This window comes from Dermacentor andersoni, chromosome 1 (genome assembly GCF_023375885.2).
Source record: "Dermacentor andersoni chromosome 1, qqDerAnde1_hic_scaffold, whole genome shotgun sequence".
In the NCBI taxonomy this organism is placed as follows: domain Eukaryota; kingdom Metazoa; phylum Arthropoda; class Arachnida; order Ixodida; family Ixodidae; genus Dermacentor; species Dermacentor andersoni.
Genome location: NC_092814.1, coordinates 306100576 through 306172664, shown reverse-complemented (window position 1 = coordinate 306172664; position 72089 = coordinate 306100576). Strand labels below are relative to the sequence as shown.

The following is a 72089-nucleotide window of genomic DNA, read 5'->3' as shown; positions in this document are numbered from 1 at the left end:
GCACTGATTGTACAACTTCATTTTCAATGATAATGGCAAGCTTCCAGTCAGGAGCTGGAAATGTGAAGCTGTATGCGATCCAGCCCATTTTTATTCTTCTGTGAATTTCCTTCTCATGATCAAGCTTCCCTGTGATTAATTGACCTAGGTAAACGTACTCCTTCACTGACTCTAGAGGCCGACTAGTGATCCTCAACTCTGGTTCCTTTGCCTGGCTATTTATCATTATCTTTGTCTTCTGCATATTAATCTTCAACCCCATTCTTACACTTTCTCTGTTAAGGTCTTCAATCATTTGTTGTAACTCGTCTGCGTTGTTGCCGAATAGAACAATGTCATCGGCAAACCGGAGGTTGCTGAGATATTCGCCGTTCATCTTTACTCCTAAGCCTTCCCAGTTTAATAGCGTGAATACTTCTTCCAATACGCAGTGAATAGGATTGGAGAGATTGTCTCTCCCTTTCTGACCCCTTTTTTGTAGATATCTTCCTGCTTTTCTTGTGTAGAATTAAGGTAGCTGCAGAACCTCTGTATATATTTTCCAAGGTATTTACGTAAGCGTTCTGTATTCCTTGATTGCGTATTTCGCTATGACTGTTGGCATCTCTACAGAATCAAATGCATTTTCGTAATCTATGAAAGCCGTATAGAGAGGCTTATTATACTCTGCAGATTTCCGGATAACCTGTTTAATGACATGGATGTGATCCAATATCCATGTGATCCATTGTAGAGTATCCCTTCCTGAAGCCAGCCTGTTCCCTTGGTTGACTAAATCCAGTGTTGCCCTTATTCTATTGAAGAATATTTTGGCAAATATTTGATATAATACTGGGAGTAAGCTAATGGGCCTATAATTTTTCAACTCTTTAACATGTCCCTTTCTGTGGATTAGTACAATGTTTGCATTCTTCCCGTTTTCCGGTACCCTTGTATTTGATAGACACTTCGTGTAAAGAGCCGCCAGTTTTCCTAGCATTATGTCTCCTCCACCTTTGATTAAATCGACTGCTATTCCATCTTCTTCCGCCACTCTTCCTCGTTTCGTGCCTTGCAAGGCCCTTCTGACCTCATCCCAAGTTATAGGAGGAGTTTCTGTATCCTCTTCATTACCGTTTCTGAAGGAGGTATCCTGACTCCTCGGTACTGTTCAGGTCAGTATAGAATTCTTCCGCTGCTTTTACTATATCTTCGAAATTACTGATAATATTACCCTGCTTATCTTTCAGTGAAAATTCATGGTTCGTCCTATGCCAAGTTTCTTTTTTGCTGATTTCGGGCTTCCACTTTTTATGGCTTCTTCAGTCTTTCTCACGTTATAGTTTCGAATATCACGCATTTTCGCCTTGTTGGTCAGTTTTGACACTTCCGCGAATCCTATCTTATCTGTTTCGTTGGACACTGTCGTTTTTTGTCGTTTCTTTATTAAGTCATTTGCTAGTTGGGAGAGCTTGCCTACTGGTGCCTAGCCTCCCACTTCAATTACTGCCTCTGAAGCCAACCTAGGCACGGTTTCATTCATTGGCTCTATGTCATCATCGTCTCTCTATTCTAAGGCTGCATATTTACTTGCCAGTATCACCCTGAATTTGTTTGCTTTTACCCTTACCACCTCTATGTTGGCATGCTTCTGCTCGACTAATTTTACTCTTTCTCTCTTGAAATTGAGGTGAATCCTAGCCCTGATTAATCAATGATCAATGCAATTGACCCTACCTATCATTTCGACATCCTGCACTATGCTGGGATCGGCAGAAAGTATGAAGTCAATTTCATTTCTTGTTTCACCATTAGGGCTTTTTCAGGTCCACATGCTGTTGTCACGCTTCCTGAAAAAGGTGTTCATTATTCGAAGCCTATTCCTTTCTGCGAATTCTGCCTGCATCTCTCCTCTAGCATTCTTAGAATCGAAGCTGTAGTTGCCAATTGCTTGGTCATCAGCCTGCTTTTCCCTACTTTTGCATTGAAGTCGCCCATTACTACAGTATATTGAGTTTGCACTTTTCTGATCGGCAATACAACATCTTCATAAAACTGATCTACTTCCTCTTCATCGTCACTGGATGTTGGAGCGCAGGCTTGTACTACGTTGAATCTATACCTCTTGTTAAGTTTGATTGTGACTACAGCTACGCTCTCATTAATGCTGCAGAATTCGTCGATGTTGCCCGCTATGTACTTATGGATTTGGAATCCTACTCCGTATTGCTTCTTATCTAGGAGACCTCTATAGCTGAGGACATAAGTCCGTTATTCAGCAATGTCTAAGCCACACCAGTTCTTCTAATCTCACTAAGGCCGATGATATCCCAAACAATGTGGGATCAATTCTCAAAGAGTCCTGCTAAGCTAGTCTCACTCGAGAGGATTCCAGTGTTAAACGTTGCAAGTGTCAGTTTGCATTGCAGGCATTTCCGGATCCAGAGATTCTTAGCACCCTCTGCTGCGTTACAGGTCTGACCACCGCCTTGGTCAGGTGCTACGCAGCTGCTGGGGACTGAGGGCCATTGGGTAATTGAGTGAGCCATTGTGATGAGTGACAAGCAAGTAATCGATGGCTGTTTGTAGAAGTTGTAACCAGGGAGAGTAGGTGTAATTGACCTTGTTTCTCCTAGTAACATAATGAGTGGCTTCCCAAAAGTGTTGATCCTCAAATTATTTTTGGCTACGCGCTCCTTAAAGCTGCAGCAGTTCCGTTGGAGTATTGATACAGGTCCAGTTGATATAGTTTCGCCATCCCTCTGCCTTTGCCAGGCAAGGCCTTAATGATTGAGGGAGCCATGTTGGATGTTGCTAATTTGCGCGGTTCGTGGAAGCTTAGATATTTGTTACACAATCAAACGGAGCATTCCTACCGTTGTAGAGCTCGACGGCTCTGGCTGTGATCTTCGTGTTTACTTTATTTGATGCTCTCGTTGATGCAAGCGAGCTGCTTGAACTTTTCCCTTTAGCTCGGCCCTTTTTGCCTTTAGGTTTTCAACATCTTTCGGGATTCCGTCGATTTGTTTATCAATGTATTGTAGTTGCGCATCAAGTTAAGTCTTTAACTTCAAACTGCTACTGTTGGTTTCATTAGGGGTCCCAGTCCAGGGCTGTCGCTTGCGCTTGTTGTTTCCAGTGCTGCTCGTCTGCTTTTCTTGTTCCTATGGGCTGCAGTTGCGTGCTGCTGCTACCGTAGAATGAGATGTGCTGCTGTTTATCATTGGCGTTTGCGTTGGATTAGTAGGGCGATTGTTATTTGCCAGGTTCAGTCTGTTCTCGCTTATTTCCTGAAGTGCAGCGAAGTGGTTGTTGGTTGCAGAGGCTACCATGTGTTAGTTATACAGGGCTCTTCCTGTAGCCGTTCTTGCAACGGCTTTCTCACGGCCTGAATGCAATGTCTCTCAATCGGATCGGAAAGTTTGGATTGTTCGTCTTCTGCTTATCTGTTTTGCAGATCAGGTATTTGTGTCGGGCGTTCTCTAGTTCATGCTCAGGCTGGTATTTGTTCTTCCGGTTTTGGACACCATTCTTGCAGCAATATAGGTATGCAGCATCGCTCACTTGCACGCCAGTTCTACAGTAAGACACGTGCCGTTTCTACCAATGATACGCCCGCGTCCTACAGATCAGGTTTCATAATGTCCGGTATTTCATGAATTTGGATGCCACGTACACACGACTCCCTTTAGCTGGCAATCTACACTTGAGATGTAAACTTGCTCTGGGGCGTTGTAACCGTTCCACAACGGTATGCTGTCAATGTTAAGTACATCTGAAGCGAATATGTTGTTTGTGAAGGGTAACAGTGATGGTATTCGTTTGTATCGGTATCAGAGCCGTTGAAGCTCTGCGTCCAAATAGCGTCCTCAATTGTCTGTTGAATGTCTCTTTTTGGTATCTACACTACGCCGTACCCTCCTCAAGGCTTGATAGTAATATACGTAGGTGTATGAGCCGGGCCACAGCCTATCTGATCTCTTTCCGTTTTTGTTGCACTCGAAAAGTGCCTGCTTTCGGTTAGCACAGCAGGTCGGTGTCTTGCATTCTGAATGATGGTCCAGTCCATTTGCTAACTTTTAGAAGCTGCGAGTGCGTCTGCCTGCTTGGTGCCGGCGTTCACTTCTGGGAGTTGCCCTATTGAAGTCTTGTTTACATCACCCGTCGTGCATTCCATTGCAGGTAATGATGATCCGTATGTTGATTGTGTGCTGCCCTCTTTTGTCACTGCCCTAGAATACGGCTCGAGGCTGTTCTGGCACTTCGCTATGGATGGCATACTGTCGTGACAGCTGATTGTCCCTTGAGCGGATTTGCACACGCAGCGTTCTGCCTTGCATCACGCACAAAGCTTCACCTCTGCCCGCAAGGTACAAGCCTGCGTATATTCCGCGCTAAGCCTCACGATTTACGATTGCAGTAACTGATAATACGTGGTTTCGCGCTTTGGAACATGCTTTGTATGTATCCAGTTTCTTTTGCTGTTGTCGGACGTAGGGACGGGGTGTTCAAACCTCTTGCATCGCTATCTCGATGCCTTAATGTTAGATTAACAGAACTGACGTCTTTCAGGTCCAGGATTCATCCGCAAGTTGTTGCGTACTCATGGATAGCCCACTCCACCTTTGCCGAGTTGCTGCGACGCCTGTTTATCGAAGCTCGACCAATGTTGCTATTTGGTAGCGTGGCGTTGTCGGCGGGCTGCAAGCATCCGGTAGACCATGGCGACCAAGCAAGGATGAGACGATTTATAGTGCGAAACTTGCACGGTTTATTCAAAGGTTGGTAAAAGATGATAAGAAGAGGGTGAAGTGTTGAAAAGTACATTTCGGAGCCCCCTAAATAGGTTCTCTACAATCGCGCGAGAGATCTTGCTCCCGTCGACGTCACGTGACAGGCGCAGAGTCTGGTTTTTGGATGGGCGTCCCGCCTCCGCATATACCAAGCCGCAGGTCCGTAGACGTTTTCCCTTTCTTCTAGGCGACGTTGGTTCGCGGAAAGGGCGTCTAGTTGCGGAATGGCGACCGATCCATCCTCCCAGTTGACGCATTCGTCAGCGTGCCTCTGCAGGCTGCAGCCCGCCGTCCTGAGAATAGTAGACAGCTTAACCCTTCTCTATCGCGCGTTGCTGGTTCGTGGAAGTTCTGCCGCAGAGATTGACAGTTCGAGGAACGGGTCTCTCTAAAGTCGCACACACTCACACACACAAAAGGGGCCTGTAAACACTGCGGGGCTTTCGCCAGACCGGCATACACTCGACACAACCATGGCGAATTAGGAAGTCGCACTTTGTTTCGATGAGGCATGGTGGGCGAGAGTCCTTTTTGCACGGGGTGCTAGACGCCAATCGTAACAGCATCTCCGGCGTAGGAGAAGTGTTCTATTGCGGTCAGTTTAACCTCGGAAGGCCGACGATGGCCTTGTCCTATTACATGACTTAGATAAGCTAGCTCCGCGCGCCCTAAATGGCATTTGGAAGCCTTGACAGTTAAGTTGGCCTCTCGCAGACGACACAACGTGGTTCGCAAGTGTTGCATATGGTCCACCAATGATGAAGAAAAGATTGCAATGTCATCGAGGTACGGAAGTGCAAAGTCTTCCATTCCCCGTAGCACCTGGTCCATAAGGCTAGAGAAACAATAGGAAGCATTCTTCAATCCAAAGCTGAGGTCTTTCGGCCGAAAGGTTCCCATCGGGTAAATAAACACTGCTAGCCTGCTTGCCCTCTCGTTCAACGGAACCTGCCAGTACCCTCTGACTAAATCGAGCGTGGAGACGAAATTAGCACTGCTAACTCTCTCATGCCTTTCATCGATACGCAGTGTTGGGTAGGTCTGGTCCTTCGTGATTAATTTGAGCTTGCGGTAGTCGATACACGGTTGCGGCTCCTTTCTTGGGACCTCAACCAAGATAAGAGGCGAGATAAGAGGCGAGGTGTTATGAGCACAAAGCAACTCTCCCACTCCGCTTTGTGCTCATAACAAAGGGCTCGCAAAAGCTGTTTCATGACTGAGCGGACTTTCTCTTCTCTACCGTGTTTGACTGCGGGTGGTACACTGAGTTATGAATGATTTTAATACCGCACCTTTCCAGAAACGTCGAGGTCATTGCGCTTGTAAAGACGGACCCATCCTTGATCTGACTGGATTTCTGCGAGAAACCCTACTCAAGCGAAGATAGACAAAAGCGTGTAGACACTCTCCACTGAGCTTAGTTCTTTGAGGGGCACTGCCTCTGAAAATTTCATTGTGGGGCATAGTACAGTAAGAATATGCCGATAGCCATACTGCGTTGCAGGAAGTGGTCCCACTGTGTTTATTATGAGCCTGCGAAATGGCTCCATGATAATGGGAACACGCCTCAATGGCGCTTTAGCCTTATCTCCGGACTTGCCTTTGCGTTGACATGTGTCGCAGCTTCTTACAAATGCTTCTACTTTTCGAAAGCAACCGGGCCAGTAAAATTCCTGCAGTAAGCGATCCTTTGTTTTACGAATGCCAAGATGCCTTGTCCAATAGCCTCCGTGAACCAGGTGTAGGAGCTGCTCACGATAGCGATGCGGCACCACGAGTTGGTCGAATTGCACTCCCTTTCGACTGGTGTACTTTGTATAAAGGACGCCAGCCCTCTTGAGGAACTTTACGTTCTGTTTGGCCACGCCTTCTTTCGAGTCTGGCTTTAGGTTACGCTGGGTGGAATCTTTTTCCTGTTCAGCAATCAATATGGCAGGGCTTACATTCAATAAGTTTTTTCTGCATTCTGTCTCGCGAGACATTTCAGGCTCCGCTGCTTTCCTGACCTCAACATTAGCTGGTGTATTTTCTGCAATATCCCCTATAGGGCTGTCCTGTTTGGTGCTGGTTGACAATCCTCCGTCGAACGTGTTTCCTCCACCACTGGACGTTCCTACACTGCCTTGGCCGCGAGCTCCCTTGCCTTGGAACGAGTTAGGGCTTGCACTATCCCTTCATTAAACCCGATTCCCCTGCGTCGAAGCAAATCCTCGGATTTCTTAGATAAGAAATATGGGTACCTAGGTGGGAGATGGGCCGAGACGGGGCCTTCAGTGTCCAGTACTCCAAAAGGGCCTTCGATTCGAATGTTGGCCATAGGGAGACAAACACTGGGGGTCTCTGCGGCTCACCTTATCCAAGCACATTCTCCCGTCAACTGGCCTTCTTCTACGTACGACGGATACACCACATCCACTGTGCCTGCCGAGTCGCGACGCCCCCTAGACGGTTTGCCGTTTTCCACGAGGTCTCGAATGTACGGCTCTAGCAATTTCAGATTTTCCTCCTTGCTAGTTGGTGACATTAACACTAGTTTGGGATTTTTGCCGCCTACAGAGATATGCCCCGTTTGGTGGTAGTTATAGCAAACTACTGGTTTCTTTGCCTCGAAAGCTTTTTTCTTTTGCCTTTCTGCCCTCTGTTCGGGTGACTCTTCCCTTCCCTTGCTGTTTTCATCAGTATTTTTCACCGAATCTGACCGTTCCTTTGATTTATACTGATTCGACTTCGACCATCGCTCTGGCTTGTCGGGTCTGTACTTATTCACCTCCCTGTTAGGAGCTTCGTTGCCTTCAAACGCACGGTGGGTTACGTACTCCTCCGCGCGATTGGCCGCTCTCGTGATAGTGTCTACGCCTGACCTATCCTGGACCCAATATTTGATGTTTACTCGCAGCCGGCATTAGAACTGTTCTAAAGCAACGCACTGCATTGTATTTTCGGCGTCACCGAATGCACCCTCTTCTCTGAGCCATTCCTTCAGGTTTACGACCAAGGTGTATGCAAAATCTGAGTATGACTCACTTTTGGTCTTCTCGACTTCCCTGAATTTTCGCCTGAGTGCTTCTGCTGATAACCTATACTTTTTAAGCAGATTCGCTTTGACTTCGTCGAAGTCCTCTGCTTCTTTCCCCATGCGGGAGATGATATCAGCTACCTCACGTGGTAGTAACGTAAACAAGCGTTGCGGCCATGTGTTTCTTGCGAATTTTGCCTTCTCATGTGCACACGTGCGCTCAAATTGCACCAGAAAAAGACCTATGTCCCCTCCTACTGCCTAGGGTGCCATCAAGTCTGTCATTCTGCGCTCGCTTTCACGTGCCTCTGTGCTAGGTCTTTCAGTATTTTGAGCTTTCAGAAGCTCAACCTCTAGGCGCTTCATTTCGAGTGCGTCGTGTGCAACGTGGTCGCGCTCTTCTTTGGCCTCAGGTGCTGCCCGCTCGCGCTCTTCAATCTCTAGGCGCTTCATTTCGAGTGCGTCGCGTGCAACACGCTCGCGCTCTTCTTTTTCCTCTAGGCGCTTACGCTCTACCTTTTCTTCTTCGCGCTTACGCTCTTCCTCTTTCTCCGCAATGCTCGCTAGGCATTCCTTCAGTTCATCGTTGTCTCCCCGATCGCTTCGATCGCCTCAATAATCTCTGGCGTTCTCTTTGATTCGGCGATTTGGAGGCCCAACTCTCTGGCCAAGCTCAATAATTCCGGCTTCTTTAGTGCCATCAAGTTCATGGCTACCTTTAGTGCTGCTAACTCTTCACTCTATAACAACCTTGACGTACTCAAAACTTCCGTCAACGGTTAAATAAAAATCACTGCTCTGTATACCCCAAAAAATACGTAAAGTCAAGTGATACCTTAGTGAAGAAAGCCGTGCACTCACTATGCAGTCATGAATCCAGAAACCTTCCTTCCGAACGTTGTCGCCAGGACGAAGAGGCTACGATCTCGTAGATGTCGTTCAAGTTGGGGTCTCTAGAGTTGCGTATCCCAGTCGCTGCCAGCTAGTTTGTTGCGTACTCTAGGATAGCGTACTCCACCGTTGCCGAGTTGTTGCGACACCTGTTTAGCGAAGCTCAACCGACGTTACTATTCGATAGCGAGGGGTTGTCGGCGGGCTGCAGGCATCCTGTAGACCATGGCGACTGGGCACGGACGAGACGATTTCTAGTGCGAAACTTGCACGCTTTATTCAAAAGTTGGTGAAAGATGATAAGAAGAGAGTGAAGTGTTGAAAAGTACATTTAGGAGCCCCTTAATTAGGCTCTCTACAATCGCGGGAGGGATCTTACTCCCGTCGACGTCACGTGACAGGCACAGAGTCTGGTTTTTGGATGGACGTCCCGCTTCCGTATATACCAAGCCGCAGGTCCGTAGACGTTTTCCCTTTCTTTTAGGCAACGTCGGTTCGCGGAAAGAGCGTCCCGCTACCGTAGGTACCAAGCCTACAGCAAGGAATGAGCGTCCTGCCTCCGGATATACGAAGCCGTAGGTCTGGGAATGTAGACGCTTTTTCCTTTCTTCAAGGCGACGTTGGTTCACGGAAAGGCCGTCTAGTTGCGGAAGGGCCACTGATCCATTCTCCCAGTTGACGTATTCGCGAGCGCGCCTCTGCAGGCGGCAGTCTGCCGTTTTGGGAGTAGTAGACAGCTGAACTCTAGACAGCTCTTTAGCGCGTTGCTGGTTCGCGGAAGTTCTCCTGCAGAGCTTGACAGGTGGAGGAAAGGGTCGCTCTAAAGTCGCACACACGCAAGAAGGGCCTGTAAACACTGTGATGCTTCCGCCAGACCGGCATACACTCGAGACAACCATGGCGAATTAGGAAGTCACACTTCGTTTCGATGAGGCATGGTGGGCGAGAGTCCTTCTTGCACGGGGTGCTAGACGCCAACTGTAATAAAGTCCCCTAGGTGTGTGCTCGTGGTCACGATGCCGCCGGGGTTGTTCCGTCATCGTTATCCAGCTCTCGTTATGCCATCGTCTTCACGTAGTCGTGGTCATGCAGTCATCCTACGTTCGCTTTCATACAGTCATCGTGAGGCCGTTAACGTCGTTCCTTCGTCGTCACTCCTTCTATCGTCATTGGACTCTGGTCATAACGTCGTTGTCACGCATTCTACGCCAACCAAATGGCCCAAATTGTCTAATAGCTTGAGGCACAAGGTATATATGCTTGTGGTCGCGATGCTGTCGTGGTCGTTGCGTCGTCGTCATTCTAGCTTTGTCATCTGAATCTCTTCATGCCTTCGTCGCCAATTCCGTCGTCGTCATGCAGTCTTAATGCAGTCCTTACAACGTCGGCCTGATGTTATCGTGGTTGCTCCATCGTCGTTCGACTGTCGCCATGCCATCGCCTTCATACACTCCTCATGCCATTATCTTCCTATCGATGCCATCACCGGCATGGCTTCGTCGGCATAGAGTCAACATCATGCATTTGTTCACATACCGTCGTCGTGATGCCGTCGTGGTCGTTTCGGTGTCGTCATCGTAACCACATAATAAGACTCATCATGCCGTCGTCATCACGCCATCGTCGTCAGACAGTCGCCGTCATACGATTGTTGTCATGCCGTCGTTGCCACGCGGTCGTTTTACCGCCGTCTTCACTTTAGGAACGTCATCCCATTTCCGTCATGCGATCGTCCTCATACGGCCTTTGTCCGTCCATCGACGCTATTCTTTCTTCAACATTCTATCGTTATCGTGGTGTCGTCCTTCAATGGTGATTAGACGACCGTCGTCATGCCATTGTCAACATTATGTCATCGTTACACAGTCGCTGTCAAGTATTCGTTGTGATATCGTCGTTATCAGTCCGTCATTTTCGAGCCATCATCGCTTTTCCAGCTTCGTCTTCCGGTTTTCGTCATACTACCGTCGGCACGCTATCGTCGGCATACATTCCTCTTCATCTCATGATTCTAATACATTGGTCGTCACGCTCTCGACTTTACACCAACGTTACCATTTAAGAATCGTCATCTCATTGTCCTCCCGTCATTGTCGTCATACCGCCTCTGTCATTTCTTCATCGTCACTGCGTCATCGTCATTCATTTGTTGTCATGTCGTCATGCTCATGGGCGATCTTGGCAAGTGAGTGCTAAGATTCATTATTTAATTTAGTATTTGTTTACAAAGTGACATCTTCCAGCTGAAATACAAATGGCACAAAATTTTAATTACCAAGCAGCTGGAATGTCGTCATATAATCTCGTTGTAGGGTTTATACGTAGAATAGCATTTCTTATGCACTCTGCTTAATCTCCCTAATTTTCTTCCTCGTCGCCATCTTTTCACAGTGACAAGTGGCGTAAACTGAGCTTAGTAAAAATGGTACAGCTATAGGGAAATTTTCAAACTAGGATTGTTTGTAATAGTTTACCTTAAACGCATTTTTTTCATATGTCAAGTAACCATCTGCAGCCTGCTATCACTCTCACAAAATATCTTCTGCATAATGTTGCCGTGCGTTGATAGTCCAAAGTCTACTACTGGGCACGCGCGTGAGGCTGTACAACCTTTTACTAGAATGCCCACGACATGATACTGAAACACGCCGTTCGGGACCTTATCTAATGTTCAAGGACGGCTGATCATTACACCTCAAGAAGATTAGATCCATGGTCAACAATGCGTTGCAAAGGCGAGCGCTATTGACCATCCAAAGATTTTCGGTAGAGATCAATATTGTTGGCAATCATTGATTACAACTTGTAATAATATTTGCAATCTGACTGTGTCTGTTCTATTTGAACGCAATTTTTCTTCCTTTGTTTGACTTCACACCTCTTTTCTGTCTTTAGTGAATTTATACGAGCTGACTTTACGTTCCGCAGTGACGTTCCAAAATCGGCACCGCTTAAAGGCATATCATCTCTTAAATAGCAAGTGTTATAAAACATTCTGCAAGAACAATACTTGTGAAGCCTACGTATTTCGCACGGCCTGATGGACAGTTTTCGCGTACTGTAGACTAAATATGTACATACTGAGAAGTATAGGCGCTCTTGTTTGGCCTGTTTCCTAATGAAAGCACTCTCAATCTTTCATACTAATTTTTTTTATCTTCGAAAAACGTGCACCAAACCTGCTTAGACGTATAACCGTTAATTGCTAGAGGAAGTGAACTGATGATATCCGGTCGGCATGCTGCAACGTATGTTTCCAGGGTTGTATTTCAACTGTTTTCAGAGGGCACAAAACACCGTTGACAGCTACGGCGAGCAGTACATGGGACTCAAAGATGCATACCTGAGAAGACGTTATGAGTAGATTAACCAAATAATTTTAGTGAACAAGGAAGGCATTGGGAAACCGCAGTAGCCCGGCCATATATAGACCCCCGAAGCTGCAAAGCTTTTAATCGACATATGAGAGGTTCTACTAACCGCTTTGTCACTGACATACACATCTGGAAGGTAAAACCCCTGAATACTACTAAATTTGCAATCCTAAACAAGTCTTCTGTACATACACGCGTTCGAGTCATGACGCGCAGTTCGTTCATTTCAAATAATAAATGATATATTCCCCAACTCCGCACTCAAGAAAATAATTTTTTCTTTTTTTTGCTCTGCTATAGTCGGTTGCCAGACAAAAGTTCGGTGGCAGCTCACCGCTGCCGCGGCGTAAGGAACCGCGTTTCCACCGGGGGATTTTTTAGATTGTGCAGAATTTTTTAAGCCGCCTTAGGCCGGTATTATTGTTCTATTTCTTGAGCTGGGTTACTAGAAGAGGTGCACGTTACTTGATCGAGAAATGGAAATACATGACCGGCTAATTAATAAAACCTCGCCATTTAGATTGCTGTTTAATTACTTCAAGGCATATATTACAATTTGACGAATTGCAGCCGGGAAGCTAGTACGGCGTATCCACTTGAAACGAATTCTCAGTCGAACACCGATTTCTAGGCGAGAATTCCAAAAGTGTGGAAAAAAATACGTAAGCTTAGGTGTTAATTTTTGTGCTTTAATCCTCAAAATAGCATTTTGTTTTATAGAAAAGGACGTAAAAGAGCAGCGCATTTTTACCTCAAGTTTAAGGCGCATATCTCGAAATAGCTGTCATCATTAAATTCCCTCCAAGTCGCTATGCCTTGCAAACTCATCGACCAAGACTGGGTAGTTACAATTTTTTCAAATGTGTACTGAGATAACGAGCTCCAATGTAGCCTACTTTCGCAACTCAGTCCAGTTATTAACAACAGCTAGAGCAAACTACTTTGTAAATTGTAATGTATCGCGTAAAGAAATCACACAAAAATTGGGTAAACGAAATGCAGTTTTTTTAATTGACCATTTTGATTTACTGTGTAATAATGTTCGCCTTCTAGAACGATCGAAAGTAAAGATTACAACTGCGCAGAACTAAGCTGCTAAGCTATTTTTTTTAGTTCTGTGTATCCTAAAAATACGCCTGTTATAGGGACGGCCAGGCGTTTTACTCGTCAATTTGTCCCTTCTTACAGATGTTGAAATTTCCTTCCCGTATGATTGCGTTTGTGTGAATCGCCCTCCGTTGTGGGCAGGCGTGGGGTGTGTACAAGATACCAGCTTGTTCAAGTTTAGTTCAAAGTATAGACGCCATTACACATGCTCTTCATGCGCCACGTATTGTACTATTTCTAATCCGCAAGAGGCCCACTAGTTTTATACCAAAGCTACTAGTGGAAATTTTGAGCGAGAAGGAAAACGGAGGGCCTCGATTTTCCGTCACCTGCAGACATAGCTATATTGGCCTCGTGTAGCGGGTCGTGAGTCTCCGAAGGCGTTCAAGCACCATGAGAATAATGGATAGCATACGAAGTAGTCCCTGATTTGGCGCTGCTCCGTTATGGAAAAAGAATGGCATCTCTGTGATTGGCGGATATGCATGGGTTGAGCGCCCGTCTCCCAACGTTTATTTCAGTGGCTAAGTGTATTGCGTTGAGCACCATAGCTGATATAATCAGACCACGGAAATCCGAAAGACAATCAAGCGAGAGAAAGCAGGAACAATTCAGCCCCTATAGATTCACCATATTGTTTTTGCTCAATAGACGTTATGGTGTGATCCTGAGCGCACGTAAAAATGCCGACACTTTCGAGTATAGTTGCCGCTAAATCAGCAGTAACACTCGGCATGAGTAATTAATTATTCCCATCTGCAATTTTCTAAAATAATCGAACGATAAAACAAACATTTATAATTGGAGTAAAAAGAAAGAAGACAGGTTTTCACAACTAATCAGCGTTACGAAAGGTGTTTAAAAATGAACGTCAGACCATTCGTGTACTATAGCTTTCGTTCTTACGCTGGTCGAGGAGCAATACCGTCTACGCACACGTGCACTTTTAGTTCCTGATTTTTAGTCACAGAATATAAGCCTACCAGCCTCCAGCATGTGCAGTGTGTCCTTGTCTAGTCATGGGAGTGGTATCTGCGGCCCTCTATATAGTTGTCTAGGAAAGCCAAATCCTAAGCAACGTTCCACAAATTAGGCCAATTTGTATACGGTGCAGAAGCATTCCGGCGCAAATCAGCTAGCCCTCTCTCAAATATATATATATTGCGGTGTTACAAACAGCACGGTCTCCTTTTTTTTACAGCTCCAGGACCACCGGTGAATATTGTGCGACAGTCGCCATCGCGTATAAAACAAGATGGTTCGCGACAACTGGCCATAACCATCCTCGAACCAGTGTCTTGGAACTCAGGTCCAGTTGGCTTCCATCTGCGATGGCAACCCAATGAACAAAACAATGAATCTGCGAGGGATTTCGATTTTCCTCTCGATGCAATGGAACGCAAGAAGAACTTGAACGTCACCCTGTCTTTGAAGCCTGGACGTGAATACACGCTGTTTGCCAGCGCACGTGGGGTCGGGGACTTCGGGGAAGTTCTTATAGGTCCCGAGACATCAGCGACAATGGAAACTACTCCTCTGGGTGAGTCAATTTCAAACATATCTGTAATAAACGACCGTAAATTGGCTAATGGGAAGTCACGCGGGGGACATTTGGAGCGCAGTACAGTTTGAGTAATGCGAAGTATACTTGAAAAACAAATTGCAGTGCACACATTCAGCTGTGACGTAATAACACCTAGACGGAATGAGGAAAAACTTATGTTGGCGACTTAAGTTTACAAGCATGTCACACAGTTTATGGCTTTAGCATAATAAACTTATCGCTTTAATGCATGACACCTACCGCTACATAACAAAATTGGCTTTTTTTCCCAAAATATGACATGCTTAGAAAGACAGAAAGCTGAGCTAGTTCATAAGGATTCTTAATGCAAAAAAGGTGGTAATCCGTGGAGACACGGACACAACAGAAGTGGACAAAACGAGCGCCGACTATCAACTGAAAAAAGCCCTGAGGCGAAAAAAGAAAGACGGCACAAAACTCATCTGCGCATGCTCTTGAATGGTAGTGCCACGTGTCATCGGGTACACGTGCCTGTATACGTGAGAGATAACTGTTAAGGCAATTGATCTCTTCCTTATGTAAGGTAATTGAAGGCTGACTCACGCACGCACTTCCACCACTATTGATATGCCTTGTCTCGACCATAAGACGCGTATCCTCATTCCTATGCCTGTAAAATATACTGTGGCTGAACACCTTAAGAAATCGATTTCGAGGGGAACGACATGATTAAAGAGAGCAGTAATAACAAGAAAAGAGTAGTGGCTATTCCTTACATTTATTCAGTATCGCACCGGCTCAAAAAAATTGCAAGTAGATATGATGTTAATATTGTTTTTACTGCTCCCAATAAGCTAGGTAAAATCTGCGCTGCCGTGCAGAGAAAAAAGGAGCAGGTAAAAGGCAAAAAAAGAACAGATATTTGTCCAGTGAAGCACATAAAGAACAACAATTTTACTGACTGTCGTATGGATGTGGTATATAATGTTCTCTTTAGCTGTGGCCATTTCTACGTAAGGCAAACGGGGTGCTGTATCAATCAGAAGCTAACGGAACATAAAAGATCGTTAACCGGTGGATCGCCTTCTAATCTTTCGTTACGTTATCAAGGCTGCCAAGATTATAACCGCAAGCCTGAGTTAGATGAATGCGCGATATTGTATAGGCATAGCAAAGAAAATACGTGTCTTATGGTCGACGCATGGCGAATCAACAATGGTGGAAGTGCGTGCGTGAGTCAGCCTTCGATTACCTTACATAAGGAAGAGATCAATCGCCTTAACAGTCATCTCCCCTGTAGACCGGCACGTGTAGACGATTGACACGTGGTGTTTCCATTTAAGAGCATGCGCAGATGAGTTTTGTGTCTTCTTTCTTTTTTCGCCTGAGTGCTTCCTTCAGTTGATAGTCGGCGTTCGTGTTGTCCACTTTTCTCTTGTGTCCGTGTCTGTATGCCTTACTCCCTTTCTTGTATTATGCACCCCATGCTGCTGGTTTGAACTCCTTTCTTAGCGACATGAAGCATCCCAGTGATAAATCATTCTGCTGATAAGGGCACATATTGCAGATGTTTCTTTATTTATTTTTTTCATCGACTCATACTGCAAACCATATATACGGAATTGTTACAGCTCATAGTTAAAATCATGCTGCAACAATGACTGGAAGAACGCAACCCCATACTCAACCTGATCATGACCTACGCAGTCGGCTCGTTTCACATGTCTGCAAGGTGATGCCGTGGCTTATAGGAGGCTTTCATAACAGACACAAATGAAGTTTGAAGCTCGTTTCGCATAATTAAAACGCGTATTTTCACATTTAGACGGGTTTCGTGCCTGTGGTTCAGAAGTCATTCACCGGTAATTCTAACTATGTTGCGTTTTACGCGGTGCATTACACATTCCTTCAGAAAGTCCTTTTCATTGAGTGCATGAGCATTTATTAGACGCAGCATGCTTTGTTAGCGCCAATTGACAACAGACAAGCTTGAGCCATCAAGGCATGACGATGGGTGAAGGTAAGTCCGGCATATCTCTTCAATTTTCAAACATGATGACATTTTTGGCATAGTAAGAGCAGTTTTCTTTTTGGCTATCAAGGTATACCACAAAAATATGGGGTGATCCGTGAGATAGTTCAGTCTAAATCTGTTGGCTAATCCCAAAGTAGCGCACTTAATAAATATGAGTTGTTGGCTTGAATATGTGACACTGGGGTATGTGCCACTCTTCAATAAACCTCTATGATGACAACTTACTTACGTGCCACTGAGCATATACATATGGGTATATGCCGCTCTTCCATGAAGTTTTTATCGTCAAATGCGCCCCTGTGTATGCCCCACCGGATATTCACGGACTTCCCGCCGGCACCACCAGAAGGCGTGGCGTGCACAGAGCGAAGTGCGCTAAAGGATCACGGCTGCAGCACACCCCTCATACACGACGCGTTTTCGTTATTCACGCAATTGTATTGTCATCGAGTTCTGTCGGGATTTTTTTCTCAGGGACGTTGGACGGATCCGGTAATTTTTTGTGAACCTACGCCTGATATAGCTCACTGATTTCGGCATGTTTTAGGTTAGCATACGGCGGGTATAAACATGTGGAACAGCTAAATAGGCGCTTCTTAGACGTCAACGCGTACATTGCGCATGTTTAAGTGTTGCACGCCTGAGGAAGCACGGCCGGTGCAGATCGGCATGGTGATCGCTGCCGCAGCAGCTGCCGCATCTGCTTCAGTAGCGTTGATGCACGCTATTAGATACGGACCCTTTTCTTGACATTCTTCGAGTTCACCAGACCCCATCAAATTGCCATCGCACCCAATGAAGGTGCGCAGAAGCGCGGCTAACACGTTCCCGGACCTGTCAGACAAGTTGGCGACCCCATCCCAAGGCGTCGCACGTCGAGCTATTGTCCCCACGCCCTGCTTAACTCTTCCCGAAAATGCAACGGGAGCCAGGCACGGTTCCAGGTAATCTTGTTCCCGAGCGAAGCTGTTTTGCGGCTCGCAAAAGTTGCTCGAAAACAACCCGTCTCCCTCCGCTAAGCGCTTGCCAACCTGGAGGCAACGCCGTGGCAAGTCACCCCTCAGACAATGAAGCCCTTGGAGAGACCCTCCCGAGGCGATTGCGACGGCACTTGCAGGCTAGGAGGCAACACCGGTGGCAAATCATCCCTCCGAGAGTGGCGACCTTGGAGCGTCCGCATTGGCCGAATGTGACGGCGCTTACAGGGGCGCTTACCACTGGAGGAAAATGACGATACCTGAGCGGGTTCGACGATTGGCCGAAAGTGACGTGACCCCGAGAGACCGAAAGGGTTAAAAGCGAGAGACAGGGAGCAGAGAAAAGCATTCCTTCATTCATTCATTTTTCGTTCTTCTTGACAAGTGCATCAGCGTCCGATTTGCTGCAGGCCATCAATGAATTTATGACTGTTACTCACCTCATGTTATTGCTGTAAATAATGTAAGTAAAGCTCCAGTTTTCATCTCAAAATACTCCTCAACGTCGGCCAAGTCCCGCACTCAACGGCAAGATCCAATAACGATCTCACAGAAAGCAAAACACGTTCCATTCCCTGCCTTTCGACGCGATACTATGACAACGCGTGCTTTTTGCAAATGGACCTTACATAAGACTACGCCCCATTATCGAACAGCTTGAGTGACTGGTTTAACTGCGTTCGTGTTGCAGCTGTTCGTGTGTTTAGCAGTTACGAAATGTTGAATTCTGAACTTATATCCGCAAGTTAACAGGTACGTAAACTAACCCGATGCAGCAAGCGAACTCTTCAGAAAACAGTTAGCTGTGTTGACATCAAGTTAATCGTCCAGTCGCCTGTAGTTTTCGTTTGCGAACAGCCACGGTGAGCCTTGCTGTAGGTGAGCCTTGCCTTGCTAATTTGGAAATTTGGCCCACGTGTGTACGACACCTTATGAGACCTTGTGCTCCCGCATATGCTTTAAAGCATTTTCGGCCGTTTCTTCTTTGTCCCTAAACACGTATACTGTGATCCTGTTTCGTCTACTTAAACGTAGTGAATGCTGCAGGTGGAGTTCTGAGCTAACATCAATGAGGGTCTACGTGCTGTAGCCGACTTCAATCGTAATCAGTGCAATCAGTGGTAGTGCGGCTGAGAGCTTGCTTTTCTAACGCCATGATGTTGACAAGTAGCAAGAGGGGTTCAATACGTTAGATATAAAAGTGTAATTAAGATTCAGTAACATACTCAGGAATTCGCCTTCAGTAGTTCTGCAAGAAACAAAGGTGATGCGGCACAAATTTCGACAGTTTGCGGCAGGGAGTTGATAATACGAGTGCAAAAGCGGCTACATGCATGCGGCCCCTTGGCGTTGCGGTATCTCCGATCGCTACTTTTCGAATCTGCGATTGCTACGCTGGAGTATTGGAGTTTGATCACAATGGATTTTTCTTGTATTTCTCTTTCTCTGCAGCAACGAACTGTGTGCCATTACTGCCACAAGACCGCCGCATGTATTCCACCATCGCGACGCACCTGTAAATATGTTTATTACGCTATTTTAATGCGGATAACATTCTTTACATACTACTGCCGTGTTGAGCCTATCTATCTATCTATCTATCTATCTATCTATCTATCTATCTATCTATCTATCTATCTATCTATCTATCTATCTATCTATCTATCTATCTATCTATCTATCTATCTATCTATCTATCTATCCATCTATCTATCCATCTATCTGCTTGGGCAGCTAGGTATGTGCACCTTGTCGAGATGCTTCCGCCGTCGTTCCATTGTCGTCATACCAGCCTCATGATCTTACTCTCGCGATGCCATCGTCGTCACGCCATCTACCCCGATCCAGACACCCAAGCTGTCTAATAGCTTGAGCCAATATGGGTATGGGCTCGTGATCGTTATGCTATAGCTGTCGTTGCATTGTCGTCATTCCAGCTCTGTCACACGACACTAGCCATACCGTCGTCTTCACGAAATCATCGTCATACAGTAGTCATGCATTTGTTGCCACAGTCTTGCTGTCGTGGTATTTCAATCATCATCATTCCAGCTTCGTGATCTGACTCTCGTCATACTACCGTCGTCAAGCCGTCTACTCAGTCCCCAGTGGTCATAATCGACTGGACCCCTAGGTATTTTTTCTTGATCATGATGCCATCTCGGTCTTTGCATCGTCGTCATTCCAGCTTTGTCATCCGACTCTCGTCATGCCGCTCTCACCACGCCACTTTCGTCACGCAGTCTTCATCGTCACGCAGTCTTCATCGTCACGCTGTCGTTTTGTCATTGTCATCCCATCCTCGTCATACCGCCTTCTTCATTCCATCGACGCGAATTTTCCTTCGTCATTGTATTGTAATCATACTGTCATCATTCAATCGTAATTATGGGGCCCTTTTCAGGCCACCATCGCCAGTCGCTACCATGTCTCGATTGTCAGACCGTCATCGTAATGCCTTCGATGTCGTGCCATCATCGTCCCTCCAGCTACTTCATCCGACTCTCGTCACGCGGTCACGGTCAAGCCACCATGGTCATACAGATTTCGTAGGACAGCCATCGTCACGCCATTGTCATCGTCGTCGTCATACAGTGGTCATACCGTTGTCGTCATGCGGTCATCCTCCCGCTATAGTTTCCCTATTGCCATCACGTCACTGTCTTCATTGTATTGTCGCTATGCCGTCCTCGCTCCACCACCTTCGTTGATCCATCGATGTCTTTCCTTGTTCGTCATTTAGTCGTAATCACGCCGTCGTCATTCAATCGGGATCATGTCGTCGTTTTCATGCCATCGTCGCCACGCCGTCTTGGTCGAGTGATCGTATTAATTCTTGCTTCTTCGTCCAGTTGTCGTACAATCGTCATCACACCATTTTAATAATCTAATTGGGCTCATGTCATCGTCACGCTGTCGTCATACCATCGTCATAGTTTAAGAATCAACGTGCCGTTTTCTTTATACCGTCATTTGTATATGCCTTTGTGGTTCCCTCGATATAATTTTTTTCATTATTCCACCTTCACTGCTTCACCGTCATAGAGTCGTCGTCATGCCTGCATGCTCACTGGCGAACTTGGCAAGCGAGTGCCATAGCGAAGTGGGACAATATGAGAGTATGCAGCATATAGGCGATTCAACAAGTGTCAGAATTATTACTACACGCGTTAAATAAACGGAACTTCAGGATTATCATCTGTCGCTACATTGCTCGATTGCTATTCGCATTACCGTCGACAGTCATCGTGAGATGGGTTCTGTCGTAATTTTTTACATGTGCTACACAGCACATACAAAATAAGCCAATAAAGTTACTTAAACACACGACCGAACTGTCAAATATGTGAGGCCATCAAGTACGCTGATAGTCAAGGTATACTTTTACTCCGCCATGTGAACTGGCGCCTCTCTAGCAGAGCAACAGTTCTTATTATCGGCAAGTGCTCCGTGAAGTGCTTCAACAAGTGAGGACGCACTGCTTGTTGCCATCTTGCTATTGTAGCATGTAAATGACGAAAAATGTTTGTGTCATGGGAGGTGAACTACCATGGAGCAAAAGAAAAAAATTAGAGGACGTGGTGCCAAATCCAGATACCACGGCGTACAAATAGGAGATTCTACCGCAAGCCATGAAAAGGGCTTGACAGAACTCACGATCACAGTCTTTTAATCCATCTGGTGTCCATTGCACCGCAGGGGTTCAACCACGATGAGTGGGATATAGTACCCTTGAGGAAGCTGAGTGATAAACAAGGTCCCTTTCACCATTTCCTCGCCAAACCCCGCGGACCAAAATCCATACCTAAAGATATTGGCCGCAGGCTCTCCTAGCAGAGCACTGATGCATTACATTCGTACTAAAATAAAAGCAGACAGTAAACGGAGATTATTAGAAGCTACACCAGTACATGTGTTTGACGACAAGGGCGGGCTTACCCGCACGGAAGAGGTTTTCTTGAATAAGGTTATGGCCAACGCTGCATACACACCACACATACTTGAGAAATGGCACCAACCCAGACAAGCTACGATTGCGAAGACTTACACCCGATGTACACATTGACAGGAGTCATGCAGAGCAGACTTGCAACACCTCATTTGGAGCTGTGCAGCTTTTTCACAAGGGAGATCCAACATTCAGCATCTGCTACACGGAGACATTAGAACACTAGGATTTGCAATACAAACTAACCCTGAAACACAGAAAGCCATTGCGATATATGGCAGACAAAGTGGCCTGTTTCGAGTAGTGTAGAAGGGGTCGATCAGCCCATTTGAGAGCGGTGGACCTGAACATGCACCTGAGCCTGCATAAAGCGGAAGATCCCAGACTGAGATGAATAAGTGTTTCAGCCAACAGTCTGGGTACCCACATTCCCTTCCCTCCTAATCCCCATCAGCGGCCTAGAGCCGTCCCCTTCTTTAAAATAAAGGCTTTATTCATTCATTCATTCAACCTGGGCCTATGCATGTATATTCAGTGTCGGCGCATCAGAAGCACTGGCAAGACATATTTCTTTTTTTTTATTACAGGCTATGCCCGCTAAATTTAATTTACTCGGTCGTATAAGAAAAAGCGGGTTGGGGGAAGGAGTTAAACACATGGTTTTGCGCATTTATTCTAAAGCATATATTTGGGAGGTCTAGTTTTCAGCACAACAAAAGAACGCCATTTTCAGGGATCGTGAATCACCCTAGTTGATAAACACAACAGGAAATTTCAGTCTGTCTTATTTTGGGACGTTCTGTTGTCTGACGTTCTATTGCCTGCTTTCCGTTGTCTGACGCCTTGTAGTCTGATATCCTGTAGTTCTGGATGAATATTTTAAGTAAAAAGGTAAGCGAGCTCTTTGGGACTATGTAAAGTTGTTATTGTAAAAAAAGTACAAAGAAATTGTCAGGTTTAGCTGTGAACTTACGACCTAATGCTTGTAAGCCCAGTACGTTATCACTGCTCATTTTGGTCTTGCGAACAGTAAAAATCATGCTGCTCTGGCGTTTCCGTTTCTACCCTGATAGTCAAGGTGTGCTTTTACTCCGCCATGTGAACTGGCGCCTCTCTAGCAGAGCAACATTGTTCTTATCATCGACAAGCGCTCCGTGAAGTGTTTGAACATTGATTTTGGCTTATGATATCTATGTGTTAAAGAATTCAGAAATAAACAGCGGCAACCGTAGGTGCTGTAAGGGCTGGTACTGCTAATTTCAAGAGCTGTCTCTCGCTCTTTACACATATGAGCGTGCATATAGTTTGTGTGTTCAGTGCAACATAACTGCATAAACATTCGTGTATAATTGCTAATTTAGACAGCGTACCAGTTTCTCACGATAGACTCTATGCCAGAAAACTGACACCCGAGCGAGACAGATTTTCACGCAGCTTTGTGGAACACCCTAAAACTTCTTTTCTGCTTAGAAAATGCTTGTGCAATATTTCTCATAAATATAACAAATGTATCAGCGTAACAACACATGCAAATCCACAGGCCTTTGTGTAAGAAATTACAAAATATAACAAGATAGGTGGCTGTTGACGCAGATGCGATGATTTCGATCGACGGACGATTTTGAGGACTTCGTGTCATCACGGCACAATTACAACAATTGACCACGTCGACTTTATTACCGGTATTGGTGCTGTCAGCATTGCCAGATTCAAAAACGCACATTTGAACACCACGTAACAGGAAAGTACACTATACCGCAACGATACGAAACATAAAATTTTAAAGCGTCCCGAAAGCAAGCGCTTCTGTCTCGAAGTCTGAACTTATGTCTTTGTAATAGAAAGTAGCTCATTTCTAATGCTGTGACAGAAAGCGTCTGTCGTGACGACCGAGAGTTCCTGCTGTAACGTCAGAATTGTTGGCACAATAAAAAGTTTCTGTTTTATCTTAAGAATTCTTGATTGATGCGACATAATGTTTCTGTTGAGACGTCAGATTTTGTGTGGCAACGTCAGAAATGTCTGTCGCAACTACAGAAACGTCAGGAACATCTGTCGTACGACAGCAGTTTCTGTAGTCGCGACCGACATTTCTGTTGTTGTTGTTTTTTTTTTCAACCTGGTATGCGACCGTAAGTTCACGATTTATAGCGTAGTCGCAGGTTATCAGTGATGCACTTAATTGTAAGGTGCTTCACTTGTTGCAGCTTCTTAAGATAAATTTCTGCAGTCAATATTTGGTCATTAAAAGTTGATGACTGCAGGAGGTTTCCTTGCGGTAAAGAAAAAATTTTCTGCAGGATTTTGCACTTTATGCAATATAAAAAAAAAATTACACAGGGACTTATGTGCATTCTTATGTGCATTCTTATGTGCATTCAATACGAACTCATTATGACTGCCACGCGATACTTTTCACTTGATCATGTGCTCCTATTGGGCAAAGTCAATTTTGAGGGTGGGCTAACCCAATTGTGGGAGTGGGCCAGGGCAGTTTTCAACGTGGGTCAACTCAACTTTCGAATTGATTATAGTCAATTTTGGAGATTGCCCACCCAAATATTGGGGGTAAGCCGAGTCAATTTTGGAAGTGGGCCAGGAAAGTTTCAAACGTGGGTCAACCCAATTTTCGAATTGGGCAGTCAATTTTGGGAGTGGGCCAAGTCGGTTTTGAACGTGGGTCAATTCAATTTTCGATTTTGGCAAAGTCAGTTTTTTGGGCGTGGGCCACGGTGCCCGTCCGACGTCGTCGCTTTTCGCCGTGGGATTTCTCAGTGCGAGCAGCAGCACTTCCATTGCCGGTAACGTGCCGTCATCACTTGGTCACGTGGGTTTCCTTGTCATTGGATGTTAACGCCAACGCTCGCCATATTTACCGCTTCATGTGGCATATATGTCTTACGCCTTAAATGTATAAAATGTTGATGCTGTAGAGGAACCTATTTTTGATATGCATTGCCCAGAGCGTGGGCTACGTAGTCATTTTTTTTTTGTATACGCTTGAGGCATGAACTTGAGTAGAACGTAAAACCTTAGCCTAACCTCGCTTGCAGCGCAGCATCTTCAGCTGCATTTCTTTTGTTTCGTTCCTATGCTAAATATGGAAGCGTAAAAAAATTGTGCACCATTAGGCACTTGAATTTCACCAAAAATTTCCTATTCTATGAACTCTTCTAAACTCATCTAAAAATAGTAACTTTTATTTGCTGCCGTTATCTCGCTGCCAACCTGTGACACATGCTGGCCATATTACTTCCTTATAACTTGTGGCCGATCCGAAAAATAACCTTTGATTATTACAAAAGGGTTTGTCACGGGCATACGGAAGGCCGCTGCTCTGAATGCGTGCTGGAAGAAAAACGGGAGAGATCGCATATGTGTACTTATACAAGCTGTTGCAGCGAGCACTTTCAAAAATTTTGAAAAAAGTGCGTGTTCCGGTTGCAGAATTGTAGTCCATGAGCAGGTCTACTCGAAGACTTGGGCATTAGTTGCACGAAAAAATGAACTGCATAATCGCCTAATTAACAATAATTCACTAATTAAGTTTATAACTAGCTTCTGTATGGCACATATCAAAATTTATAAATTCTATCGTGTGACACTGCAAGGCATATCCACTTGAAAAGAATTGTGTGGAGGACACCATTTACGAGATATGCGCCATGAAACGTGCACTAAAACATGCACTGTCATTTCACTTACTTTCTTAGCAAAATGTCGTTTTATGCATTGAAGCCCAAAGTAACTGGTCCTACAATGCACTTCTCTGCAAAGTTTGCAAATTAATATCTTAAAACTCGTGTCATCCTGAGAATCTGTTACAAGTGGATCGGCCTTGCAAACTCCTGGCTTTAATTTGTAAATCGCAATATTTGCCATAACGTATTTAGTTAAAAACTTAATTAGTGAATTCATGTTAAATAGTTGATTATGCATTTCATTTTTTTTATGAAAGTGATGTGCACATCTTCGAATAGACCAGCTTATATAATAGAATGGTCCTATCTGCCACAGGCAATATTTAGAAGCATTAGAAAGTGTTCGCTGAAACAGCCAGTATGGTGTTGCCAGGAAATTTTATGCTACTTCATCATAATATCATTTCATAGTGATCCCTGGTGTGTTAAACGAAAGCATCACCAAAGACGCACGAAAATACGCACTGAATTTTGTATGCCATATACCATGTCAGCTTTTAACCTGACTGCCATTTCGGCCTTTGAGGATGGTCCTGACGTAAAATACTGTCGGGGCTGTTTGCTGGTGCACCGTACCATCTTTTGCATGTACGTTATTTCTACATTTTCTTCTCGAAATTCTTTATTTGTCGAAATATTGTTCTATATTTCATCAAAATTTTGTTTGATTGTTGAAAAACTGTTGATTTGTTACCTTGGTGATTGTATATTTGATTTTGTTCAATGTTGTTAAACCTGTCCGAATTGAGATTGCAAATTATTTTTCGGACCCTAACTAGCGTAGCGCTATGGGTGCATTCAGTGTGGGCAAGCTTTTTGTTCGGAAAGAAGTAAATAAAAGTCTATAAAATATGCTGCTCCCCTGCACACATACGTACACAGACACATACACTTTAGTTAATAGACCTATAGCTTTCAGGAAGTCAGGCAGTGGCTGCTAGATGTATCATCTCTTGTAGCGACGAACTTTTCTGCTTGTTGTTGCTGACTTTTTACAGGCTTTATCTTTATTTTTTAAACTGTAGATATTAGACACCGATATGGTACAGTCAGGAGAGTAACTGTTTGTCAATAAGTCAAAAGTTCAGAGCCGAAGGAATCGCTGGAGCTTGCAACATTTTCAGCTGCCTAGAAAGTAGACTCCGCCAGGTTCAGCTTGCTGTCATACAGTATTGCACGGTGGAAAAGTGCATTGCACATTGTTCACATCATGCCAGTGAGGCTCAACTCGCTTTGTTGCTTCCCAAAGATGTTGTTATTAAAGCGAAGCTTTCTTTGTCTCTTCCTTCTACTTTCCCACTGCTGCTGCTGCTGTGGGCTGCGGTCGCGCACACCGCGTCGGGGGGTGGTTTAGAGCGTGTATATAAATGACAGCGCGAGTAAGAAAGAAAAGGCGACGGGAGAAACTCGTTTTCACCCAACCACGTCGAATGTTTACAATGCCTTCTAGAGCTCCCTGGCCGTCGTCACGCTAGCCGCTTGACAGCTGTAATTATCCGTGACTCCCCTCAGAAGCATTGCAGAAACTGCAGCGCTTCCTTTTCTGCTAACGCGCCAGGCCATAGGGGATGCGGATAGAACTGTAGAGAGGAGAAGAAGGAGAGGTTGATGAGGCAGTTCCAATATAAGAGAGGGGGAGGTGACCTGAGAAGCCAAGGAAACCTCACTACTATACGATAGCGGTTTCGGGGAAACAGGATAAGCTTAAGTTCAACATACGGTACAGTGCGTTGCTGATATTTCTGAAAAATAAACGCCATGCAAATATTTCAAGCAGGGCGTGTCGAAGCAGAGCCGCATTAATAAAAGCGCACCGCAGGATCGAGGAGAAACTACGGAAGTGGTTGACCGTCAAATCAACACTTCTGTGCCCGCCGCGTTAGCTTTGCGGCTATGGCATTGCTAAGGTCATGGATTTGATACGAGTCGCGGAAACCTCATTTCAACGGGGGCGAAATAGAAAGCGAACGTGTAATTAGATTTGGGACACGTTAAAGAACATCACAGTGGCAAAATTTATCCGGAGTCCGCCACTACTGCTTGCCTCCTAATCCGAGTGTGGTTTTGGAACGTGCAGCCCCATAATCCAATTCAAGTTGATTACTTCGGCCCATTTGCGATGTGCCATGGGAGTAAATGACAACGCTCAACCCTCTTAGAAGTTGTTAAATATGGCAGACAACAACGCCTCAAGCAAACACCTCTGTTTGTTGTGTGTACTACGCAGACAAACTGCAGTGGGGTACGCAAGGTAACGTTTAACATCAGCTCACCACTCTCGTGTTATCCTAAACATTGAAGAAATTAAGCTTTAGCCGTCAACATCACCGCTAATTATCGTCAATCAAGGATTCCAGCACGGAAAGCTTCGCTTACGTCGATTCCCACAGTGCGTGGGATCTGCATAATTTTTTACTGCCGTATTATTGGACGGCTAAAGGAGGTAGACAGAAACAGAGAAATAAATTGTAGGTGCATCGATCCTTTACAGACCACGTCAGACATTCTCTTTATTAGGAATTTATATTATCATCCGTGCGTATTTGGGGATGATGTGCTTTATATGATGAAAACTATGAAAAGCGACACATAACCAGTTAAAGAAGTTGGCGTGAAAGAAAATGGTTGAAGAGTGGCACATGCCGAGGGACACACTCAGTTACCGAAATTGACATCAAAGAGGCTACTTGAAGACCGGTACATACTCAGTGTCACACACACAGGGTTCGAAGTTGGCCCGATGATTGGTTTTGAACTTCGTTCCTCGGAATAGCAGCCCAATTATCTAGCCATTCGAACTTAGACTGCCTTGTGACCCAAGTTGTCGGGAAATATGTTATTCGCGCACATTTCTACATATAGGCATATCGCAAACTGAGTGATGCTCGCAAAGAATCCTAATATAATTAAAAAACTATTTATTGAATGCAGGATATGTTTGCCTGTTCATATATACGGCTAGCAGGCTACTCCAAATGAAAAGTTCGGGTCTCACTGACATACTGGGATGCGTTCATACATAACATGCAGTGATACAGTGACAAGAAGCCAAAGTGTCAGGTCGAGACCAGGGTGTCAGAGGAAGGCTAAGAGCACCCAAAAGCTAAGGTTGCACGGAAAGAACCAGCAACACTGTTCCAGTGTTCCATTCCATCGTAGTTATGTCGAGACTACCTATAACTATGTACCTATAGCCTACTATCTATATGCTAGCTATAACTACTCGTAATAATTAAGCAGCGTACATTTCTGTGCAGTTGTTCGTGGACGAGGCGTCCATCTCAATGAAAGAAAATACGAGAACAAAATTTTCTTGGTGTTTTTGGTGTCAGTGTAGTAGTATAGAAGTGTGCTAACTGACCAATAGTATGATTATTATTATTATTATTATTATTATTATTATTATTATTATTATTATTATTATTATTATTATTATTATTATTATTCACAGCTCCGGCTAACTTGTCAGCAAAGGGCATTGACCCAACCAGCGTTATCATTTCATGGCACGCTGCGAGTCCTGCGAGAAGGTTTGTGGTAAGTTCCACTATGACGGCTTTTAAACGGAGCATTCAGAAAGCCATAATTATCGGGAGCTTCCCGTACAGCATGGTGACAATTTGTTAACTGGTAAAGAAATATTTTTACTGCTTAAAATGCCCACGAAGTGAGCATGTCGCCCAAGTCCCTCTGACCCCAACTTTAGAGCTCATTAGGTTACTACCAGGGTCCTAACAACATAAACTTAGCTTCGTCCGCACATGTAACGCTCCGAAATTCCTTGAAACTTTCTCCGTATTAGCTGTGACATTCATATGTCTAACAAACTTTTAGGACCGGAGTCAGTTTTGCGCTGTATAGCAGCTGACGGAGAAAGTAATAAACAATACAAGAAGAGGGAATAAGACATAGCGCGAATAGAAGATAAAACCCTAAAAAATGTTCACAGGTATTGAAGTTTAGACAATAATCGTCGTCTGTATGACTTACGTTTCCTTTCTTCTAAACTCTGCGCTCACTACTTTCCTGTCAAGAATGCTATATCACGATGACAGCGGGCTTGCCGTTCGCTGCCTGGAATTAGCGCGCGGCCAGCAATGAAGAAAAGGAAGGCGCGCAAGACAGGTCAAAATTATTGCTTGGGGCGAAGAGGACGCAAATATTTTTTTAGAGCGAAGTAGAGATGATATCAGGTCCAAATTTCACAGAACGAATGTTAAGGCGAGTTTCAGAACAGTTATCGTGCGACTGCAGCGAAGGCTGGCGAGCGACGACGTGGTAGGTATGAGAGGTCAAAGAACAGGCAGTAACGCAGCTTGCATCGGAGCCTCGAAATGGCCGTCTTTCAGGGCTTTGCTCAAAAGGCGCTGTCGGACGCCGGCGTCGGCGAAGGGCTATGACCGCGACGCGACAGCGAGACATATTCCGGCCACCGCGTCTGTCGGTTATCGGCGCTGCTTGCAAATCGCGCGCGTGCTCTCGCCTATTAACGCGACAGCGTTAAGGACCCTGTGTCGCAGAAAATCCGGCGTCCAGCGTCGACTCTCGTCCGAGATTTACGCGCGACGGCACCGGCAATTCTAAAAGGCCATAACGAGGCGCGGCCGGTTCCTTGCAACACTTCCAGATGGCGCTCGCCTCCGCTGCAGTTTAATGCCCCTCTATCTCCGGAAAAGTATCGCCATCCTTTGAACAATGCGGCGTCTCTCTTTTCTGTATCTCCGATTGGACGATTGCTGTCTAGTGATAGAGCTGACAGCAATCGTATAATCGGACTAAGCTTCAACAGGGACTTTCTAGGGCGCGCCACCGTCGACTTGCTTTCGCAAGCAAAAAATAAAGAAAAAGAACAAGCGATTTCTGGGGACTTTCGCGGGGTTGGAACCATCGGCTTGCTTTCGCAAGCATAAAGTAAAGAAAAAACAAACGGTTATGGAGAGGAAATGGCGGAGGAGAGAGGAGATGGCGGTACTTTTCCGAAGGTAGAGGGGTTTTACTGCATCGCGGCCCACGCAAGAGGCCGCGTTTATATCAGAAAGGTCGCCTTCGTGCATAGCGTTCGCAGCCAGCGCTTCCCGGTAAACATTACACTTACATGAGCTGCAGGTGATGGGAAGCGTGAAAATCAGTCTGGGAACTTTGAAATGCTATCGGGTTCCACACTTAAAGGCGAAGCTTAAGCGTCCTCCAAATTTTTAAGGGGATGCGTTAGCTCGGGCGTTCCTATCTAAATACAAGGGAACGGAGAAGTCATTTTTTAGGCAACCACTGCGCCGAAGTTGATGCGCAACAAAAAAAATGATATCACAGTTCTGTAATCTGCGCCCGTTACCAAAATTTGTTTATCAATTTTGTCCACTGTAGATTCTAATGTAAACACAATGGATGTATTATACGACAAAGCATTATGATATTTTATAGGACTAATTTGTGAGGGAGGCTTTTTAAGAACCCTCGTAGACGTTGTAAAATTTCACGTAAGCCGTAGCTTCATTTATCAGACTTGTACGCTTCAATACTCTAACAAATGCTGTTTACAAAACAGCGATATCAGTTTTTGGTTAAAAGTAATGGATTTGTAAGCTTCAGGCTTTTATTTGAACGTCAGTTGCCGTGTTATAGGCTTTTTTTTTTTTAATTCGAGGCCCTAACTGAAGTATCAACTTCCTACAGGCACTATAATGTAAGTTTGTCTCTTAAATGCAACAATTTCATTGAAATCGGTCGTGGGGCTGTCTCATCAGAATTATTTCTGTATTTTACATGAGTTTGAATAGGTGGCGTCGAGTTGTGCCATTGCTAAAGCTTTACAACAACCAGCAACGCAGCCCTACAAGACTGCAAGAAGGTGATGCCAGGTGCCGGCGCAGCAAGCAATAACATGCGTAGGATATAGTGGAAAGTATAAAAGTACTAAGCGCCCATATTGCGTAACAATTGAATAGACTCGGGTATAGAGAAAGAACTGCACCGGATATCGTGAAGCTTTTGCAAACTCTTGCGTAAATGGCAGGCAGTGGCAAAACAGACCGTCAGGACATCCCGAGGGGGATGAACACTGTTATGCAGCTTCGCTATCTTTGACGAGTTGCTCCGATTGGCATGCATCTTCGATTATTTTTTTTGCTGGTCTTTCATGATTTCCTTCATTGGCCTTTGCAGATTTATCGATCTTCTGACGCACCACTGCGTGCATGCAAATTCGGACTTTGCCCCTATGACGGCATGCACCCCGGAACGTCGGCTGTTGTGCTCGACGGAAGTTCACAGGAATCGTCATCCTACAGCTTGCCCCTGTTCAATTTATTGCCGTCTCTGAAGCACACAGTCACAGTGAAGGCATGTGGTGCCGAATTATGCAGCAGGGAGGCAAGCGCGACGTTTGCAACTCCTCCTTCAGGTGAGACGGCGTCTGCCTTGCAGGAGGCGTGAGTGTTATATTAAGCCGCAGACGGAACTTTTCTGGTGCTCACAACGCACATTGTGCACGAAATTAGGAGCTTACAGTTTGCTGCATAAATGCCGACATTTCGACTCCTGTTAATGCAGAAAAAAGCTATAATGGTAAGAATATTACGTCGTTCTAGAGTGTTACAGTATAGCACTTAAGTGGTCAAGTTTTGTTACGTGTTCCCTGTTACAGAATACTAGAAAGGTTAACCTAAATTAACAATTTAGAAGAAAGGATCTCAGAAATTATGTTGATAAAAGCACAATTTCATTGACCGTTGGTAAAACTGCTCTGCATAGCTGCCTCAAAATGGCTCAAGCATGCGCATTTTCATGTGGCGTTACGAGTCTTTTCATGCCTAAATTGCAGCTGCGCTATTGAGCATAATATTAATGTAGGCAAGCCGGTTTTTGGACGCTATTGTGAGGAATAGACAAGGGCAAACTGTATAGTGCCCGGTCGCCTGCTCCACAATTCCTCCTCAGTCGGCATGCCATTCAGTCGTTCAGTCCATTCTTCCTGCGTGCAGCATCAATCATTCAGTGGTAGCATGTTTAAGGGCAGCAAAGTCGCCCGGCGCAAGCAAATAGTCAAATTGAGCATTTTTTTAAAATCTTGTGCGCTTTACTTATAATTCCGAAAAATTGCAGTCACAGCAGCTCTCTTCGCGGAAAGAAATTATTTGAGTATTCCTCGAAAGGACTCTACGAGTTACAACGTTGTGAACTCAGAATTAGCGTTTAAAGCAATACTTTAATAGTTGGTTAAATATTCATCGTCAACTAACTGCATAAGCTCATACTAAAGGTACTTTAAGTTGCTCAAGATGACAGTGAACAACACTAAGTTGGTTGCAGCTTCGTAAAGGGCCCGTGGATTTTTTAGGGCCTAGCACAATTTAGCGGAAGTACCCTGCGTGTCAGAAGAACGCAGCAAACGCGCTTCTGCCGACGAACAGTTACTACACGCGTCCTGTACTCCCGCCTCCAATACACGTGTATCCTTCACGATGGTGGTGGGGAACCCAATCTTGCCTTGCGTGCGTACATGGTTCTATTGAGATATCAATTACAGGGGGACACCCCTGGTTAATGCTCGCGGCTATTCTTGCCCTGATGTTCCCTTAAAGTCCAAGTGCGATATCATCCTATCCCACCCCTCGCACCATATTGTCACGTGGTGGTGACGTTGAAGAACACAGTAGCAAATACTGTGAAAGACAAAACTAACTTTTATTGGGCGAACCTGTGCCCACAAAAACAGGCTACACTTATAGCACAACGATAGCGGCGAACAGGGTCGGCGATCGTCGAAAATCTGATCAGCGGGTCAAGCGCGTCGGCTTTTATACAGCAGTCGTCGAATGTTCCAGACTAATCGTTCGCGCCCGCGTGCCTTCCAAAAAGTTCTACACCATTCGAGTCACGCGATGAAATCAGATAACATAAAGTTCGGCGACAACAGACAGCCGGGTAGAAGCATCGATAGCTTTCCAGAAACTTCGGATACATGCAGGCGCGTCCCGCGCTGTGCGATTACATTTGTTAAGCGGCGAAACGTGGTCGCCCGATAAAGATGAGTACACGTGTCAATATGCTGTAGGTGTCTGGCAGCGCATGCGAGAATGCGCCGAGAGGCATGGTGTTTTGACGCGCGCCGTATTGTTGCTCGCCGTCTGTTGCGCGCGCAATGGGCCGGGGTTGGGAATGACACTAAAGGCCAAGATATAGACCGACGTGCTCGGCGCGCCAGGCCGCGGCGAAATGCAGGAGCTGCGAAATGCAGCTTACCTGTGGCGAGACCACACTGCTTTCGTATAGCTTCCCACGCGTTTTTCTTCCGCTCTGTGTCGCGGTAGTCCATGCGTTTCACATCGTATACACATGGATGATTGCGAACCGCTTCAAGCAGGCGTCCTCACTCGCGCTGTCATCACACACGGATGTTGAAAAAACCACAGCCACACTGCCAGTACGCGCACCGCAGGCCGCCATTCTGCCTCCTGCTCGCTGCCGCTACAGCGCGCAGTGCATTCTGGTCTAGCGTCAGCCGCGTGAAATAGAACATGCTCGATCTCCACGCCGGCGGCGTTGAGTTCGCCAAGCGCGCCTGGGCACGCCGGCTACGCCGTGACGCCGGACTGTAGACTGCGCGTTTTTCACCGACGTCGCTTGACCGCGACGCGCGTGGCCGCGCGCGCGCGTTACGCTGGAGTATATCTTGCGCAACGGTGGATTGACTTCAAGGACTGACCTTGAAGAGGAGACTTATGTCTCCTCTTCAAGACCGGCCGCTGCTGCGCACGGCGAGGCTAAGAGTGGCTCCGCGCTCCTTTTCCTGGAGGTAACCTGCGGGGTGAAAATGCTAGGCACGTGAAGATGGCTGGTGGCTAGGTGTGCGCTGTGTTCTTGTGCGCCAAGTGTTGAAGGTCACGTAATCAAGTTTCGTAGACGGGTTAAAGCGAGAGGCAGTACGAAGCGTTCGCTCGTTGCTGCTGCCGCTCTTCATCACGTCAGTGAATTTTTTTGTGTGTGTTTTGTGGGAGATACGGGGTTCTCCTCCGTACTCTTGGGACAAAGGAACGACAACACAGTAGTGCAAACAGTCACAAGGGCATTTATTGCACCTTTCATAGATCAATGCCAGCTAGCCGAGTTGCTATCCACAAAACATGCCGATGGGCGCACGACAAATCTAGAAGTCCGAATTACCGCGACCGCATTGCGAGCGAATATGTTCGCCCCACGCTGGATCCCAACGCCTGGTCGCTCGCGCGCACTGTCACGCGAACGGTGTCCAAGGCGGCCACGCGAGACGGTCTCGCAGAAGCATGGTCGGCGTACGCGCGGGCGGCACGTCCGTCCCGCTCGCTTCCCGAACCCCAAAGAGGACGCGCCTTGTCTCTCGGCGCCCGAGTAACCCCGCCGCGGCGCGACAGTCGCGCCATCTCTCGCACCGCGCTTGTACCACTCCGACCGCCGCGGGCGCCAGGCCACGCGAGCCGTGCGGGTAAACAGCATATCAGGGGATGCGCTATGCGGGAAAAACATCACGGGACGCGCGAGAGTCGCGCATCCCCACAGTTTGGATTCGTATAATGCTGGCATTCTTCGAGTTCTCTGGGACCCTTCAAGTCATGAGACATTTAGTATAGAAGGCCGCAAGCTTTTCGAACATGATGTCTCGTCCATCTTTAATTACATCGACTGCTATTGCATCTTCTCCTGCCGCTTTTTTCCGTTTCGTGTCTTGCAAGCCCCTTCCCACTTCATCGCTAGATATAGGAGGAGTCTTTGTAACCTGTTCATTGCTACTTCGAATTGAGGTATCGCGGATTCTCTGGGCACTGTACAGGTCAGCAGAGATATTTTATGCTGCTTTTACTATATCTTCGAAATTGCTGATGATATCACCCTGCTTGCCTTTCAGTCCATACATCTTGGCTTGTCCTATGCCAACTTTTCGTCTCACTGATTTAATGCTGCGTCCATTTTTTACCGCTTTCTTAGTCTTTCTCACGTTATAATTTCGAATATCCCGTACTTTCTCCCTGTTAATAAGTTTCGGCAGTTCCGCGAATTCTACCCAATCACTTGGACAATTTCATTCTTTGTCGTTTCTTTAGGAGGTCATTGGTTACATTGGCGAGCGTACCTACTGGTTGCCTTGGTGCCTTACTTCCTACTTCAATTGCTGCTTCTGAAGCCAGTTTAGTTACGGTTTCGTTCATTACCTCTATGTCATCTTCATCCCTCTGTTCTAAGTATGCCCTGGTGCCTTACCTCCTACTTCAATTGCTGCTTCTGAATCCACTCTAGTTACAGTTTCGTTTATTACCTCTATGCCATCTTTATCTCTCTGTTCTAAGGCTGAATATTTGTTTGCAAGCACCAGCCTAAATTCGTCTGCTTTGACCCTTACTGCTTCTAGGTTGTCCTGTTTCTTCTTCACCAACTTTGCCCTTTGTCTCTTCATATTGAGGGGCATCCTAGAGCTCATTAACCTATAATCACTGCACTTTACCCTACCTAAGACTTCTACATCCTGCACTGCAGAAAGTATGAAATCTATTTTATTTTTTTTCACCATTAGCGCTTTACGAGGTCCACTTTCTGTTGCTATGCTTCTAAAAGAAGGTGTTCATTATTCGCAGCGTATTCCATTCCGCAAGTTCTACCAAATTCTCCTCTAGTGTTCCTGGAATCGATGCAGTAGTTACCAGTTGCTTGTTCACCTGCCTTCGTTTTCCCCACTTTCCGATTAAAGTCGCCCATAATAACTCCAGCATATTCAGTTCGCACTTTTATCATCGCTAATTCAACAACTTCATAAAACTGATCTACTTCCTCATCGTCGTGACTGGATGTTGGAGCGTAGGCTTGTACTAGCTTTAATCTATACATCTTATAAGTTTTATTACGACTACTGCTACCCTCTCGTTAATGCTGTAGAATTCGTCAATGTTGCCCGCTATGTCCTTATGGATTAGGAATCTTACCCCGTATTGCTTCTTATCAGGGGTACCTCTATAGCAGGGGTTATGGCCGTTATTTAGCAATGTATATATAAGCCTAACCAGTTTTTCTAACCTCATTAAGGGAAGTTATACCCCAGACAATGCCTGATAGTTGTTCCACTAAGCTAGCTTCACTCGAGAGCGTTCGCGTACGGTACGTTGCCAGGGTCAGTTTGCTGTGGCGACCTGTCCGGATCCGAAATTCTTAGCACCTTCAGCTGCGTTACAGGTCCGACCGCCGCCTTGGTCAGGTGTTCAGCAGCTGCTGGAGAATGATGGCCATTGGTTGATTGAAGGAGTCATCAGGATGGTAGAGGCCGAATACTGTACCAGGGAGGCCAGTTCCTGTTCTGGCGAAGAAATGTCTTTTGTTGACGCTTAGTGGGCCTTCCGAATTTGTTTGTACTTGGATGAGTGCAGCCCCACTGGCTCTCGTCATTTTGTGCCGTGTCAAGCGCCACTCGAGCCATGAGATGTAGTGTTCTGGACGTGCATTCGATCTCACCACCTTCAGTCAAAAAAAAAAGAAAAGAGAGAAAAGAAAATACCCAAGGATTTCAATTTATGGCTATGGCAACCTAGCAACCGAGAAAGCTCAGTCAGATAGCCCTGTAGGCGGTGAGGCCGCTTTATCGCGAAGAAATTCAGCCCAGAGTATCCTGCATGTCTAAAAAGACACTTAAATTATCCGTGATAGGTGGGTTAGACTAGAACGAGAGGTTCAAAAATGGTGAAGTGGGCCACCTTACTTACCCGAAAACCACTAGACAAGAACGTATGGCGACACATTCAACTGCTTTTTGCCACATGTCGATGTCAGAGGGCTCTAAGAAGTCTTTTCAGACCCAGTCACTAGCAAGTAAGGAATGTTGTGCCTCCTTAAAGCTACAGCAAACGCGTCTGTGACCAGTCGGTCATGGTTTGCACACTTCGCGCGCGGATGGAACCGTGCAATGAATGACTACCAGAACAAGGAAAGTGCTACGTCTAAGTCTGAGCCTATGGGCGTCACGCATGTGCGATGAATGGTCAAAACTGTAACTAATTTATGCTAGGAAGGAGCGCTAGGCTAAACTATCGCGATTTATCGTGGTAGGTAGGTCGATATTCTTTATATATTTCATTTTCTCTTGGCGCGTCGTGGTATGGAGTGTACAGTGCTAACAACTATTCGCGCATTAAGTTTCCCGAATACGTTTGTGGGATAGGTATAAGCAAACTCATATGTAGGCACTGGGCAGGCTTACGAAAGGAAAATCTCGTCCACATTTTTACAAGAACAACGCCATCTCGGCATATACATCCGGTGGATGAATACTGAAACCGATTTTAGGAACTTGTCCACTCTTGATTATTTTTGGATTCTCACTAGAAAGGCAGCGCAAGATATGTCAGTAGTCTGAGTCTAAGCCCTTTTCGTAAATCTTACACGCCTTAAAACTCCAATCATTTATACTCGATAGACGGGTTTTGCTTATCGCTATAGGTCGACGACAAGCCCGTTCTCGAGCGAGGTCCCAGCGGCGTTGTTGAAACGCCACCTGTTGTTCGGCCGAACGCACGACGAGCGGCTCGCTCTTGCTGGCCGTTTCTTCAACACAGCCAGTTCTCAGGCAGACTGAACCAAATGCACCCTCCCGATCTGACTGCCAGGCCTTGTAAGAGTTGGAGGACAATGCCGCCGCTGGCAACCAGTTGTAAGGATTGGGGGTCGGGCATGAGATAAGTGGTAGCTGGCCCATGCCATCGCTCAAATGGTTGTACGGAGGAACTTCCTCTCATCGATACCTAGGAGCACTGGATTTATTTAGAACATTGACATTACGACAGGAGATACATTTCAACAGTCTATCATGACTTCCAAATGGAGCACGAAAGACGAGGCGCGAAGCACACAGCACACCAAGCAGTCGAAAACGGCTGCTTAAAACCCTCTGTCCTCCCTAGATCCCTACGTGAGGGAAAACTGCCGTTCAGCCTCCATCCAATGGGACCGTCCAAAATCGTCGTTGCAGGCGTAGTTGGCCTTGGAGTCGTCTAGAGGGGGAGGGTCTACACACTCACCCGCACTTTGGATTCACAGAACACACCGAGCGGCGAGAGTCCTCCTAGATATGGATTGTAACACTTGACCCCAGCCGGCGCGTCTTGATTACAGAGCGGACTCCTCAGGTAGCCGCCGCGGCTGTGAGCAGACTTTGACGAATTCTGGGACTCGTGGAAACGCACCGCAAAACACCCTTCCCCAGGAGTCCTCTTGCTCCAAGTAGACCGTGAAGGCGACAGCGAATCAAATAACAATACTCGGCCTGCCGAACGTGGTTAGACTGGCAGGCGCCGTTGGCAGTCCGCAGGAGGCGCATTGTTGGCTCTCCAAAACGACTCGTCGCTGCGGCCGGGAAGTCGTCCGTTCTCCAAAGGAGGAGCATTGTTGGCTTTCCAAAATGATTTCTTGCAACGGGTGGGAAGGGTTCGAAGATCGCTACCCCCGCAGGATGATCGAAACAGCTGCAGCGGGCTGGGAAAGGTTCGCAGGGTAGTACCCCTGCAGGCCAATCGTAACAGCTCCTCCAGGGCCCGGAAAATCTCGATTGGCCAGTGCTGATAACGCTGCGCAGGAAGAAATCGTTGGCGAGCAAAAATATGGCTTTGCTCTCTGCAACCACTGCGTACTTGAAATGCCTTAAACCACCTCACATCACCCGGCAGGGAAGAGTCGATCCCGGCAACACAATACCACTCAGCGTGCAAACGCCCGGAATCAGCTGTTAACACACCAGGCTTCCTATCAAAATTTCAATGCAAGCCGCTCAACTGGGTACCCAAAATTATGGCCCCAAAATTTTGTGCCGCCAAAGCGAGTGCTCACGTCCCCACTGAGTTTAACCAGATCTGACTGTCGTGCTGCACAAGAGCAAAGGTTTACGAAGAATTAAACCGAAGGCTCTCAACCACCAATACCCGCACATAACTTAAGCAGCCTAACTTCACGAACAGCTTGTTCTTACCCTATCGCAGTGGCGTACTTATCGCACGTACTGGTGTCACTGAACAGTCTGGTCAACTCCACATGTACGTAATCACAATCGCGCTAGCTTTGTGGTCCTTATTCAGAACGCGTACTTGCGTTGTACACAAATGTTTCATCACGCTTACTCTCGTTTCTTCCTGTAGTCCATGCAGGACACGTACCTTAAAAGAACAACTAAACTTGCGTAACTTACGCACTCTGCAGAACCCTTAAAAAATTGCGTCTTCTAATAGCTAGTTCTACACACGCTCACTAGAGAAGTCAGAACGCGGCCACCCTCAACACACACGAGTGACCCAGTCATGAACATTGTGCTGCTTTCCGTCCGTACAGGACACGCACTAATGGGACTAAGAACGCTTCTTAGTGCAAATTATGCACTAACTGAAAACCTACGCACTTAACCTTAGAAAATTCGAAAACCCTTATAAAAATAAAGAAGGTTAACTAAGAATCATGTGCGTTACCATAGGCCTCTCACCAATAACCTTGACCTTAAGGTTACTCACAAAAAAAAGAAAGCCTATCTACTGATTAATTAACACCTCGCGAAACTATAGGTGTACATAAAACGCATCTTTCAAATCCCAGAGCTTCTCAAACAAAACATAAACAAAGCTCATACCTTACATATTAAAAGAAACTTCAGTCTTAAATCGCAAAAATTTTCATATGCTCAAAAATAAAACAAAACAACACGTTTCACTTCTACGGAAGCTGTCTTGGCCTCCCGTCACAAGCGTTTACGACTGTCTCATACTTTTGAGCCGTACTCGAGGTGGTCGCGGTTCGAAAGCTATTCTGGCTACCCAGGGACAACAAAAAGGCTGACACACTACCAGCTCCTTCATGACATTACAGTCTACTGCCAATTTGCGTTCTGGTATCAGGCTTTCATCACGAACTCGACTGACCGCGTCGCGACTCCCTACCACCTCGTCTCAAACTGCCACATTGCGCTCCTTCGCATTGCATGCTGCACCCCGAAAAGAACGACGGAATGACGAGGAACATAACTGCCCCGTGCCCTTTGCCCGCCTCCGCGTAGAACATGCTTCTCGGTCTCTTTTTGACCGGTGGCTCGAACGTGCTTGATGCGCCAACATCGTCAACGATGACCGCACCTTTCTTTTCGTCGTGGCCTGGCTTTTTTGCGTTTGTCGCCGTCTTTGGTTGCGCTACATTATTTACCGCTTCCCAATTTTTACCGCGCTTCTTTCTACGGCACTTTCTTTTTGAATTCCCTTTCACGCCGCCTTCTCGCGCCTCAAGCTGGCCGGTACACATCTCGGCAGCCCGGATCGCTCTCCTACCCGCAAAGTCTGAGTGATTTTCATTTAAATCAACTCTCTCAATGCCTCGACTGGCGGACAGCTCAACCGACTCTGGAAGAATGCAGCAGTCTTTACTCGAGCTATGCAACTCGCACTCCTGCGACTGCGTTTCCCAGCTCACGCTGTGCATCAGCACACAGCACGTCGGTCTGGATCGCTGTCTCACCCGCACAGTCCGAATGATGGCTAACTAAATCATCCCTCTCTTGGCTACCTAGACTGGCGGACGGTTGCACCGATCCCTGAACAATGCAGTTGTCTTCCCTTGAGCTACGGAGCTCGCAATCCTGCGAACTGCCTTCAACTGCATCGTTCAGCTGGCACTTCATTTCGGCACGCAGGTCTGACTCGACATGGGTGCTCGCGTCTATCGGGTCAGCAGTACTCTGTACTTCGTTAACCTCACTAACATTACAAGCGACGGACACGCACGGTGACTGGGCCAATTCATTCACAGCTGGCCTAGCTGTCTCTACAGTGCTCTGTTGGAACATCACTTCGTCGCTTTCACTACGGCCTTTAACAGCCTCTGTTGCCCTTAAGGCATCGTTAGCTGCTAGCACTTTGAGTTCACTTGTGAACGTACGGCTAATCTCGCAGGTACTACTACTTCTTTCAGCTTTCGACCAAAATCTGCTATCGACTTCCTTCCATTTATGCTGCGTCCTGCCTACAGATTTCTCAAGCCGCTGTTGACTTCATTCTATTGACTGCTCCAAACCTTGAATCACTTTGTTCAATGCAGCAACGTACTGCCTCGTTACTTCTGTTAGGCCTTCTTCCTGCGAAATTATTTTCAGTTCCCGCCTAGCTTCTTCCAGTTCTTGCCTAATTCCTTCCTGTTCCCGTTTTTTGCTTAGAATTCATTTACCCAGTTGTTCGCTGAGTTTCATATCATTGTCACTTTGGAGAATGGTCTTACGAATTTCTGCTTCCATCAAGTCTTCCTCTACGTCTACCTCGAACTCTTCACACAACCACAACAGGTCAGCTCTCGTCAAACACAATTGGACCATGGTCGCTACTTTAAGCCTTGGCTCTGCTGTCACACATTATTTGCTGCGATACCCAGGCAAATGAGAATACAAGTAGAAGATCCCCAGCGATTCAAATCTACGAACACAGAGAAATTGAAGCCTGGTAAATCTTACAGCCAAAATTAAACACTTACCCGCCCAACCAGCGCCATATCACAAGTCCTTCACCGCCGTGTCCAGTCAGTTGTAAGAGGTGGTCAATCCCAAGTCGCCTCCAACTTGATCGGGATACCGGTCGGTCACCATGTCCCAAAGTTCGTGAAATCTCCTTGCTTCCTACGAGTTGTAGGTCAATCTCACCACTGCCATCCAGTTGTAAGAGTTTAGAGGTTGTTGAAGGGAGGAATTTGCTAGCATCGAGAACTAGGAGTACGGGATTTATTTGCAATATTTACATTACGACAGGAGATACATTTCAACAGTCTAGCATGACTCCCAAATGGAGCACGAAACACGAAGCACGAAGCACACTGCACACAGCAGACCAAGCAGCCGAAAACGGCTGTTAAAAACCCTCTGTCCTCCCTAGATTCCTAGGTGAGGGAAAACTGCCGTTCAATCTCCATCCAATCGGACCATCCAAGGTCATCGTTGGAGGCGTAGTCGACCCGCCATTGAGGGGGAGGGTTTACAGACTTACACCCGCACTTTGGATTCACAGAACACACCGAGCGGGGACAGTCGTCGTAGACAAGGATTGTCACGCTTTACCCCAGCCGGTGCCTCTTGATCGCCGAACGGGCTCCTCAGGTAGCCGCCGCGACTGTCAGCAGATTGTGAAGAATTCCGGGGCTTGTGAAAACGCACCGCAAAACACACTTTTCCAGGAGTCCTCTTGCTCCAAGTAGACCCTGAAGAAGACAGCGAATCAAGTAACAATACTGGGTCCGCCGAACGTGGCTCGACTTGCCGGCGCCGTTGGCTGTCCCCAGGAGGCGCATTCTTGTCTCTCCAAAATGACTCGTCGCTGCGCGCCGGCAAGTCGTCGGTTCTCCGAAGGAGGCGCATTGTTGGTTTTCCAAAACAACTTGTCTCAGCGGGCCGGGAATGATCCGAAGATCGCTAACCCCGCAGGACGATCGAAACAGCTGCAGCTGGCTGGGAAAGGTTCGCAGGTTAGTACCCCTGCAGGCCGATCGTAACAGCCTGAACTGGCGGGAAACGGCAGGCGCCAGGCCAGCGAACGCGCGATCACACCCTTTCGCTCTTCCTCCTCCTCTTCCTCCGTAGGGAGAGGACGCCTGTGATTGGCTCGCGCCTTCCGCTCCGGCTGTTTTTTCATGAATTTAAAACCACGCTTTAAAGAGCGCGTTGATAAACTTAGAGTGGCTATTTGCATTATAAATAATCTGGGAATTAGTGAAGAAGGCGTTTTTCCTTGTAAAAGTGGAGGACTGGTTTTTGTGGATTTTTCTCTTTTGGGCGTAGGTTAGCCCGTGTTATGGGTCTACGCCCCCAAGATTAAAAGTGAGCGTATTCCTTTCTTTGAAAGAGTAAGTCAGCATCTACAGTGTGGCAGAAAAGTCGCATTGCTAGTACATTTTAATTGTGTATATTTCGCGGCCAATCGAGTGAATAACCTTCCAGTGCGCGACTAAAGTGGTTTACTTTTAAACATATCTCGGTCAATAATCTAATATGGATCATGTCGGTCTTGTCCTGTCTAGTGCTGGTACGCCTCTATTCACACATTTTCAAGGGCAAAGTGGCGCTAGACTAGAAGAGGGTATGTCGCACTGGAGCTTCTTCCGATAAGCGGCATCTATAGTGTGAAACACGTTTCGTTCAGCGATCACAGCCTTGTACCCTGTACTATAATTACTAAAGAAAGAAACTCGAGATTTAACAGGAAGATGTGGAAGTCTAACGATGGACTCCTAATGAACGAATCCTTTTGTGTAAGCGTGAAAGCAAAGTCAGATAATTTGATCGAGGCTGAAGATGGCAACGTGCTAGAATTATGGGAGAATTTTAAACAAGAAGTTCAGATCAGCGCTATAGAAAAAGCCCCTAAAGAGAAATTTAATAAAAGAAAAAAATCTTTAATCTTTGCTCGTGCGACGGTGTGCAACCTGTCTGCCGTTACCAAAATTTCTTACGTGCTTCAAACGTCCTGCATGGCAAGGGTCAACATACAACGTTTACACAGAGTACTTGCAGTGTTTGTATGGGTTTCAAGCTGGGAGCGCACCAGTCGCACTAGTCTTTTTCGTTCCGTTAAAACTGCAGGATTGGGACTGGCACATTGGTTCATTAGGCAGATTGTGTCGAGGTTTCCTTACTTACGGGACCAAAAGGACCCATTTTTGTTAACTATGTTTCATGTAACGCTGAGCGAAGCTATACCTGAATTTATTGTATCGTCTCGTCGGTGCAGTCAAGGCAGAGTGCGTGGTTTCCTAAAGGAAGTAGTATGGGATTTTCAGCTGTTGAAGGTTGGGTTTTCTATGAAATACTTAGGTAGGGTACCACGAAAGGCGCTTGTATAAGGACCTGATAGGTACAATTTTGTCAGTGCCATTGTATACTTGATGTTCTGCACTGGACCTGCAAAGAACGTTCTAAAAAGAGTAAAACGAATGCCAGTACTCCCGTCAGTAAAGCCCCTCTTTTTCCAGCTCCACACCAATACTTTAGCTTTGAAACCACGGCTAGAGAAAAAAGCACTTTCTGTGCCTTGGAGCGTCAACTGCTTACTATGCCGCAAACCCGAAACAGTCGAACACATATATTAGTCGAAACAGTCGAACACATAAATATTAACTTATTGTCGAACGATTCATGTGCAACGCAATTCAATGATACCGTTGCATCATTTGCCTGCTGGAATTGCATATCTTTACCCACAGGGGTAACTGTTGAAACAAGTAGTCTACTAGACGTATGTATTACAAATCTGGTGTCTAACAACATTCTCTCTGGTATCCTGTCCTATGACATCAGCGATCATTTGCCAATCGTTTGCTTCCTGCCTGTCATTCACGACACAGTTGTGAAGGTCCCACGGTTATACAGAGTAATTAATGCTAACACGATGAGTATGTTCAAAACATTAGTCGAAAGTTCACATTGCGATCATGTGTACGATACAGCTGACGTAAACAAAGCATATAATGCATCTATTAAACAGTTTCTTTGGTGCTACGACACTGCCTTTCCACTAAAGAAAATTAAAACTTGCAAAAAGTTTAGAAAGCCTTGGATGACTCAGGAACTCTACAAAAAAATTAAAACGAAAAACCATTTGTATCACAAGTTTATGAAGAGCCGGGATGCCAATACCCTCATTGAATTTAAAAAATACAGAAATAAACTTAACCAGGATATTAAAATAGCTAAATCTCCTTATTATATTGACCGGTTTACCAAAGTAAATTCTGACAGTAGAAAAGTTTGGAGCGAAATTGCTTTTTTAACTAATAAATGTAATCCGGACCCGCCCCTTACTATTATAACACTCAATGGCGAACTGACAGGCTCTGATCTAGCAACCACTTTCAATGATTTCTTCATTAATGTAGCAGATTATGTATGTACGTAATCAGTGCCAGACGCACTTTCTAATCTAATCACTCCCTTACAAAATTCTATTGCGCTTATGCCAACTACTACTCATGAAATACCTTCATTAGCACATAAGGTAAAAAAATCATGTTTCACCACGGCATGGTGGTATACTAGCGGTTCCGTTGAACCATGTATCTTCTTTAATATGTGACGTCTTGTGTTACATCGCAAATCGTATGTTAGAAAGCGGAGTGTACCCAGATCAGCTGAAGATAGCACGTGCATGCCCAGTTTACAAAAGTGGGGGAAAGAATGACATATCGAATTAGAGACCCATTTCTGTTCTACCCGTCTTATCAAAAGTTTTTGAAGGTGTCATTAGTACTCGTCTCGAGAATTTTTTCCATAAGTTCAATGTTATTACTTCCTCGCAGTATGGATTTCTGAAAAAGAAATCAACAGAGCAGGCACTTTTAACAGTAAAAGAAAAAGTTATTGAGAATATCGAAATGAAACAGTACACTCTTGGTCTTTTTTTAGATTTCCGAAAGGCATTCGACTGCGTTGATCACAACACCCTGCTACGCAAGCTCAACAGTTATGGCATACGTGGCATTGCATCTGACTTGATAAAGAACTATTTAGATAACAGATTACAGTATGTTCAAGTTAATGGCACACCCTCAGAGAAATTGGCAATTCAGCATGGTGTTCCTCAAGGATCTATATTAGGACCGTTATTGTTTTTAGTATATATAAATGATATCACTATATAATTGCCTAATCTGGTCATGTACGCTGACGATAGGAATATATTTTTTTCATCCCGCTCCTTGTCCCAAATGAACGCTACGACAAATGCATATTTAAGAAAGCTACATAACTGGTTATTGACGAATAGGCTAAGCCTTAATTTATCACAGACTAACTACATAATTTTTCATACTAGTAATACGGTAGAAAATATCACTCTGAAAATTTTCTACGAACATACTGAATTAAAGCGTGTTTCAACCAGAAATTTCTTGGTGTTTGGTTCAATGAGAATCTTTCTTAAAATTTTCATACCACCAAAATAATGTCTGATTTAAGTAAAACAGTCGGCTGTTTGTATAAGATATCTCATTTGTTGCCCCCTTGGTTAAAGATATCCATGTATTGCGCACTTCTATACTCAAGGTTATCTTACTGTATCCTTGTATGGGGAACTACGACGTCCAGCAATTACATTAAACTAATCTCAATTCAGAAACGCGCTATGCGTGCTATTGAGGGGTTTCATGGCAGACCTTCAGATTTACCTACGTCACCGCTATTTCAGAAATATGGCATCCTTAAAGGAAAAGAAGTATACAGCTTCTGTCTACTTAAGTACATCCATCATCATAGATTGTTCTTTTCTTGTCCAGATAATTCCAGCAGCCATTATGCATTTCGGACGAAACGTAAGCTTGTTCCTATCACACGCACCAATTATGGCAAGCAAACACTAAGCTACCAAATTCCCACGATAATAAATAACTTTCCCTTTGAAACTGAATATCACTTTCCACAAGAACGTTTTAAATCTACAATTAAAAAATACCTATTGGAACAAACGGAATGCTATATTTATTTAGTCGACATACTTTGTATTTATTTGTATTTATTTTACTACCTTTCAAATGTTTTTTCTATAACGCACATGTTGTAAGCTGTATGATATTGTTTCTGTGTTTTACGACTGATATTTTTATGTTTGTAAAAAAAAAAATATGTATCTCTATACCGCTAACTCGATAAGTTGTGTATTCAATTTATTCTTTTCTTGTACAAATTTTGTGCATGTTAACTTACTGCTTGATGCTTTTACAATGCTTGAGAAATTCATTGTGAATTTGTTGTGAAGTGCTCGTGCACAATGCCAGCTGTTTTACGAGTGACCGGGACCTTGTCAGGCTCTTGCCTTTTGTCTTAGCGCCCTCTTTTCGTTGAAAAGAAAATAAATTTTCACTTTCACTTTCACATATTTGTTGACTGCTGGGATGCTGTATTCCATTGGGACATTTTACAGAGAACCCTAAAGAAGGACGTGCCGATTACGCCATATGGGATTCGTTTCTTGCCTACTCTAAATGAAGACACCGTATTGTATGACATGTATATGCTGTTATCCTTACATAGTTTATGAAAAGCCAGAATGGCCGTGAGGCGTGCTGAAATAAGCGCCCGGCCTGTTAGAGAATACTTCATGCAAAGCATTTGTTATATTAAGGAAATGTATAATTTGCAAAAAGAGAAACCAACATGGCTCAGTGTGATGACTGAGCTTGCTAACTTCAAGCGTTTTTAACCCCCGTGACCGTCAACCAATGGCAGAGATTTTTCTAGTGACTGTCATGTATTGTTAAAATGTCTTGTTTTGTATGTTGCCGTGTCGCTAATGAAGAAAAAAGAACCTAGAGTGGCTGAATCTGTTAGTGTGGCGGTCTCGCAACCCGGAGGTCGGTGTTTCGAATGCACAGCTTGACAAGTAATTTTTATATTCGCACGAATTGATTTTTTTCGTAGGACAACACCAACACCCTCGCCGACACAAGTGAGAAAATACAAGTTTCGCTTTAAAAATTATGCATGCTACCCAAGGGCGGGAGCAATCGAGCAAAACTGGTGGGCATAAAGCCTCGCTTACGCTGTTTTCTGCTCTGTAGCAATGTTACGTAGAACAGGATAGCACGACTTTCGAATCTTAACACTAATTTCATTCTGTTTTCATCAAATGTAAGACTATTCTCCATGCCACGCTAACAAGCACTCCTCAGCTTTGCGGAATCATCAGGTAGTTCAGAAAGAGAAGCAGTTTCGCCCGAAAGACGAAGCATCGAGTGCGATAGCAAATTTGCCAACAACCATATGAAGTAAGGATAGCCCTTTCATCGGCCATTTGAACTTGTAAACATTTGCTTGCTAACTAAATTTTTAACCAACGTGTCAGCGCGCATAGCAAACCTGAACATATCACACTCGATTACTGCGGACACTCGCTGACAAAACGCTGGGGTGTGGAAACGCGGCCGCAGCAGCGAGCGAAGTGACATTCGTGCTGTCTATCGCTTCAACAGAAACTGAGCGGCTAGAGCACAGCACGCACAACGCTACAAGCCCCCCACGCACCTAGACTCTCCTCCCAACGAATATCGCTCGCAAGATATCGCCGCGGCCGCGCGCAGCCCCCACATGCGCAGTTGCAGCCGGGGAGAACGCTGTCCCACCTCCGTGCCCTGCCCCCGGCGCCTCGCAACGTTTGGTTCCTCGCATGCCACGGAAGATGGCGCGCCTCCTCTCTGCTTTCGTCACTTTCACGTGGGCGACTTTGAGCCGCCGATCGTCGGCTCCCCTCGCAAGCTTTCACTCGCACATGCAACGTAAGGAGCGCGGTGGTGTTATCTCCCTTGGACCTGATACGGAACCTCAAGGCGACGGCGGAAATGCGCTTGGAGTGTCCGTATAATTGCTATCGCGATAAAATAGAGCACAATTTATCAAGCAGACTGATCGGGAGCATCCGAATTTCAATAACGAAAGCCATAAACATCTACAAAAACACCCAGTATAATAGTTGATGTGAATGACTACGTCAAAGCTAAGCTGCTACAATATGAACAAAATTAATTCCTAAGTTGTACATTGTGCAAGAATTAAGAATCGGTGCGGTGTAAGCGAGAACTGTCTCATCCATGTTGTGAAATGTTGTTCGCTCCCTTAGATAGACTTCTGTGCGTTTCGCCATTACTTGCGGCAACTTCCTTCATTTCATTATATTTCTGGCATTTTCGCAGCTATTCCAACGCCTGTAATCACGACAATCCTATCGAATGACACTAGCTCCCTGTACTTGGAATGGAACATCACGCTCCCGCGGCACGCCCGAGAGCTGAACCCGGAGTTCGAAGTGAGAGTGAAGACGAATGGCTTATACCGGCACGTCCACACTGTCGAGAAGGCGATCAAGATAGAGAATCTCAGCTCAGGCGCAGAGTACGAAGTTCAGGTGCTGCTTTCTCTGGAGAGGACGCCCGGAAAACGAGAACGCGGCCGCCCTGCAAGAGCCACCATAAGCACTTGGCCCCTTGGTAAGCAACAAGCACAATGTCGCCTCTAGACTTGTTTCATATGTGCCTTTCTAATCCTCAAAATTATCTCTCCTGTGGACCTTGCAGCTCCCAATTGTTGCTCACCAGAAACCATATTACCGACTAATTATTTGGGCGGAAATGCTGGCTTGCTGGGAAGACTTGATATAAAAAAGAATAAAAATACCGGCAAAACCAACGTTTGGTTGGCACATTTGTAAGCGAGAGCTTGTGCTTTACAAAAAACGCGCTGCAGATTTCAGGGACGAACATGTCACTCAGCCAGCGTGGTGGATCTTGAAAAGAAAGTGGTGCTTTTATTCAGCATTAAAACGTGTTTAAGCACAAGACACGACGCGCTTAGCTTACCCTATTGCAAAGCCCAGTACCCAGCATCCAGTGCGCCCGATTACGAGCCCAGTGCCGCGCGCTGGATGCTGGGGCGCTGGGCAGGCGCGGCGTACTGGGAGCCGCTGGCTACTGATGCGAAAAACAGCTCTATACAGCGCGTTAAATACGCGGTGCCTGGACACCGTATATACCGCACATATACCTGCGTTTACGACGCGTCATATCGGCGCTCATCGCTTCTTGTGCTGGCACTGTAGACATGAAAAAATGGTTTAATTAAAAACACCGATGCGGTATCTGAAATATAGAGTGATTTATCTTTGTTAGACTTCTTGATTCCTGAGCCTAGACGCGCCGATAGCGCGCAGACAGACTCGGCGGATACGCTAGGCCTAAGCTTCGGTGGGGACCGATTTCGGCGCGGGTAGCTGGTGAAAGCGAAAATGTGTGTATTTGAGCCTCAGAACTCTTTTAGTACAATAGAGAAAGTGTAAGCGCACGAATCGCGTCAGCATTTTTATCGGTGCGATAATATCAATCAGCGGTAGGCTTCGAACTCGGGGGTCCGTTCGAGCGCGTCTGAACGACTTCTGGATTTCATGTCCACTCCCCAACACTGCGACAACGGCGTCAACTCCCAGTCATATGTTACTTGCGAACTACTACAAGACGCAGTGTCCTCTGCGTTTGCGTGCTTTAGTTCATGAATTAAGCTATCCGCCCTGTCAAAAGGGAAAATACAAAAAACGAAAGGGATTTTCAGTGTCAAATGTGCACGAATAAACAAGGCATGTAGCTCGCGCACCTTTATTCCAAGCTGCGACACGAAATATAGTTTTATGACCCCGAGATATCGTGTTATTTAGGACAAGAGACTGGTATCAAGCGATGAAATTGTATAAAGCATATAATATTCAGCAGCGCTCGTCCTTGCGTGCTGGAACCAGCGCGCCACAAACACAACCAATGCAGTTTCCAGTGCGAACCAGCGAACTGCAGCGAGAACCAGTGCCTATACAGCACAAACCAGTGCGCCCCAGTTTCACGGCAGTGGAACCAGCATCTTTTCCAGTGTGACCCAGCTCTTATCCAGCGTTCTCACTCATGTCCCAGCGAGTCCCAGCGAGCGCCAGCGTACCCAATGCGATCCAGTGCCAAAAAACGCGCTTGTTTCACACTGGAAGGCACTCGAAGACGCTGGTTTTTGCAATAGGGATATGAGTCTTTTTTTCTATTTTAAAGCGATAGCTTTCTTGGATTGTTCTGCTCACTTTGTAGCTTCTATTTTTCTAGTCGTTTATCCTCAAGTGAGATCACATGCATAATCTTACCTACTAGTTACCACTATAAATAAATAAATAAAATGACCGATTGCTTTTGAACTCTGGCACAACAGCACAGAAATTCCATGTTCTAACCGTTGCACGTCAGATTGTGACATTGCGCTTAAAGAAATTGGACATGCTCATCTTTTAGCTGGCAATAAAGAAAGAAATTATGGGACGTGTTCGTCCCGGCAATTCAACGCGCGTCTCTCATCGTATACTATGGCACTTTGATATATTCATACATAGATTAACAAACGATCTAAAATAAACGGGGCAGGCTTGCTTTCATGGAACAGCACTTATCCATAAGTATTACAAAAATCGCTAAGATGGCTCTAAATATGACCACATTATGTTGCACTTAATGTAATAAAATTAAGGAAATTAGTATATTTTACGCGATATTGCCCGAAATATGAGGCGCGTTAATTCGGTGCAATACAGTAAAATTTTGGATGTCTATATTTACATGAATTAGTTGGCAGCGTAAGCTGCCGGCAAAAGCCCAGTGTATCAACGATGTAGTTTTCACTGGGTGGCTACTGTGTGTAGTTCTAATTCAATGGCGGCTGAAGATTGCTCGTATGTGTGCTCCTGTTTCTGTTCTCGTCTAACAGTTCCTCTGGCTCCAACATTGTCCACAAGAGGATTCCAGTCCACGCCAGACATAGTGGCTCTGTCATGGACGTTTCTCAACAGCACCATTACGCATGTAGAGGTTGGCTGCTCGTATTACTGCACATGTTTGCGTGGCTTTCTCTATATCGTTTGCGTTTGCATGCCATGTCACAAGCCATGTCACGTAAGACGTAAATATTCAGGTAGATTTTAGTACTTGCGTTCTTACAATGCCAACAGTAACAAACTCACATGATAATTTATTGTGTGACTATAATCACGCAATCATTTCTTTAAATTAAATGAAAAACTTGATTGGATCCCTTTTTTCATTGGATGCAGTAGAATAGTCCATATTGAACAGATCTTGAAGCGCAGCAGCACACACAAACACAAAGATAACGGATAGTCAGATGGGATATAGCCTTTCACTCAGAACTGAAACACTTCTTATCGCACAATAACTTCATAGGTCGTTAACCAATTTCTTGCCCACGCACAGCGGGGCATATAAACAAGAGAATATATCATAAAAGCCATCGGTAGCGTGTGTAACTTACAATACAAACAAACGCAGGCAGGTGCTAATTATCACGGTAGCTGAACTACTTATTCTGTAAAATTCTTTTAGCTTGACTGACGCCACCTTTCCGTGTTTTTTGAAGTGGTTTGATTCTACGAGCTGAAGAGCTGCTTGATGTCGATGTCTCAAAACAATTTGCCTTCTTTGAAAGCAGGATAGCAAGAACGTTTCTTCCAATTTGTTTGCAAGATGTCAAGATCCTGAGGCTTTTAAGAATGCGCGATGTTCCCTGTTGCGATAGTTGACGCATCTTCCCGATTGTTGCACACACACTTTACCGCGAGTACTGAGGGTGCTGGTGTGCTTCAAGACATGTTCATTTTCAACTTAAGCCGAATATCTTGTCTCGCCCTAGAGTTGATTAGGATGATGCTTAGTGGACTTGGTCAGAGCTGCCAAATGCAACCTAATCTGAAACGCCTGAATGGTGTTTCAGCTTTATACTGTGTAACTTTATACTTTGTAACTTTATATTGTGTATACTTTATACGTGTAAACTCACGCGAGTTTACTCCGCACTGCTTACTAAATAAATAAAAAATAAAGGCACTATTAATTTACCAAATGAGTACAAGTCAGTGTCACAGTAAAAGCAATGAATATCTTAGCCTCTCCTGAACTTAATAAACGAGAGGGTGCAAGGCACGCTAGGGGGGATTGAATTTTTCAGGGAATTTTCTATGGGAGTTAGCTTGTTGACATACCTGGTCTTAGCAACTTCAGCTTTATTGAAGGCAAAGCGGCTTCACAGCAGTCATCTGTGCGCATGTGTGTGCGATGTGTGTGCACATGTGTGTTCCCGATGCCCATCTGCCCGAACGCTTTACCTGGTGTTTTGCAAAGAAGTGCTCGGCTTGTTGGTGTAACCAATGTGTCCAGAGTTCACGCCTGACCACGTTATCGCTGTGCTGTTGTCCTTACCTTCTTCCTTAGGTTGCAACGAACTACAGCAACTGGGTGAATTGCGAGAACTCGACGGAATGCGACGCGGTCGTGTTGCACGGCTGGAACTCCTCCTTCAAAGCGGGATACGTCAGGATCTCAGAGCTTAGGCCGCACACGACCTACTCACTATCAGTGAGAGGCTGTAACGACCTAGGATGTGGGGACGCGAACACAGCGATCATCACAACCGACATGTCAGGTATTTTTAGCAACTAACTGCAACAACAATACGTATTGCCTTTTTTGATCATTTTTTTAAGTTTACGGGAAGAACCCAGGAAGTGCCTACAGTACGCTTATTTACGGCTCTTCAGTTGGTCTCTCTTGATGCGCTGACTGTGCGTGGCCATCGAGGCTCAGACAATTCTCGAGTTTACAGATGCGGTATAGCCGTTATCGCCATTCGTTACCACGTGTTTCCGCTATGCGGGGCATTGGACATGAACATGATGACGTAGAAAGTAACGACGCAACTGTCGTGCCTCTGTACTGAATTTTCTTTGCACGGGGCTTAGCTGATGTATTTAGCTTGCGGTAATATGGAGGAACTTCATGGTGAAACAAAGGAATACATTAAATAAAACTCTACGGCCATTCCGTTCGAGCCTCTGACCCGCGGTGCAGTAGCAATAGAAAAGCAGCAAGCTGGTGCCATCAACTGGGATATACTGCAACACGAAGTTTAAACATAGATTCAGCCCACAGCGTTGATCCTAACGTCTTGTCTGCGCTACGCGTTTTGCAGAGCCGAGTGAACCTACCCGCCTGACAGTAAATGCAGCAGAAGATGGTTCGTCGGCTCAGCTCGAGTGGAAGGCGCCGGATGAGCCAAGGGGTCCGCTGACAGGCTACGTTGTCTCCTGGCAATGTGACCAGGATCATCTGATGGCTGCGATCACTGATCAATCCTTTTTTGCCATACCTGGTACGCAATTCTCTGTTCTTTTTTTCCGCCTAATACCTGCGTGATGAGCTCATTCTTGCCGGACCCATTCAACATTTTCTCTAAATAATTTTCTAAAAATCCTTTGCTTCGTGTTCTCTCGTATGCACGAGCACTAAGATAAGTTGCTGTAACTGATTGCACCAATAAATAGTTCCTGCCCATTCGGTGCCTTATACATATAGTTCATATTGTCAAGTGCCGGTATTCTGAAGCAGTACAGACTAGAACACGGCAAAATGCTCAAGGTAAGCGCCAGCTCGGAACAGATTTTTTTTTTTTTTCCTTAAATGCTACACTATGCACAGGACGTCGCTTATGTACATTAGTGTGTATATATACATCATCATATTGGGCATGTTAAGTATAGCGCAGTAGGAATGGTTCTCCCAATGATCTCATTCGCTGCCCTGCACCAGCAGGCTCCATATTAAGCCTAGACTCCCATAGTTCAATTTATCGCGTGTAACCTTCCGCTGTCTCGGGGGAGTTTTTCTTCTTCGTACTTATTCTGTTACACTAAAAGATCATCGAGTGTCTGATCTGCTTATTACATGACCTGTTTTATGCTACTTACTTCTCTTAAATTTAACTGGGATTTCAGATCCTCGCGTTTTCTTATGTGCAATTTGCAGGCGAGCGCTTTCTTTTTCTCAATAAAACTTCACTTGACTGCGGCTGTGTTGTAGCTGTCATCGTTAAGTTTATTCGGCCGCTCTAAAATAAACACGATGGACTTCAGGCCAACTGTCTCCGTCATCTTTTTCGCGCAGGATAGTATCTACCCCGAGGGCACTTTTCGTTTGCGAATGACGCCTACCTGTGGCTCGAGTAGGGTTTAGACGAGGCGTCCGACAGTAAAATTCGATTGTTTTTATTTTCCCAAAGGCGCGAATACACTATAAGGAGGTAGGCATAGTATCCATCGTTCGGCCTTAATACCGCGCAAATGACAATATTCAGCAACATGTTCTTTACCACCGTCCCCATGATTTGAATTACAAGTATAAATAAAACAAAGATTATCGGCATTTACGTTATATAAAAAGTTATGTTGTCCGTATTGCCAAGTTAACGTGGCGAAGCCTCCCTGTCTTCCCAGCCGAGCAAAATCTGCCTCACCAGTCACTGCAGTGCCCATTTGGGTGTAAAACACTAGTTCTGTCTTGACCTTTGTGCGAGGAACAATGGGTGTATGACTTGCTGCCTCTACCATAAAAAACAGCCGGCTGTGATTCATTTCCGGTGATTAGAAGGCCACCCTGGTATCATACACAACGGTGGGCGAGTTGTTGGCAAAGAAGCCATATCCACTGAACCAGCTTGTGGCGTGCTTTTTCTTTGTATTTGGCGCCGGCCGGTAACACACCAAGGCAGCATCAACGAAGGCGTTTGGAAGACGTTGAATTATCTGGTGTTCGCTCAATCCTTCGGCGCAGAGGCTTCCGGCATGACATCCGTATGAAACCACCTCATATTTATCTCAGAAAAGTTATTGCAACCTGTTTAACAATTACTTGCATTATAACCATTTCCGGAGTTAAGGCTGTCTTTCAGCACAGAGAAATATGTTCATTGCAGATGTACAAATTTTAAGCATGATCATCAAATTTGAACCCATTTAGCACGCCTGAGTTTCTACAGCAATGACTGGTCGGACAGCAAAGAACCCTAATGAATAGCACGCGTAGGACACTGCGGGGAACGGAATTCTTTAGAGAACAAGACGGAGGACTGATGATGCGTCACGCTCGCCTTCAACAGACTGATTAGCTTTATCGCTAATACACGAAGGTGACTCTGCTTTCATTTTCTTTCCTGTAATTTGAATACCGTGTTTTCGTTCATATAGGAGGTCATATATAGGTCATATATAGGTTCACATATGCGGACAGGCCGCCATTGGAATATGAACCTGGCAACGTTTAACGCTAGAACGTTATCTAGTGAGGCGAGTCTAGCAGTGCTATTGGAGGAATTAGAGGGCAGCAAATGGGATATAATAGTGCTCAGTGAAGTTAGGAGGCCAAAAGAAGCATATGCAGTGTTAAAAAGCGGGCACGTCCTGAGCTACCGGGGCTTAACGGAGAGACGAGAACTAGGAGTCGGATTCCTGATTAATAAGAATATAGCTGGTAACATACAGGAATTCTATAGCATTAACGAGAGGGTGGCAGGTCTTGCTGTGAAACTTAATAAGAGGTACAAAATAAAGGTTGTAAAGGTCTACGCCCCTACATCCAGTCATGATGACCAGGAAGTTGAAAGCTTATATGAAGACGTGGAAACGGCGATAGGTAGAGTGAGCAGAAAATACACTAAACTGATGGGCGACTTTAATGCCAAGGTAGGCAAGAAGCAGGCTGGAGACAAGGCAGTAGGGGAATATGGCATATGCATTAGGAATAGCAGGGGAGAATTATTAGGAGAGTTTGCGGAGCACAATATTATGCGGATAATGAATACCTTCTTCCGCAAGCGCAATAGCCGGAAGTGGACGTGGAGGAGCCCGAATGGCGAGACTAGAAATGAAATAGACTTCATACTCTGCGCTAACCCTGGCATCATACAAGATGTGGACGTGCTCAGCAAGGTGCGCTGCAGTGACCATAGGATGGTAAGAACTCGAATTAGCCTAGACCTGAGGAAGGAACGGAAGAAATTGGTACATAAGAAGCCGATCAATGAGTTAGCGGTAAGAGGGAAAATAGAGGAATTACACATCAAGCTACAGAACAGGTATTCGGCTTTAACTAAGGAAGAGGACCTTAGTGTTGAAGCAATGAACGACAATCTTGTGGGCATCTTTAAGGAGCGTGCAATAGAAGTCGGTGGTAACTCCGTTAGACAGGATACCAGTAAGCTATCGCAGGAGACGAAAGATCTGATCAAGAAACGCCAATGTATGAAAGCCTCTAACCCTACAGCTAGAATAGAACTGGCGGAACTTTCGAAGTTAATCAACAAGCGTAAGACAGCTGACATAAGCAAGTATATTATGGATAGAATTGAACATGCTCTCAGGAACGGAGGAAGCCTAAAAGCAGTAAACAAGAAACTAGGAATCGGCAAGAATCCGATGTATGCGTTAAGAGACAAAGCCGGCAATATTATTAGTAATATGGATGAGATAGTTCAAGTAGCTGAGGAGTTCTATATAGATTTATACAGTACCAGTGGCACCCACGACAATAATGGAAGAGAAAATAGCCTAGAGGAATTCGACATCCCACAAGTAATGCCGGAAGAAGTAAAGAAAGCCTTGGGAGCTATGCAAAGGGGGAAGGCCGCGGGGAAGGATCAGGTAACAGCAGATTTGTTGAAGGATGGTGGGCAGATTGTTCTAGAGAAACTGGCCACCCTGTATACGCAATGCCTCATGACCTCGAGCGTACCGGAATTATGGAAGATCGCTAACATAATCCTAATCCATAAGAAAGGGGACGCCAAAGACTTGAAGAATTATAGACCAATCAGCTTACTGTTCGTTGCCTATAAAGTATTTACGAAGGTAATCGCAAACAGAATCAGCAACACCTTAGACTTCTGTTAACCAAAGGACGGACCAGGCAGGATTCCGTAAAGGCTACTGAACAATAGACCATATGCACACTATCAATCAGGTGATAGAGAAATGTGCGGAATATAAGGAACCCTTATATATAGCTTTCATTGATTACGAGAAAGCGTTTGATTCTGTCGAAACCTCAGCAGTCATGGACGCATTACGGAATCAGGGTGTAGACGAGCCGTATGTAAAAATACTGAAAGATATCTATAGCGGTTCCACAGCCACCATAGTCCTCCATAAAGAAAGCAACAAAATCCCAATAAAGAAAGGCATCAGGCAGGGAGATACGATCTCTCCAATGCTATTCACAGCATGTTTACAGGAGGTATTCAGAGACCTGGATTGGAAAGAATTGGGGATAAAAATTAATGGAGAATACCTTAGTAACTTGCGATTCGCTGATGATATTGCCTTGCTTAGTAACTCAGGGGACCAATTGCAATGCATGCTCACTGACCTGGAGAGGCAAAGCAGAAGAGTGGGTCTAAAAATTAATCTGCAGGAAACTAAAGTAATGTTTAACAGTCTCGGAAGAGAACAGCAATTTACAATAGGTAGCGAGGCACTGGAAGTGGTAAGGGAATACATCTACTTAGAGCAGGTAGTGACGGCGGATCCGAATCATGAGACGGAAATAATCAGAAGAATAAGAATGGGCTGGGGTGCCTTTGGCAGGCATTCTCAGATCATGAACAGCAGGTTGCCATTATCCCTCAAGAGGAAAGTGTATAATAGCTGTGTCTTACCAGTACTCACCTACGGGGCAGAAACCTGGAGGCTTACGAAAAGGGTTCTAGTTAAATTGAGGACGACGCAACGAGCTATGAAAAGAAGAATGATGGGTGTAACGTTAAGGGATAAGAAAAGAGCAGATTGGGTGAGGGAACAAACGCGAGTTAATGACATCTTAGTTGAAATAAAAAAAAAGAAATGGGGGCATGGGCAGGACATGTAATGCGGAGGGAAGATAACCGGTGGTCATTAAGGGTTACGGGCTGGATTCCGAGGGAAGGGAAGCGTAGCAGGGGGCGGCAGCAAGTTAGGTGGGCGGATGAGATTAAAGAAGTTTACAGGGACGACATGGCCACAATTAGTACATGACCGGGGTTGTTGGAGAAGTATGGGGGAGGCCTTTGCCCTGCAGGGGGCGTAACCAGGCTGATGATGATGATGATGATGTTTTCGTCTAGCCTATAAACGTATTACGGTTGACAGGAGGGTAGAACACCGGACCTCAGTGGCAACCGCAGCATTAATGGGCCTTCAAACGTACTTGTTTAGCGTCGATTTTTTGGCAGACTGAGAAACAGGTGAAAAATGAAATCCATTATACACATATAATTACTGCTGATAAAACCTTTGCACCATAAAGCAGGGTGGGTTCACTTGTAGCGCTTTGAACTGCAGTTGACGTCAGCGTCCCAGGATGGAGCCACAAGCACTGTTATATGCATGTCTTTTTCTGGTCTTTCGGTATTCCATGAATGGAAATGAATGTGCTGAAACTCGCTAATATACAGCATGTTCAGATTATAGGGTGACGTAGCTGATCGTAACCCATGCAACCATGTTACCCCCTTTCTTGTCTGCTTATCGTCTTTCTCGCTTTAGTACGTTAACAGCCGTGCGTCATAACCTTAATAATTCTTGGCATCAAGCATGTGAGCATGACGATAAAGTAAGGGCGAATAATTACACGTTGCTGAATTCACTGTTTAAATGCTTACTGCAACTCAAGTGAAAGTGGCCCTTAAGTTATGTTTAACTCTCGCTATCGTTTCACTCTATAGGTATTCCGGACGTGGCCCAGGAGTGCACCTTCTCGGTGTCTGCTTTCAACGTGGCGTCGGACGAGCGGGAACTGCACGGAAATTCTGCCATTCTGACGATGCCTTGGCCACCCCAGAAATCATATGATCACCATGGCTACTCCGATGTCTTAAGTGTCGTACGCTCTTGACGTCGGTTAAAATGTCATGGCAATCCATACTCTAATATGCGGATCAAAAACTGAAAAAGGAAAGACAATATGTTTGTTTTGTTTGATCTGTGTCTTTGTGTTCCTTTCAGTAAATTTGCGATTCTACTAGTGTTCGTATTATGTCCTTGCTTTTGTACCATCATGAATTCTGTTTAGTTTTCTCGAGCGATGTTGCCTCGTATAAGCACCCAATGATTTCGAAACTATGGAGACTCTCATCTGGGCTTTCGAGGCTAAGCTGACTGTAGAAGTCACGCAAGAGAAGAAGAAGAAGATGATGATGATTTCTTGAAGAACAACCTAAGTTGATAGAAATGACTCGGTGAATTAGTGTATAAAAAGTGGGTTCGAAACCACTCCTGAATAGTAGCCTAATGTACGCGAATCATACGGTGTCCCACTACATGGGTTTCTAATCTCGGACTCGTCGGCCACATCCTACCGGTGGAGGGTTCCAGAGTATAACGTCCATTTAGCGCTGCGCCCTATCACGAGCCGCACGCCGCGACTGTTCCTCGCAGCTGAGTTGATGGCACTTGGAGTTAGTGCGCAGCTGCGAGCTGCGCCAAAAGAACGCTCGCTGTCGCTCACATTGGCAAACTAGAATGCGATCTACGTATCTGCTAAAAGAGGGAACCTATTCAAAGACGGAAATAGTGCGCAGCTGCTAGCCGCGCCAAAAGAACGCTCGCTGTCGCTCACATTTGCAAACTAGAATGCGATCTACGTATCTGCTAAAAGAGGGAACCTATTCAAAAACAGAGTTAGTGTGCAGCTGCGAGCCGCGCCAAAAGAACGCTCGCTGTCGCTCACATTGGCAAACCAGAATGCGATCTACGTATCTGCTAAAAGAGGGAACCTATTCAAAGACGGAGTTAGCGCGCAGCTGCGAGCCGCGCCAAAAGAACGCTCGCTATCACTCAGATTGGCAAACTAGAATGCGATCTACGTATCTGCTAAAAGAGGGAACCTGTTCAAAGACGGAGTTAGCGCGCAGCTGCGAGCCGCACCAAAAGAACCCTCGCTGTCGCTCACATTGGCAAACTAGAAGGCGATCTACGTATCTGCTAAAAGAGGGAACCTGTTCAAAGACGGAGTTAGCGCGCAGCTGCGAGCCGCACCAAAAGAACCCTCGCTGTCGCTCACATTGGCAAACTAGGATGCGATCTACGTATCTGCTAAAAGAGGGAACCTATTCAAAAACGGAGTTAGTGTGCAGCTGCGAGCCGCGCCAAAAGAACGCTCGCTGTCGCTCACATTGGCAAACTAGAATGCGATCTACGTATCTGCTTAAAGAGGGAACCTATTCAAAGACGGAGTTAGCGCGCAGCTGCGAGCCACGCCAAAAGAACGCTCGCTGTCGCTCAGATTGGCAAACTAGAATGCGATCTACGTATCTGCTAAAAGAGGGAACCTGTTCAAAGACGGAGTTAGCGCGCAGCTGCGAGCCGCGCCAAAAGAACGCTCGCTGTCGCTCACATTGGCAAACTAGAATGCGATCTACGTGTCTGCTAAAAGAGGGAACCTGTTCAAAGACGGAGTTAGCGCGCAGCTGCGAGCCGCGCCAAAAGAACGCTCGCTGTCGCTCACATTGGCAAACTAGAATGCGATCTACGTATCTACTAAAAGAGGGAACCTATTCAAAGACAGAGTTAGTGCGCTGCTGCGAGCCGCGCCAAAAGAACGCTCGCTGTCGCTCAGATTGGCAAAATAGAAGGCGATCTACGTATCTGCTAAAAGAGGGAACCTGATCAAAGACGGAGTCAGCGCGCAGCTGCGAGCCGCACCAAAAGAACCCTCGCTGTCGCTCACATTGGCAAACTAGAATGCGATCTACGTATCTGCTAAAAGAGGGAACCTATTCAAAGACGGAGTTAGTGCGCAGCTGCGGGCCGCGCCAAAGAACGCTCGCTGTCGCTCAGATTGGCAAACTAGAATGCGATCTACGTATCTGCTAAAAGGGGGAACCTATTCAAAGACGGAGTTAGTGCACAGCTGCGAGCCGCGCCAAAAGAACGCTCGCTGTCGCTCAGATTGGCAAACTAGAAGGCGATCTACGTATCTGCTAAAAGAGGGAACCTGTTCAAAGACGGAGTTAGCGCGCAGCTGCGAGCCGCGCCAAAAGAACGCTCGCTGTCGCTCACATTGGCAAACTAGAATGCGATCTACGTATCTACTAAAAGAGGGAACCTATTCAAAGACAGAGTTAGTGCGCTGCTGCGAGCCGCGCCAAAAGAACGCTCGCTGTCGCTCAGATTGGCAAAATAGAAGGCGATCTACGTATCTGCTAAAAGAGGGAACCTGATCAAAGACGGAGTCAGCGCGCAGCTGCGAGCCGCACCAAAAGAACCCTCGCTGTCGCTCACATTGGCAAACTAGAATGCGATCTACGTATCTGCTAAAAGAGGGAACCTATTCAAAGACGGAGTTAGTGCGCAGCTGCGGGCCGCGCCAAAAGGACGCTCGCTGTCGCTCAGATTGGCAAACTAGAATGCGATCTACGTATCTGCTAAAAGAGAGACCCTATTCAAAGACGGAGTTAGTGCACAGCTGCGAGCCGCGCCAAAAGAACGCTCGCTGTCGCTCAGATTGGCAAACTAGAAGGCGATCTACGTATCTGCTAAAAGAGGGAACCTGTTCAAAGACGGAGTTAGTGCGCAGCTGCGAGCCGGCGCCAAAAGCACGCTCGCTGTCGCTCACATTGGCAAACTAGAATGCGATCTACGTATCTGCTAGAAGAGGGAACCTGTTCACAGACGGAGGAATTGCGAACCGTTAAAATTTAAAGTGGTCACGCGGGTTTTTTTCGAGAAAATATGCTAGAAATATTAGTTTCGCATCAAAGACTGTGGCGCTTGGGTTAAGACAAACGCAAAATCTCAACTGTCAGTTGACAGACAATGCAAAACACTTCGCGCACTATATAGAGTGTTCCGGCTAAGTTTAGCTGAGCTTTTCATCGAAAAAAAAAGATGGATAAAGCACGGTGCAAAACACCATCTTAAGACCAGTGGGGCTCGGCCGTCAGAGATCTGATGATCGATTACCGAAGGTCTTATAATTGTATCTTGCACCCTGTTTCTTTATCCTTTTTTTTTTCATTGAACAGTTTCGCTAAAATTAACTGAGACACGCTGCAATCTCCCTGTCAGTGGATAAAACGCGTGTGTGTTTATGGGTTGACAGCTAATTCAACGTCGCCCAAGAGAAGGCTTGTGCACATAGCATGCACGGAACTATGATAGCAAGGCATCGTCCGAGTACTACAAAAAACGTCCTCGAATAGGCGAAACCTCTGCGGAATAAAGAGAAGTATGTGACAACTGAGGGAAAAAAGCATATCTAGAGTAATCCTGTATGATTGTGTAAATCACAAAAGCAGCGGAGTGCCAGGTTTCCACAATATACATTCGTTTTCTGCATATCGCCTTAAAAATTATTTTGTGGGAAATATAGTGACATGCTATTTTGTATGTGAAATATTTCACATCGCATGGGCATAATTAGCCCCAGTTCCCTGAAATCCTTAAGGTTGAGTTCAGGGATGGGCACCATTGTAATGTAGCGTGATAGCTGAGCTGAATGAAAGTCTCTTTTCGTCTATTCAGCCTCAGAGAAGGAACAAATGCGTTTCTCACAAAAGACAAAATCGACATGAGCAGTTCTCCGAAAGTTAACGGCAATTAATAATAAGCATAATGAATACCTTCTTCCGCAAGCGCAATAGCCGGAAGTGGACGTGGAGGAGCCCGAACGGCGAGACTAGAAATGAAATAGACTTCATACTCTGCGCTAACCCTGGCATCATACAAGATGTGGACGTGCTCAGCAAGGTGCGCTGCAGGGACCATAGGATGGTAAGATCTCGAATTAGCCTACACCTGAGAAGGAAACGAAAGAAACCGGTACATAAAAAGCCGATCAATGAGTTAGCGGTAAGAGTGAAAATAGAGGAATCCCGGACGAAGCTACAGAACAGGTATTCGGCTTTAACTCAGGAAGAGGTCCTTAGTGTTGAAGCAATGGACATCAATCTTATGGGCATCATTAAGGAGTGCGCAACAGAAGTCGATGGTAACTACGTTACACAGGATACTGGTAAGCTATTGCAGGAGACGAAAGATCTGACTAAAAACACCAATGTGTGAAAGCCTCTAACCCTACAGCTAGAATAGAACTGGCAGAACTTTCCAAGTTAATCAACAAGCGTAATATAGCTGACATAAGGAAGCACAATATTGTTAAGGGGATGTTGCGAGTAAAGAAAGACTATATTTGCAATATATATACAGGATGAGTCAGAGTAGTTAAGATGGCTGACCACCCACAACACGCAGCAGCCAGCGTCTCCGACCTTCTTCCTCTCTCTTTTTTCATCCTTCCGTAACAGGACCCCCGGGTGGCGAAGCGCCGTCTCGGCGCATGGTACGCGAAGAATTGCGAGCGAAGTATGGCTTAAGTTGCGAAGCGTGCATGACATCAACAGGCGTCTGACTTGAGGATGCATCAAAGTTTAGCGGCGAAATCTCGTAATATACGTTGTTAACTCGGCGCAGGACTTCATAAGGCCCTGTGTAGCGAGAGAGAAGCTTCTGGGAGAGGCCAACCCGACGACATGGTGACTAGAGGAGCACCCAAGCACCTGGCGCGAACTTAACATCGCGATGGCAGTGGTCGTAACGCTCATTTTGTATGTGCTGCGAGGCTAAGGCTAATAAACGAGATCGGGCGACTTGACGTGCTATGTGAGCGCGATCGATGACTTCACAAGCGTACCCAGTTGCAACACTCGGCACAGAAGGGACGATAGTGCCAAACGGCAATGCGGGGTCGCGACCATACAAGAGATAAATGGGCGAACATCCTGCGGTGTCATGTCGGGACGAGTTATACGCGAACGTCACGTAAGCTAGCCTGGCGTCCCAGTCGCGGTGATTGTTGGAGACGTACATCGACAGTATGTCTGTGATTGTTCGGTTGAGACGTTCCGTAAGACCGTTCGTTTGTGGGTGGTAGGCGGTGGACAGCTTGTGCTCAGTGGCACAATAGCGAAGAGGATCGTCCACAACTCGAGGCAAGAACGAGCTGCCGCGGTCTGTAACTAACTCTCGAGGTTCATCGTGGTGGAGAATTATGTCGTGGAGGAGAAAATCGGCGACGTCTGTTGCGCAACTAGTAGGCAACGCCTTTGTTATCGCGTAGCGTGTCGCGTAATGAGTAGCGACAGTGATACACTTATTCCCTCCAGTCGTCGTCGGAAAAGGGCCAAGCAGGTCAAGGCCTACGCGAAAGAACCGTTCAGAAGGAACATCAACAGGGTGGAGTCGTCCGACATGTGCCAGGGGAGGTTTCTTCCGGCGCTGACACAATTCGCAAGTTGCGACATAACGACGCACAGAATGGTAGAGGCCCGGCCAGAAGAACCGACGTTGTACGCGGTCATATGTAGGCAAAACTCCAAGGTGTCCTGCCGTCGGTGCATCGTGAAGTCGTTCGAGAACGACGGATCGCAGATGACGAGGAAGGATAAGGAACAACTGAGGGCTGCCAGGGCTGATATTGCGGCGGTAGAGGATGCCGTCCTTCAGCACGAACAGGCGGCACGTGCCGTCGGTGCGGCCAAATTGCACTCCGGCGATGATGGACTGTAAGGATGCGTCGCGTTGTTGTTGAGCGCGCATGTCGGTCATGTCAGTCAAAGCCATCAAGCAGGTCACTGCATCATGCGCAACAGGATCGGGAGGATCCACGGGCTGACGCGCGACGCAGTCAGTGTCCTTGTGGAGGCGTCCAGTCTTGTAATGGACACTAAATGAAAATTCCTGGAGCCCCAAAGCCCAGCGACAAAGTGGTCCAATCGGGTCCCGAAGGGAAGACGGCCAGGAGAGTGCGTGATGGTCTGTGACAACCGAAAACGTGCGGCCGTACAAATATGGCGGGAACTTGGCCACAGCCCAAACTAAAGCCAAGTACTCCCGCTCGGTGCTGGAGTAATTTCTCTCGGCACATGACAGCAGACGGTTGGCGTAAGCTATCACGCACTCGGTACCATTCTGTTTTTTGGGCGAGAACAGCGCCGATACCATGGACGCTTGCGTCAGTGTAGACTTCGGTTGGTGCAGATGAATCAAAGTGGGCAAGGATAGGAGGGATGGTCAGGAAACCCGATGAGAGCGGCGAACGCGTGAGCCTGCTCCGGGCCCCATGAGCATGGCATGTTCTTCTTTAGAAGATCTGTCAATGGCCTGGCAACGTCGGCGAAGTTTTTGACGAAGCGGCGAAAGTAAGAACACAGGACGGACGAAGCAGCGCACGTCAGAAGCAGAACGTGGCACAGGGAAACTGCGTACGGCGCGAAATTTTTCCGGATCTGGTTGGACACCGGATGCATCAACGAGGTGTCCCAACACGGTAATCTGACGGCGCCCGAATTGACACTTCGTGGAGTTCGGAAGACCGCAAGAATTGCAGCGAGTCGGGTAAGGTGGCTTGGCTGCCGAACGTGGGAGAAAAAACAATAACGTCGTCAAGGTAACAAGACAGGTGGTCCATTTGTAGCCTCGCAGAAGAGAGTCCAACATACGTTCAAATGTCGCAGGAGCATTGCATAGGCCAAAGGGCATGACTTTGAACTGATTAAGCCATCCGGCGGGATGAAGGCTGTCTTCTCGTGGTCCATTTCATCAAGTGAAATCTGCCAGTAGCCGGATCGGAGATCGATGGACGAGAAGTATTTAGCTCCGTGCAAGCAGTCCAAGGCGTCATCGATACGTGGTAGTGGGTAGACATCTTTTCGCGTGATCTTCTTTAAGTAGCGATAATCGACGCAAAAACGCGAGTTACCATCTTTCTTTTTCATAAGGACGACAGGCAAAGCCCAAGGGCTGGCTGATGGCTCGATGACCCATTTGCGGAGTATTTTGTCCACTTATGATTGGATGACTCGACGTTCAGCATGCGATACCCGATAGAACCGCCGACGAGCAGGATTCGTGTCTCCAGTGTTTATACGGTGGTGAACAACAGATGTTTGGCCTAAAGGCCTGTCGCCGATATCAAAAATGGCACTGTACGATTCAAGCAGGAGACGTATTTCCATGGCCTGTGCATAGGTGAGGTCAGGTGGAATCATTTTCGCGAAGTCATCCGTTAAGAAACCAGAGCTGTGAGCTGCAATTGGCGCTGGTAAGCCACGCTCGGCATTCAGACTCTCAATGTCAAATTCGGAACCACTAGAAATGCTGTCCAAGATCATGCCGACCAGAATCACTTGAGGGCACAGGCTGAAATTCAGAAGCGGTAGAACGACGTCGTTATTAGTAACCGCGTCCAACGTATGCGGAACAGCAACGTACCGGTTCAAAAGCACGTCGATGATGGGGTGAAGCACATATTCACCATCAGGAATGTGTGGCTGGACGGTGAAAGTGACGTAAGTAACTGCCTCGGGTGACAGACGCACATCGTGAAGCGAGCACAAGTGTGGTGGGGCGGTGCTCGGAGCATGGGCGAGTTGAGGCAGTTCCAACTGAAGAACGCCAGTAGTGCAGTCGATGAGAGCAAAATGAATGGATAAAAAGTCCAATCCAAAGATAACATCGTGAGGGCAGTTGTTCATCACACCAAAGAGAACTGAAGTAGGAGGGCCTGCCGGCTATAATTAAACGCGCAGTACACATTCCAAGAACAACCAGCACGCCGCCGTCGGCCGCACGAAGCACTCCGGCAGCTGCTGGTGGGAGGACCTTCTTTAGAAAAAGAAAAACCTGATTCACTCTTTAGAAATGGTACAAAATAACTCTGCTCGTTTCGTTTTTTCTAATTATAACCGAACTGCCAGCACTTCTGTAATGAAATTAAACCTTGATTTGCCATCTTTAGCCTCTCGCCGTAAAGGCCTTAGACTTTCACTTTTTCATAAGATATTTCATCATCCTTCACTTCGCGACGAACTTATCTCCCCTCCTCAATACATTTCATCAAGGTTAGATCACAATAACAAAGTTGGAATTTCATTATGCCAAACCAATGTCATGTCTCAATCATTCCTTCCGCGTACATCCGCCGAGTGGAATCGCCTACCAGCCTCAACCGCTACTATTGTTGACCATCAGCACTTCACGGCAGTATTAGGTAACATTGTATAAACAGGAGAATTTCATTTGTGTTTTTGTACTACCAATTGTATCACTGTTTTTGTTTTGTATTACCGGAACACTGTATTACTGCACTGCATGCACCGTATTTAATTTTATTGACCAGCACTCCAGGAACACTCAAATAACATTGCATAACCGAGAACCATCTATTTCTGTACTATTAACTATTTTGCTGCACTGTACTTTTTTCTTTTTTTCGTATTTGATGTAACCACTCCCCTCTTTAATGCCTCTGGCCCTGAGGGTACACGAAATAAATAAATAAATAAATAAATAAACGTCTACATAGGCTAGCACTCATCACAGATACGTGGGCTCCAGTGTCGACGAGTGCTTCGACCTGTACGCCGTCTATTTTAACGTCTATTACGCTTCTCCTTGTGGACACAGACAGAGGATTTGCTGCGGTAGTAGGCAATGCAGCACCACCTCCGGGGGCTGCATTTCTTAGTTTTCCGAAAGGGTGAGGCCAAACGCCAAAGGGGACGAAAGGCGACGTGGCTCCGGCGAACGGGAAGATGGATGACGTGTTTGTCGTGAATGGGACTGGCGTCCGCACGGCGATGGTAAGCGACTGTACCATGTGTTCCTAGCAGAGCTGTCGGCGCTGTTAGACTCGGCGGTGGACGAAAAATTGCGGGCATTTTCATCAAAACGGCTAGGGTTGGTCGGCGTGCGAGGTGTTGAGGCCCACGAGTTGCGACAGTATCGGCCGACATGACGAATGCGGCTACAGGGGAAACAGATAGGCTGGTCGTCCACAGTTCTCCAGTCAGTCGGGTTGCGATAACGCGGAGAGAAGCGTCGGGGTGGAGCGAAAATAGTAGAAGGGCGTTCGTAATTAGCTCTGGGATTGGCGACAGCACGTACAGAATGTAAACCAATGTTTTCATGTTCCTTGCGAACGATGGCTTGTACGAGAGGAACGGAAAAAGTGGTAGCATCAGGGCTACGCGAACAGAAAGCTGCGGGCGCCATCGCATCCAGTTCACGTCGAACGATTTGCACCACGTCCTCTGATGGCGATGAATGCTGCTGCACGGGTTGAACTTCACACGTCAACGTTGCGGCAGTATTGGGAAGTCAAGCGAATGGGTGCAAGACGCGTCGGCTTTTGGCACGCTCGAATGGTTGGCACTCCTGAATAATAAAATCAACTGTTGAGCAGCTTTTGCACATGAGCATATTAAAGCTGTCGTCAGCAATGCCCTTAAGCACGTGCCCAACCTTCTCAGCTTCTGTCATGTCGTGATAGGCTTTACGACAAAGTGCCAGCACGTCCTGGATGTACGAGACATAGGACTCCGTGGAGGATTGGGCTCGGGAGGCCAGTTCCTGCTTTGCGGTAGATTTACGACCGGTTGGTTTGCGAAAAGACTCTGTCAACTTCTCTTTGCATTGGTCCCAAATGGTTAGCTCCTCTCCGTGGTTTTCGTACCACACATTTGCCGTGCCTCTTAGGTAGAACAGCAGGTTCGCTAGAATTAGCGTTGGGTGCCATCTGTTGATTGCACGCATGCGTTCGTACATAGCCACCCACTCTTCGAAGTCGGCGCCATTGGTCCCGCAGAAAGTTCCAGGATCCTTGATGTGCACAACCACAACTGAAGGTGACAGCGATGTAGCTGGCGACGCTGATGTTGGAGGCGGCAACGACGTTGATCCCGCGTGCTCACCGTCATTCACGGTGCGGACGGTGATTCGACGTCCACTGCGGAGCGCTCCGTTTACAGCCATGGTACCCAGCACCTTCCACCAATATGTTACGGGGATGTTGCGAGTATAGAAAGACTATATTTACAATATATATACAGGATGAGTCAGAGTAGTTAACATGGCTGACCACCAACAACACGCAGCAGCCAGCGTCTCCGATCTTCTTCCTCTATCTTCTTTCATCCTTCCGTACCAAGCTTCTTTGCGTACGTAATACGTTTGCGTTACGTACTTAAAGAAATTGCGTCGTCCTCATCGCGCATGCTCCGAACTTTATTTGGTTTCTGTGGTTAACGTGCGCAATGATAACGTACGTTATTTTGCGAGTTTAATGTTCTTAATGCTTACGGACGCTAAGAAATAGCGTTGTCGAACAGGCGGTGCCCATAGCTCCCGCTTCAGCGTGAATTCTCGTGATGTCTACGCTCATTCACGTTGATCGCCAGTAACTATACTGTAATGAGCTTTCGCATTCTATAACCTCACCCGAACGGTTAGTTATGAGCAGATAGCGTGTCTATTTTCTGAGGTCGTTCGGCGATTGTGGCGCCCGTAGGCCTAACGAGACGTGTCCATATAGCAACAGCAGTATGGTTACTAGTAGGTCGTCTTCGCTTGGATACGTTTGGCACGAGGCACCAGACGGCGCCCTGTTTTATACCGTCTTCTTTACGTTTGCGTTTCCATGCGGTCAACTAAAATACTTCAAAGGAAGCGCACCGTGACGTCCCGCAGAGGTGCGGTATACGTTTAACCTACGTATGGCGACAAACGCATTTCTAAAATTGTCTATTGTCACATTGTAGTGACGGCGAAGAACACAATTTTGAATCTCGTAACTAACTTTTTATTGCGTAAACTAGCGCCCAGCAAAACAAGTAACACTCCGGCACAACGATAACGGTGAGCGAAGTCGGCTATCGTCGAAAATCTGATCTGCGGCTCATGCATGTCGGCTTTTGTACACCCCTCCTCGAAGGATCTTGCGTAATCGCTCCTGCTCACACACCTTCAAGAAAGTACACTATTCGCGTCGCCTATACAATCTGATCCTGCAAGGTTCAACGAGATCATACACAAGAGATAGAAACGATAAAACTCGAGTAAGGTGCCACATCATGCAGGCTCGTCTTGCGCTGAGCGATAACATTAGGCTGTTGGTAGTTGAAACGCTGTCCCCGAGAAAAGGATAAATAAGTACACCTTTTAATACAGACAACCTGCAGTGCAGTTTGCGTGTGACCTCTGCGCCATGTATACAAGAGAAACGTTGAGATGGGCAACGTCAAAAGTAGCTAATCGGGAGAGGCGCTGTGTACGTTCGCCGTGACACTTTCGACCGCTTATCACTAGGCAAGAGTGTCCGAGTTGTGAAAATGTCGAAGTGCACATGCTCTGCATATGACTGCCCGAATTCGCGATAGATATCAGAGGTGGGAACAACAGTGAGCTTGAGCTCGACAAAGCACAGTGCATAACACACAGACGAGCGGTGAATAGTGAGCCACTGTCATCCGGAATGGCGCATCACTTTCATCGCCTCTCTAGCGACCGGTGTCGGCGATATTGGTGCGAAAAATGAAAGCGTCGTAGCGCCCTCTGGACAGCGCACGGTGTCTATATGGTTCACCAGGGTACTGCAAGAGGATTCTATACAAAACGTTTCCTGTCCTCGATCAAAGACGTAAGAGAACTCAAATTTTCAAGAATGCCATTACCCGTAACGTTGGCGCGTTTTTTTAGGGCTGCAAAATATTGTTTGCATGAAGTTATCTTCCGGAGCACAAATACTTGGCACCAGCATTCGAGTACACATCTGCATAGGCCTGAATTCTAAGCAGCTGAATAATTGAAAGAATTTACTCGTAGTTATGTTCCTCCTTTCATTACGACATATATGTCCGAACGAATACGTTCAAAAAGGAAGTCCGTCAATTTTGAATGCACAGGTAACTTCGTGTGAGGAATGTTCAAATTCTTGTAAAACAAGGCTGTTTTCAAGCTTGCAGCGGGGGTTCAATGTTGTATTAAAATTGAAGCACGAACTGTACAATTTTGATTGGCGCTACTCCTCTTTGTCATCACTAAAGGAATGCATATAAGTGTAGACTACAGTTTCTTATGTATCTTCAATTGCGCTGGTAAATATTTCCATTTATCTACCTATTCCAGGCCTGAGCATATGAGTATATATATGTATTAAAAAAATACGTGCATGTCTTCTACTTGTCGCTACCTTTGTCATTGCATATTAGTGTGTCTTCTGAAAACTTTATATTGGTTATTTTATTCTGGCCTGTCCCTGGACACTGGAAAACTTATGATGCTTTTACAACAAAAAACTTTTGAACATATCTTGTTCTAGACTAAATCATATGCCTGTTTTTCGTTTAATGTAAACTGATCAAAATTCGTTTTGTAACTGCTCAACCATGATTATCTTGATTTAGGAATGAACCTGATCGACATACTTGTTGATAACAGCATTTGTTTCACACCACCAGCCATACCTGAAACATTCGCAAAAGCCCTGTTAAAAATTTGGAGGACGCTTAAGCT

General features: G+C 46.0%; 1 protein-coding gene across 1 annotated transcript; it reads left to right on the top strand.

Annotated features, from left to right (window-relative positions):
- Positions 1–47402: 47402 nt before the first annotated feature.
- Positions 47403–59754, top strand: LOC129381048 (uncharacterized). The gene is made up of 6 exons (XM_072288854.1): positions 47403–47408; positions 48969–49335; positions 51632–51732; positions 53149–53359; positions 53906–54085; positions 59465–59754. The coding sequence occupies exons 1-6, from the start codon at positions 47403–47405 to the stop codon at positions 59632–59634; spliced, it is 1035 nt and encodes a 344-aa protein (XP_072144955.1). The 3' UTR covers positions 59635–59754.
- Positions 59755–72089: the final 12335 nt, after the last annotated feature.

What these genes read in the sequence shown, in the direction of transcription:
- LOC129381048 (XM_072288854.1), top strand. An exon ending in CATAAGCACTTGGCCCCTTG is followed by an intron (nt 49,336 to 51,631) that starts GTAAGCAACAAG and finishes CTCGTCTAACAG; the next exon opens with TTCCTCTGGCTCCAACATTG. An exon ending in CATCACAACCGACATGTCAG is followed by an intron (nt 53,360 to 53,905) that starts GTATTTTTAGCA and finishes CGCGTTTTGCAG; the next exon opens with AGCCGAGTGAACCTACCCGC.